At 44.4% G+C, this 72,089-nt stretch overlaps 1 long non-coding RNA gene across 1 annotated transcript; it reads left to right on the forward strand.

Annotated features, from left to right (window-relative positions):
* Window positions 1-7,733: 7,733 nt before the first annotated feature.
* Window positions 7,734-57,872, forward strand: LOC146343895 (uncharacterized). Its single transcript, XR_014792571.1, has 3 exons — window positions 7,734-7,841; window positions 54,146-54,269; window positions 56,988-57,872. It is a non-coding gene; the product is annotated as an uncharacterized LOC146343895 (long non-coding RNA).
* Window positions 57,873-72,089: the final 14,217 nt, after the last annotated feature.

The raw sequence follows: 72,089 nt of genomic DNA on the forward strand, positions 1-72,089 counted from the left end.
TTTGAGTCCGATTCTGTAGCCAACTGTGGCTCCACCAGATCATTGTGTCATCTAGCCCACTTTGAGCTAGTTTGCTCATCAGGAGATCATGGGGCACTTTGTCAAAAGCTTTGCTGAAGTCGAGGTATATGATGTATACAGCATTCCCATGGTCCACAAGGGAGGTTACTTGATCAAAAAATGAGATCAGATTTGTCTGGCAGGACTTGTTTTTGACAAATCCATGTTGGCTTCAAGTAATCACTGCATTGTTTTCAAGGTGCTTCCAGATGGATTGCTTTATCATCTGCTCCAGAATTTTCCCAGGGACTGATGTCAGACTGACTGGTCTGTTGTTCCAAGGTTCCTCCTTTTTACCCTTTTTGAAGATAGGGACAACATTAGCCTTCCTCCAGTCATCTGGCACTTCCCCCGTCCTCCATGATTTCTCAAAGAGAATAGACAGTGGTCCTGAGAGTTCTTCTGCCTGTTCCTTTATTAATCTTGGATGCAGTTCATCTGGCCCTGGAGATTTGAACTCATTCAAAGTAATTAGGTGTTCCTTGACCATATGCCTATCAATCTCAAGCTGCAATCCTGCCCCTTCAGCCTGTACTTGGCCTTTGCTAGGGGGGTCATAGACCCTCTTTTGGGAGAAGACAGAGCCAAAGTAGGAATTCAGCACTTCTGCCTTTTCTTTGTCATCTGTTATCATTTTGCCATCCTTATTTAATAGCTGAACAACCATTTCTTTCCTAGGGTTGGCGGAGAATTTCTCCCCGAAACTTCGGGGGGCCAAGCGCCAATGTGTTTGGCCCCCCCGAACAAGTTTTGGGGAGAAATTATCCGCCCCCCCCTGCCCCCCCCCGGGACGGGACTTACCTTTCCCGAATGTCCCTCCCGGCGGCGGTTCGTCGGGTCTTCATCAGGGGCGGGGGCGGCAGCCGATCTTTCGACCGGCTGCCGCCGCCGCTATTCCAATAAAACTAAAAAAAAACAAACGCCCCCGTGATAGGCTACGTGATGATTAACTATTTGCGTTGCCCTTATTTTCGCCGTAGTCTACGTAAATCTTTACGTAGACTACAGCGACCAAATAAGGAACGCGAATGGCGGCTCCCTATGGGGGCCGCCATTTGCGTACGTGCTTTTTTTTTTTTAAGTCACCCGTGATAGGCTACGTGATGATTAACGTAGCCTATCACGGCTGACTTTGCAGATCTAGCTGTGATAGGCTACGTTAATCGTCACGTAGCCTATCACGGGGGCGTTTTTTTAAAAAAAAACTTCTAATTTTGCGGCCGGGGGAGGCGAGGCGCCTCCCCCCCGGCCTGAATTTTGGCTGGGCGAGGTGGGAAGCCTCACCCTCGGGCCTGAACTTTGGGGGGAGAGCAGCAAAGCGCCTCTCCCCCACTGCGAAAAGCTGCGAAACCAGGTAAGTGACTTTCGTGCACCCCTATTCTTTCCTCTGCCTTTTACTATGCACATAGCTGAAGAAAGCCTTTTTGTTGCTTTTAGCATCCCTCGCTAACCTCAGCTCATTCTCAGCTTTAGTCTTCCTGACTCCATCCCTGCAATTCTGTGCTATCTGCCTGTACTCTTCCTTTGTTACTTGGCCTTCTTTCCACTTCCTAAATGTGTCCGTTTTTATTTTCAGGTCATCCCTAAGCTTTTTGTGAAGCCACATTGGTTTTTTCTGTTGTCTTCCACCTTTTCTTCTCGTTGGAATTATTTGTAATTGTGTGGTGAGAATTTCCTTTTTTAAAAGCTCCCACCCATCTTGGACTCCTTTTCTCCTTAGCATCGCTTGCCATGGGACCTTACTGATCATTGTTCTGAGTTTATTAATATCAGCTTTCCTAAATCCAGGGTACGTGTTTGGCTACACTCGGCTTTTGCTTCCCTTAGAACCAAGAACTAAAATACAACATGGTCGCTTTCCCCCAGAGTTCCTGTAACTGCTACTTTATCCACTAAGTCATCTCTGTTGGTTAGGATCAAATCAAGGATAGCCGATCCTCTAGTTCCTTCCTCTACTTTCTGTAGGAGGAAGTTATCCGCCACACCAGTCAGGAATTTCCTGGAGGGGCCATGTTTTGCAGAATTTGTCTCCCAACAAATATCAGGGAAATTGAAGTCCCCCATTACTACTACATCATGCTTCCTTAAAACATTGGCTATTTGCTTTTCAAAAGCTTCATCCTTGTCTTCTCCTTGATTGGGTGGCCAGTAGTAGACTCTGACCACCAGGTTCCTTTTATTCTTTGCTCCATTTATTTTGATCCAGATGCTCTCGATGGGGCTACCAAGCTCATCCTCCTGTATTTCTGTGCAGAGATGTGTATTTTTCACATACAGTGCAACCTCACCCCCCTTTCTGTTCCTCCTGTTCTTTTTGAACAAGTTATATCCTTCAATTGCTGTATTCCAGTCATGAGAGTCATCCCACCAAGTCTCAGTTATACCTATCAAGTCATAATTTCCCTCCTGTATTAAGAGTTCAAGTTCGTTCTCTTTGTTTCCCATACTCTGGGCATCAGTATATAGACATCGAAGACCATGTGCTTCATAGTCTGGCTTTCTTCCTACATGTGTCTGAAGACTATTATTGGGCACTATCAGAGCTGTTCTCTCCGTTGCAGTGCATGCGCCTATGTCCATTGTTACCCCCAACTTTACATCTCCCTTACCTGTAGGATTCAGTTTAAAGCCCTCCTGATGAAGTTCTTCATGCTGTGGCCAAACACATTCTTCCCATCCTTTGTGAGATGCAACCCGTCCCTTGCCAACAGCCCATCTTCCAGGAAGTATAGGCCGTGGTCCCAGAATCCAAATCTCTCTCGTCGGCACCACCTTCGTAGCCACTCATTCACCTGGAGTATTTTTTGTTCCCTTTCTATCCCTCTTCTAACTACTGGAAGGATGGATGAGAAAACTACCTGGACCCCAAAGTTCTTGAGTTTCCTTTCCAAAGCTTCAAAGTCTGACGTGATCTCTTCGTAGCTCCGCTTGGCGGTATCATTTGTTCCCACATGGATGAGAGAAGAAAGGGATATCTGTTAGTAGGCTGTATGAGTGCAGGCAACCTTTCAGTCACGTCTCTAATCCATCCTCCTGGGAGACAACATACCTGGCGAGTTCACGGGTCTTCGCAACATACTTGGGTCTCAATCCCACTCAGCAAGGAGTCTCCCACTACTACCACTCTTCTCTTCTTCTTGTTGTAGGCCTGGGTTTCATCGCCTCTGTTTGACTGACCTTCAGCCTCTTGCTCACTCTCATGCAGGTTCCCCTGTGATTCTTCCTCTGCAGACTGTCCTCCAGTCTCATCCGCAAGTATCTGGAATCGGTTCCACAGCTCCACTGCTTCCACTGGTGCAGAGTGGCATCTAGTTCTTCTTCTCCTGTCACACTTTTCCAAGGAGTATCCTCTACTCCATTTTTCTTCACCTCAGCATTTCCCACTTCTGCCTCATCTTGCTGTTCCTCTTCAAGCTTCTGGTCTTTCCTTTGCTGCTGTAGTCCCCCCATTCTGTCCAAGAACGCTTCATGTTCTCTTATTCCCCGGAGGGTTGATAGTCGCTGCTCCAGTCCACTTACTTTTTCTTCCAGCAGTGTGATCAACTTGCACTTGTTGCAGGTGTAGGCCATGTTGTTCTCAGACAAGAAAACAAACATTGCACACACCTTGCAGGTCACCACCACTGGAGAGTCTTATCCTTCCATTGCCTCTTTTCCCTTTTTGTGTCTAGCTTTGTGATTGTTCTAGACTAGCCTGTGCCTGCTCCTCTACTCAGTAGAGGTTAAAAGCAGAGTCCCACTGGTGTGGAAGTGTGTGTTACAAGACAAATAAATGAAAAAGTTAGTTAAAAAATAAAATAAAATAAAATAAAATAAAAGTGAAAAAAAAATGTTAGGGGCCTCTCCCTTGACCTCCCCTGCCGAACTCCCCTGGCCAATTCTTGTTTGCTCCTCCTGTTCGTTCACTCTGGTCGCTCACTCTCTGGGAGCTTGCTTGCTTCTGTAGTCCCTGGACCAGCTGGAGCAGCTTGCTCTGCTCTGCTCAGCTGGGAGGCAGGAAACAGACTGAAGCTTCCCGCCCACTCAGCTGCTGAGAGTACTCAGGCCACACACCCCCAATTGAGTTGGAGCTCTCAGAAGCATCTGGTGAGCTCACAGCCACTCAGAAGGATAAAGGGCAGCCCCTGGGCTTCCTGCAGCCCACTTACCTCTTAGCCTCTGTCTCCTTTGTCTCCTTTGTCTCTTCTACCACTGCAACTCCCTTGGCCAACTCCTGTTTGCTCCCCCTGTTCACTCGCTCTGGTCGTTCACTCTCTGGGAGCCTGCTTGCTTCTGTAGTCCCTGTACCAGCTGGAGCAGCTTGCTCTGCTCTGCTCAGCTGGGAGGCAGGAAACAGTCTGAAGCTTCCCACCCGCTCAGCTGCTGGGAGTACTCGGGCCACACCCCCCGAATTGAGTTGGAGTTCTCAGAAGCACCTGGCGAGCTCATAGCCACTCAGAAGGATAAAGGATTTCTTGACACTGAATCTGCAAATTTAATTGTAATTGGGAAGATAGATGATTTACTTGAGTGGCCTGATGCCCACCCAAAAGAGATCAGTGATTTAATCAGCCAACTAAAAAAACAATAAGGCCCCTGGACCTGACAGTATACCTTCAAATGCATTAAAACACAATGCAAGCTGGAGGGATTATTTTTTAGCCCCCCCTTTTTTTACTTTATGCAACAGGACAGGTCATTTCTTGCATAGCTGGTGCAAGGCAATTTTAGTTCCCATATACAAGAAGGGTGAGAGCAGGATCCCAATAATTATCATACCATAAGCCTCCTATCTATAATTGGGAAGATTTACACCAAATTGTTATGTAATCGTTTTCTGAATTGGATAAGAAACTCCAAAGCGATAGGAAACAAACAAATTGGTTTTACTCCTGGTTGCGCAACTCTGGTTGCGCAACTTTGGACCACCATTTTGTTTTGGTCCATCTAGCTGAAAAGTATTCTAAACCAAAAGGGGGCCAATTATTTTCTGCATTCATAGATTTGAAATCTGCTTTCGACTCAGTTTCAAGAAATAAGCTATGATTGATTGACTGATTGGTTACATTTATATCCTGCCTTCTTTCCTCCTTAAGAAACCCAAGGTGGCATACATAATCCTCCTCCTCTCCATTTTATCCTCACAACAACAACCCTGTGAGGTAGGTTGGGCTGAGAGTCTGTGACTGGCCCAAAGTCACCCAGTGAGCTTCCATGGTCTAGTGAGGACTAGAACCCGGATCTCCCCAACTCCCAGTCCAGCAATCTAGCCACTACACCACACTGGCCCCTGTGGGCAAAATGAGAAATGTTGGGTATTGATAAAAGACTTCTATATTTGATCCAAAATGTTTATCATCACACGGAAATTCAAATCAGATATAATCCAAGTGGTAGCCTGTCGGTATCAATAGTATCAACTAGGGGTGTAAGACAAGGCTGTGTTTTAGCTCCATTTTTATTTAATATTTTTCTGAGTGATTTACCTAATGCTTTGAATACTACAGATTCTCATCCTCCAAAACTGGCTGATACAAAGATCCCCATTTTACTCTATGCAGATGATGCTGTTTAATATAACAGACCAGGGTTGGCCTCCTGCGTCTGCCGTCTGCTGGCAGCATTCACTAGCTACTGTAAAATTAATCAGTTGAGAATTAACTATAATAAATCTAAAGTGCTGGTTTTTTCAAGATGTAGGAGGACTTTTGGATGCTCTGTGAATCGTACTGAACAAATTTCAGGCTATAAATATTTGGGTATATGCTTTCATAAAACTCTCAACTGTTCTTTGCAGAGTGATAGGGCTAGAGCAACAGCTAACAATACAGTTGATGCAATAATAAGGTTCTATTATACCAAAGAGGGTCAATTTGTCCCTACTGAACTTCAAGTTTTTAAGGCTAAGTCACTTATGCAAATGACGTGTGGGATTGGCATTGCAATGTGGATCAAAGCTGTTAACTTCAGTAGAATCTGTGCAGGCAGCTTTCATGTGCTCCATCCTTGGTCTTCCAAAATCTGAGGTAACCCCTGCTGGCTTGTTGGAAACTGGCCTCCAGACAATCACTTTGGATTAGCATTACATTTTTGGATCCATTTTTAAGGCCCTGAATCCTTAGGTTATTTATACAAGATATGTAATGACCCTTACATTTCTGAGTGGATGAAATTGCTCTGGAATAAGATCAGTTCTCTGGGCTGAGTCTGTACTAATGATGGAAGCTAAGCTGGCCAGAGCTCTTCTGTCTCAAAGAGTCAGAGATTATGATCTATAAGTTTTAAGTTCTGCAGCAGATAGAACTTGTTCTCCTCTGTTTTGGGGTGCAAATCTGAGTTATGGGCTGGTAGAAACAAAATATCTCTCAATCCTTAACATTCCCAAATATCGGCATGCACTTACTTTGGCAAGATTTAATGTCTTACCTTCTGCTCTGTTACAAGGGAGGTTTCAGAAAACTAGTATTTTAGATCATCTATGCCCATGTGGAAGGAACAAAATTGAATCACTTATTCATGTCTTACTTTGCTGCTCCTTTTATATAGAGATTAGAGAGAAATTACTGTCTGATACTAGATCTGATATAAATGTACTTCTTTACTGTTTTAGGACAGCAGAGGATAAGGATACAATCGAGGCTTTTGCTAAATTATTTTTGAATGCTATGAGTATAAGATCTCTTCAGAACTTATTTTACTGTATATTTCCCAAATGTGTTTGTGGACTCTCTGTATTTTTGTATGTTCAAAGTCTGGTCAGTGACTGTAATAAAGATGATGATGATGATGATGATGATGATGATGATAAAGAGCTTCAAATATATGAGGCGGACTGACATGCCTCATAGGTGGCCCACTTCAGTTGAGGGCACCTTGGTGCTGTTCTGATCTGCTTCGTAGCAAGATGAGGCACCTCTGAATCAGACTGCTTCACCTCATTATCTGGGCTTCAGATGGAAGCAATGTACAGCCCTATTAAGCACCAATAGTCTGGTTCCATTTCAGTTCAAATGGAGTCTGTCTCTTTTGTACAAAGTTAACTTAACTAGGGGTGGACGAAAGTCACTTACCTGTCCTCGAAGCTTGTTCGCGGTGGGGGGGAGGCGCTTCGCTGCTCCCCCCGCGAAGTTCAGGCCGGGGGGGAGGCGCCTCGCCTCGCCCGGCCGCGAACTCAAAAGTTATTTTTTTAAAAAAAAACACCCCCGTGATAGGCTACGTGACGATTAACGTAGCCTATCACGGCTAGATCTGCAAAGTCAGCCGTGATAGGCTACGTTAATCGTCACGTAGCCTATCACGGGTGACTTAAAAAAAAAAAAAGCGCGTACGCAAATGGCGGCCCCCATAGGGAGCCGCCATTCCCGTTCCTTATTTGGTCGCTGTAGTCTACGTAAAGATTTACGTAGACTACGGCGAAAATAAGGGCAACGCAAATAGCATTGCCCTTATTTTCGCCGTAGTCTACGTAAATCTTTACGTAGACTACAGCGACCAAATAAGGAACGGGAATGGCGGCTCCCTATGGGGGCCGCCATTAGCCGTACGCGCTTTTTTTTTTAAAGTCACCCGTGATAGGCTACGTGACGATTTACGTAGCCTATCACGGCTGACTTTGCAAATCTAGCCGTGATAGGCTACGTTAATCGTCACGTAGCCTATCACGGGGGCGTTTTTGTTTTCTTTTCTTTTATTGGAATGGCGGCAGCAGCAGCTGGTCGAAAGACCGGCTCCTGCTCCCGCCCCGGACGAACACCCGCTGAACCGCCGGCTGGACCCGCCTCCGGGAGGGACATTCGCCAAAGGTAAGTCCCGTCCCGGGGGGGGTGCGGGGTGCGGGGGGGTGCGGAGAATTTCTCCCCGAAACTTGTTCGGAGGGCCGAACACGTTGGCGATCGGCCCCCTGAAGTTTTGGGGAGAAATTCTCTGCCAACCCTAAACTTAACTCCAAATGTTTCCAAGGGCCTAAGATATTTAAACCTTTCCTCCCAAGACCACCAACTTATCCAAATATTGAGATTACCCCTGCCCCTCTCCCAGTTCCATTACAGGGAGCATGGGGGGGGGTACCTTTGAGGCCTTTGACTTTAACATCCTACCAAACAATAAAATATTTCTACTAGGACCTCATAACTATATTTACAAATGTCAATGTGATATTTACCATGACCACTAGCTCCTCTTCTGTATTAACTAAAAGATTATCTATATGATACAGCAACCTTTCTGTCCTTCAGTTAACATGGCTGTTGGAAGCATATCTCTCTATATTTCCATGTATCAGATTTCCCACTTCTAGGATCTCGGTCGTAGATAATTAGTGGAAGAGGATATCAGTTACTTCTACTCCCTTCAAAGGGATCATTTGCTTCTTCCTCATATGCTCTTCACAGTGCAGTGACTGAAAGGTTGTTCAGAGCTTTGAAAACTAGTGATGGGTGGATAACTCTTAGCTTGCCTCCACTTACACCACTTATTGCAATCTTTTCTTGTGAGTACTAAAAAACAAACAAAACCTTCAACTCTTGTCTAGTGTCCACAAGGGATAGCAACAACAACAACAACAACAAGCAGATTCCAGGTCCTAGGAGTCATAGAAAACATAATTGTCCAGGGCTTCTTGTGCCTGTGATGCTACTATTGGAGGATTCTAGGTTCCGGAAGGAGAGAGAGAAGTCCTATTCAGATGTTCTGATGAATGCATGAGAGTTTAAAGAGGGTAGAGAGTCATGACCATGCGTGGTAGCCCTGTCCCTAATGTCTCCAGGTGCTCCAGCCCCACCCACCTCAGACCTTGCAATGTTGAATCAGCAAGGTCTGAAAGGGGGCTCTACTCATGGTCACTTGAATGACAGTTGAACTTTCTATGTGATCAGGAATCCTGATAAGGCAGGAATCTTGATCACAGAGAGAGTTCTACTCATGTTTAAACAAATGTGAGTATAGCTCCCTTTCAGACCTTCATGATTCAACATAGCAAGGTCTGAACTGATGGGTGGGGCTAAGACACCCAGAGACATGGGGTGGAGGACCAGCATGCACAGCCCAAACTCTCTACCCCCTTTATGTCCTCATGTGTTCGCCTGAAGCCTGAACAGGGCTTGTGTGTGAGGGAGAAGGCAGAGGCCTCCAGAAAGAGGAAGAAGAGATCTTATTGCTGCTACCAGTGCCACTGACCCACCACTACCCCCACGAAGTGATGGGAAGGGGCAGATGGCTGGTTGGCTGGCAGTAGTGCTGATAATGAGTAAACCTCATATGAGTCATGTATAGGCCCAGGCCCAAATTTAGAAGGGCTTGGTTTTGCTTTGTATTGAGGATGGGGCATTTTGAACAGCGAGAGGTTATACTGTGAACTGTCCCAATTTGAACTGTTGAAAATGACTGCACGGTGCTTCCTTAAGGAACAAACACAGATAGCTAACTGAGGGAGAAACTACACTTGATGTTTAATATGTAGCTTGCAGATATATCTCCAGTTTTTAAACTAATTAGACGTCTGCAGGGTTGGGGAATGGGGGAAAAAGAGGGCATTTCTTATCAAGATCACAGTGCAGGGGGAGGGGAGCTTTATCTCTTTCCTTCCCAGCCATGACCCTCTCTAAACTTTGGTATCAATGGGATTTTTTCCCTAATATTCCTAGTCATGTGGCAAAGGGAATTTCAGCAGTTACATGGGAGGGGGGGAAACCTCTCCTCACCATACACTGTAATTTTGATCAGAATGAGGGGTGGGGCATGCCATCAACTAGCGAGCAGACTGCAGGCTACATATTTAACATCACGTTTAGTTTGTCCCTGATACACGTCTGCTGTAAAATCAGTAACAGATTACTGTGGAAGAAAATACTTATAAACAAGGCAAAAGCAATCAAACCTATATTTTGGGTTGTTCAAGTTGTCTTATATATTTTCCTGTATCAAATCCAAACCTCATCCCCTGCAAACTCCAACACCTAATGGAATAATAATATCTGTTGTCCTCTCTGAAAGAGTTAAGCATGTTGATCTTACCCAGGGCTACAATATGACATGTTTACAAAATCCTACTGTAGTCTGAAAAAACAGTGCTGCAAAAATTACCTTTATTCAATGCTTCTGCTTTTAAAAGAGATAATGATTTCATCTGGTTAGAACTGTCTGTGCCTACTTAGTTTATTGCAGGAAAGAAATTGCCTGCTCGCTCATGATAAGATAATTTGTCGCCTTGGAAATTAAATTACCCATCCTAGTTTACCTTGAGGAAGAACACTGTGTAATACCTATTTGTTCCATTATACCCTTTAAATAATAATAATAAAAAAACCTCTGTTCTACAAATATAGACTAAGCAATCTGAGGCATTAAAGCAACTTTAAAAGGTCATGACCACTATATCATGAGACACCAGGATCCAAAGATGTCAGTTGCATTAGAGGTGAGTTCAGTGGAGTCAAAGAGATATCCAAATAAATTATCTCTCTCTCTCTCCCTCCCTCCCTCCCTCCCTCCTCAATATTTCAAACATGTATTCCTAAATTGAGGAACACTGACAGAATTTAAGACGGCAGCAGGGATCCTTCTCCAGTTTTCTACTCCTCTAGCACAGGGGTAGGAAACCTTTTTGTGCCTACATACACACGTAGCAATTTGAGAAACTATTGTGGATACCACCACAAAATGGCTGCTATGGACCGTGTGGCTAATCACAAAGAACAAGTAACCTACCCAAAGACGGAGTACAAGTCGAGGTGGGTTCTGAACTCTAACACACTAGACAACTCCTTTGAACCCACAGTTTTCAGTGAAAACAGAAGGCAAACTCTTTTTCTTTCCCTCCATCTGCCAGCCAACTCATTCCCCACATCTATTTTTCTCTCTCTCATTCTGGATCACCATCCGTAGAGTGCCCTCCCAACCTCTCTCTCTCTCTTTCTCTCTCTCTCTCTCTCTCTCACACACACACACACACACACAAGTACTCCCATTCGTCAATTCACACCAACCCATGTATCCATGATGTATGCATGCATACATACGTCCCTCCTTTTTCCTTGCTGCAACCACACGGAAACCCACACTCTCTCAGAATCCCTCCAAAACACCCCCTAAACCCTTCCATTCTCCCTCTCTCTTTCTCATGAACATGCAGCCCCCATCCATTCAGACATACAAGAACACAACCCCCCCGCCCAACTCTCCAGGTTGCTACCAGCTGCCCCCTAGCCCCCACTGGTTCCTTTCTGCTCTTTCTTCCCACATTGTGCTGGCTTCTCTGACCCTCTCCAGCTGGCTCTTCCTAGCCCTGCTGCTCTTCCTTGCCCCCTGCTGCTTTCTTTAGACCCCCCCCCCTTACCAAACAGAAGTGACAGGAGTCTCTTTTTCTTTCTTCCCTTCTATTTCTCAGTGGCTGGGTGTGCTGCAGAGGAACATATTGGCTTGCAGAAATCTTCATTTCCTAAGAATGTTGCTGAGCCCCATGTGTGGCCCAGAGGGATTCATGGAAAATGACAATAGCAGTGGCTGCAGGCCCCACCTTCTTTGAAGTTATCCCAGCTGCTAGTAAGAAAATGTGTTAATTAAAATAAAAAGGGGTAGGGGGTAGGGCATCCTAGTGGATACCAAGACAGGTGTGCAGGGTGGCTCTCTAAGGGACTGGGCAGCTGCCAGACCTGCTCACTGGGTGTGGGGCTGCTTGGCGAGTGGGTCCAGGTGAGCGTGGAATCTTGGCAAACAGATCCAGGGGGTGTAGAGAGTCCAACAGACTTCACCTCCTTCCTGGACTCTCTCAACATCCCTAGAAAAGATATGGGGAAAGAAGGGAAGCAGCCAAGGGGAGGGAGGTTTTGAGTGGACAAGGTTAATAGGAAAAGAAAGAAACATGTCCACCCATGTGTTCTCAAGATTCTAGCCTGCTGTATGTTTCTGTGGGAGAGTGAACCTAGCGGGAATGAATGATATAAGATAACCATGTATACGGGATACTGTCCAAGTTAAGCAAACTGAAAGGCCAGGAGGATCCATAGTTACCATGGGTAAAAAGGCTCACATGTACCTGTTGCAACATTTCCGCACTATGCCTTTGTATAGCAGAGTTCTATGTCATTATTACACTAATTATGATTGTCCCCTTCAATGTGGTATGGGTTAAGGCAGGGAGGCACAACTTTTTGACCCTGAGGGCCATAGCTGGGATCTTTGCAGTTGCTGGGAGAAAATGAGGTAGCCTTATCCATCCCCCTCCAAGCAGCTCCAATTAGCACAGCTACCATTAGTGGTAGCTACCATTAGTGGCGTGGAAGCAGCAATGCTGGCTGCTTCAGGATTGCTGGGAGTGGGGTGGGGTAGGCTTTAGATTCCTCCAACTCTCCATTACCTAGACAAGCATGGGGGCTGAACAACAGCCTGTGGATTGTGCACCCCCAGGTTAATGGAACTCATTCTTAAAAAAGAGAAAAAAAGGCTATCCTGATGAACGAAAACACTTTAGTACACAGTTTAACACTTTTATAGGTGAGCTTGCAGAAGAGGGATGTGTTTTGTAGGGATGTCAGAGAATTCCATCACAGATCTCGGTGAGGCCGAATGCCAGTGCATTCAAACCCCGAAATCCGTGGCGGAACGAAGCCCCCGCCCCCCAAACTCATGAAAGGCACGTGAAACAGAGCACTTACCTGTTGCTGTCCACGCTGACTTGTGAATGGCGGCTGCTCTGCAGCCACCATTCGCTTCTTCATAAGAAGAAAATCACTTACCTTTTGGGGACTATGCTGATGGTGCGGGGGGAGGCGTTCCATCCCTCCCCCCAGAATCCTCGTGGGGGGGAGGTGCTCCGTTCCTCCCCCCCCCGGAATCCTGGCCGGCTGGCTGTGCTTCGCAGCGATTCTGCGGAGCCGCCGGCCGGCTCCGCCAGCGGCCGGACATCCGGCCGCTGGCTAGCAGGGACGCAAATGGCGGCGGCCGTAGCCACCGCCGTTAGCGTCCCTGCAGTCAGCCGTGATAGGCTACGTAAATGTTTACGTAGCCTATCATGGCTGACTAAAAAACAACAACAAAAAAAGTGCGTACACAAATGGCGGCGCCCATGGGCGCCGCCATTTGCATTCCTTATTTTGGCTAGGGATGTCAGAGAATTTCTCCATGAATCTCGGGGAGGCCGAATGCCAGCGCATTCGGCCCCCCGAAATTGGTGGAGAAACGGTCTGCCGCCCCTGCCCCCCCGGGACAGGACTTACCTTGCTCAAATGTCCCTGGCTCCGGCAGCTCCGGCGGTGGTTCGGCGGCGGCGGCCAGTCTTCCGACCAGCTGCCGCCGCCATTTCCAAGTAAAACAAACAAACAAATGTGATAGGCTACGTAAAGATTTACGTAGCCTATCATGGCTAGATTTTAAAAAAACACCGTGATAGGCTACGTAAATCTTTACGTAGCCTATCATGGCTGACTTAAAAAAAAAAAGCGCGTACACAAATGGCGGCGCCCATGGGCGCCGCCATTTGCGTTCCTTATTTTGGCACGTGTAGTCTACGTAAACATTTACGTAGACTATGGCGATAATAAGGGCAACGCTATTTGCATTGCCCTTATTTTCGCCGTAGTCTATGTAAATGTAGTCTACGTAGTCTACGTAGTCTACGTAAAGCCCATGGGCGCCGCCATTTGCATACGCGCGTGTTTGTTTGTTTTTTTAATCAGCTGTGATAGGCTACGTAAACATTTATGTAGCCTATCACGGTGTTTTTTTAAAAATTTAGCCGTGATAGGCTACATAAACATTTACGTAGCCTATCACAGTGTTTTTTTAAAACCTAGCCATGATAGGCTACGTAAATCTTTATGTACCCTATCACATTTTTTGTTTGTTTGTTTTTTTAAACCTGGAAATGGTGGCGGCGGCAGCAGGTCAGAAGATCGGCCGCCACAGCCGCCACTGCCGCAGCGCCGCCAGAGCTGCTCCTGGAGCCGCCGCCACCACCACCAGGAGGGTCCGCCCCAGGTAAGTCCTGTCCCGGGGGGTTGACGGGGGGTGTTCCGGGCCGTTCCGCCACCGATTTTGGGGGGCTGAATGTGCTGGCATTTGGCTTCCCCGAGATCCATGGCGGAACTTTCGTACATCCTTACTTCTTCATCATAGCCGTGATAGGCTACGTAAATGCTTACGTAGCCTGTCACGGCTAATGCAGGGATGCCTTTTGCATCCCTGCGGTGGCCGTGATAGGCTACGTAAGTATTTATGTAGCCTATCACGGCAAGCCAAAAAAACCCACAAAACAGCGTATGCAAATGGTGGCGGCTACGGTGGCTGCCATATGCGTTCCCTATTTTTAGCCGTTTTAGCCTACGTAAATATTTACGTAGGCTATTACGGCGAAAAAAAGGGGAATGCAAATAGCGTAGTGGGCAGTTTGCGTTCCCCTTTTTTTTGCCGTAATAACCTACGTAAATATTTACGTAGGCTAAAACGGCTAAATATAGGGAATGCAAATGGTGGCCGCCGTAGCCGCTGCCATTTGCATATGCTGTTTTTTTTTTTTTTTTTGGCTTGCCGTGATAGGCTACATAAATACTTACATAGCCTATCACGGCAGCTTCGCAGGACGCAAATGGCGACCGTTACGGTGGCCGCCATTTGCGTCCACAGCAGGCCGTCCATGGCCGGAACTCCGGCTGTGGATGGCCCTGGCCAGGGAGGTTTCCGGGGGGAGGGATGGAGCGCCTCCCCCCACTGCGAATCCAAGCTGTGAAAAGGTAAGTGACTTTTTTTGTACATCCCTAGTGTTTTGTTGAAAAGTTCTAACTAGCTTGCAAAGGAGCTGTGTTGATAGGACTGGGCAGATTTGTCTTTGACCTTACTTTTCTGTTCTGCAGGTTTGAGCAGGAATTCTGGCAGAGTTTGGTTTAATGAGGTTGAACAAATTGTTCTGGAATTTAAGATTTTACAGCAGGGGTGGGCAGCTAAAATTCGGTGGGGGGCTGGACTCCCCCCCCCAGCCCTCCATGCTCTGAATGATGTGAAAATGGTGGGGCTACACCTGATGTCATGCCGTTCCTGGCTTTGCTCAATGCAGGGCTTCTCTCATTAGAGAAGGCCCATTTAAAGCTTAACTGCTTCATCTGCCCCATGCCTTCACCAGTTGGAGAGAGGATGCAGGGGAGGTGAAGCTGCTCAGCCTGGCTTGGTTGTGTTTCACCTTCCCCATGAGGGGAAGGGAAAGGGCGAGTGAAGCCCACTTCTCTGGCACAGGGAGAAGCTCCTGCAAGCAATGGATGAGTGCACAGTCACTGGTTCCCCAGGAGGTTTCCCTTGTTATCTCCCATCTGTGATCAGAGGTAAAAATTGGGATTTCCCTGTGTACCTGTCATCCTTCATTTTGAGAGGGAGCTGTGCACAGGTCAATCCTCTTGGCTTTGATCATGGATCAGAGATAGTGACCTGGTTCCCATGTCATGTTAATCCATGGTGAGTTGTCACCACGGGTGATTGCAGGGTAAGGCTTAGCTTGATTTCTGAACCACTTTTCTGTCATGAGTTGGTTTTCACAAGCAAGCCATTGAAAACCCATGACTTGTAGTACGGCAGTTTAGGATGCCTTATTAGGGATGTTAGCATTGTTTTTAATCTGGCCTGCGTGAGGTCCGCAGTTTGGGTTGAGATTTCTGGTCTGCTGTCTACAAACTTGCAGACTCAGATTCCCCCCCCCCCATTCAGAAAAATACGAAAATAAATTTTCAGTGACTTTTTTTGTACATTTTGTTGTGTGTGCGTGTGCATGTTTCTCACAGATAGGGCTCACTATTGGCAGGGGTTGTTTTTAGTTTTTTAAAGCAATTTCTTTTCTATCAAATTGAATGTGAATAGTTAAAAAAATGTGGAAGAAATGGAAATATGGAAGAAATTTTCAGCATATCACTTATTGTAATGGTATGTCGGTAAGCAAAATACTGCCCCCCCAACTACTAAATTTTGGAAATAGAAAATTGGGGGGAAAGCTGCATGTCTCTAGAATCTGCCTGACCCGCAGATGCTGATCCAGCACAGAATCCACAGACCGGATTGCAAGAAATCTGGACTTATTTGAGTCCATTATGGATTTCTCTGGCATCCCTACTTGTCATGATGTCCAAACCCAGCAGAGTTGCTTCACTGTGGGTTATTTAAAATGGCGAGAGGGCCACCTGGCAAGAATGGTGAAAAACCCTTCTGGCCGCTTCTCATAATCTCGCTAGTGCTGCTGCCATCCCCACTCCTCCTCGGCTGTTAGAGGGCCTGCTCCTTCACTGATACTGCATTGACACTTGGCAATGTCCCTATCACATTGGCAGCCCTTTTAAAAATTATTTTTTCAGTCCTTAAGAATTGCGCAAATTGGTTCGTGTGTGTTTTTAAATTTATTTTTTCTTCAGTCCTGCACAAGGGTGCACCTGTACCTCAGCAAGGCATATTTTCCTATTTTCATGTCCTTCGTTGATTGTTAAATTGGTGAAGCAGACATAAGCTCCACATATTCCCGCAGTAATTACACTCATAATAAATGCTACCATCTCATTCAGCAGTCCCTTTCAGAGTTCGCTGTCAAGGGAAGTGCCAAAGTGCCAAGGGAGGAGGAATTTGACATCTGGCATTTCAGCATGATATGAGAGTGAGAATTTGACAACTGGCATTTCAGCATGATATGAGAGTGAGAATTTGACAACTGGCATTTTTAGATGTGCAGAGAGCATATTGATGTCCTTGGGTACTGTACGAGCTGATGTCATACTGATACAATTTAAGAATATAAACTGCAGTCCTGTGAACATGCACACAAGCATAGGACCAAAGGGGGAAAAGTATTTAAAAAAAATAATGATCCCATTTGGACAAATTTGAAGGAACCCCCAAAAACATGCTGATCCCATTCATACAAATTTGAAGGACCGGGAAAAAAGGAGGTTGCTAACGGTAAAACTGCCTGGTAATTCATAAGGATGAGGAAAATTTCAGGAGCATTCCTATGTTTTCTAAATGTATTTACTTTCACCTAGCAAATAGCACCTTGCTTTCAACACCAATACCATTATTTAGAAAAACTTCAGAAAGATCAACTTTCAAATTGGTTGTCTCATAGGCTTGAGCCAGTTTATGAATAAAAAGTCAAGACTTCAAGCTCCTTGAAATGGGATAAAGAAAAAAAAAATGACTGTAATGTAAACACACGATAGAACATGAGCAATGTGAAAAGTGGATGCCTATTCTTTGGACTTAAGAAAATCTCTAGCACAAATACTAGAGTCTTATGTTTGCATTATTTCATGAGGCAATGCAATTAAGGTGAAGTGTGCTTAGTAGAAAGATTACTCATATGCAGGTTTATGTGTGCCTGAAACCTTGAAAAGGGACTGTAATAAGAAGGCTTAGGGAGGTAGACACTGTTAGCACACATTTGTCTGTACAGCAATAATAATTGGCTTAAGCAGCAGACAATGTTAGCACGCATCTGTGCTCTTAGGAAAATCCCTTCTCTCCTGTTTGCCTCTCACTTCATGTTGTAGGTATTACACTCAATATTATTTGACGATCAAAAGCAGATTATCATAATTAGATTATATCCGACTACACAAAACACTCATATTTGGGAACGGGTGGGGGAAAGCTGAAGTTTCCACAGCCGTTTTCTTTTTTTCTTTTTTTGTGACGTCATCCCAAGCAGGTAGTGACATTTTGAATGCTTGATGACATTTCCCTTTGTAAATAGACAAAGGAGTCAGATGGCATTGCACTGTTTTACCATTCGCAAAATGTCACTGCACTGAGGGAAATGAAAAGGCCTGGGGTTCAACATTATTTTTTATTATTATTGTGGGAGGGGGGTGCGCAAGGTGACACAGGGCCCAATGGCTTTTAGCAACACACATTTCCTTTTGCTATTTGCTTCCATTGTCCTTAAAATTAATGTGGATTTTTCTAACAATCCTTAATTTAAATATGTGCTTATTACATGGCCTAGTGCATGTGTACATAGCACATAGAAAATGCTTCACAAAACCATCTTAGTATCTGTTTTTCTTGTCCTTCCTTGAAAAACACACAGCTTGATTTTTTTTTTCTCCCATTCACTTCTATTTCCTCTTAGAGTCAATTGTCATAAAGTTATATATGTGGAATTTGTTTAGGGAAGAGCCCCAACATGAGCTCCAGTACTTTCTAATTATTTCTCCTAGTCTCATATCCATTCTTTAAAAAAAAAAAGATCTGCATTTTTAAAAAAGAAATAAAAAATGGGACAATTTGCATAACCACATGGAATAAACATAGGAAACACTGTGTGTGTTTGTGTGTGTGTGTTGTATGCTACCTTGAGAGGCTTTCACTCTGAAAGACAGCCTAGAAACAAGTTTAGGTAGATTTTCGATAGATAGGAAGCTACCTTCTGCCTGATCAACCTCTTTGTCTATCCAGTATAATGACTGTATACTCTGACTGTCAGCAACTCTTCAGCATTTCAGCCAGGATCTTTCTGATCCTTTTTTCTTTTCTGTTTTTAATGGAGATGTCAACATTGAATCTGGTACCACTGGCATGCAATGTATGTGTTCTTTATGGCCTGTCCCCCAAAAGATTCCTTCTCTTCTCATTTCTCAAGGAGCTCTGGAAACATCTTAATAACTTGTGACATGTGGTGTTATTTGAGAAAAAGATAGCAGCTTTGCACATGAGCAAAAATGCTTTGGAGTGGGTTAGCAGTGCTTTGAAAATGGGCAGCTATGCTACCTTGAGCTAGGTCAGCCTCCTCCAACTTGGTGTCCTCACTATGTTTTGAACTACAAATCCCAGAATTCCTGACCATTAGCCATGCTGGCTGGGGCTGATGGAAGATGTAGTTCAAAACATCTGGAGGGCATCAGGTTGGGGAAAGCTGAGCTACATGTGAATCTCCCATTGGTCCCAAAACTACATCTATGGCGATCACAATAAGGTTACTGCAAAAATTCAGCATTCGGTGGGAGAAACTATGAAGGTACTTTGAGTAATGGAGCAGGAATAGAGAATCGTAGAATGCAAGGATGTCATATCACTCCAAGGGGAAAGGAGGAGGACATGTCGGGACGTTGCCTTTGGGTTTGGTGGCAGATCAGTGATGGATGTGATGTGTAGGTCCAGCTCAAGATAAAAGGACCTAAAATGGAGTAGGAGATAATTCTTTGGAGACAGTTCCATTGGGCTGAATAGAAAGAAAGAGGGTCCTCTCCATACATATTCAGCAGGATTTCTTTTGGATGCCAAGTGGAAACTATTTGATTTACTAAAGGTTGTGGCTAGTTTTAACTATGGATAGATATTGGCTGTTTTGTAAATATTATATCTCTGTTGCTTTTTACCTTGGTTTTGTAATGGTTTCCAGTTTTTGAATGCAACCTTGAACATCAATTTGATGGAAAGGAAGGGTACAAAACAGTCTTATAATTAAATAAATAAAAGAAATGGTCCTCCTTAGTCATAGGAGAGTGGGAAGAGACCACACACGCAAGAATACAGGCATATAAAGGGCTGTTCTGTCATTCTGTGTAGATGGTATTGGTCGCCAGTTGGGTATTTGTAATGTGGAATTGTAGTTTAGTTGTGTAGACTCCATGTGTCTATTCCAGTGAATGGACAAATCTGGGACTTAGGTCATGCAGCTCCAAGGTAGCATTTATACACCTGTATTCCTGCGTTTATGGGCTGTTCATGGCCCCCTTTTGCACACAACTAGATCTGCACATATTTTGCGAGCACCCATTTTTCATAAAATGGAGCTCGCGGCACTCCTATGGCTCCCGGGTGAATAAGAGTGGCTCGGTGAGTGCGGGGGGGGGGGGAAGCATGGGCAGGGGCTTGGCAAGCATGGCTCACCAGTGTGGGCAGCGAGGAGTTTGTCAGACTCCTGGACCCAACCAGGCAGAGTTTGTCTTCCTTAATTTTGGAAAAAAAAAACTTTTTCTTTTTGCCTTTTTAACATTTATCCACATCACAGTGAAAGTGAATTTGCTAACAACACTTAAAATTATGAATTATGTTTTTGTTTTTTGTTGTTTTAGGGAAAATTGGTTCTTTAGTAAACTGTGCACCCACATAGACTGAGTAGGCTGGAAAATATATTTCCCACTCTCTTTCTCTCCCCCCATATAGCATCAAATATTGAATAGCTCTGTGAGGAGGTAAACTCAAGAAAAGATTTCTAAACCAGGTAGATTAATCTCTGGGAAGCTTTCTGCTCAAGCCTTCTTACATTAAGTGGCATTTCCCATGATCCAAATAATTTATTCATGAAAGTTAGGGAGGTTAATCAAAAGTTCATATAATTGTAATAAACAGAATACATAATGGACTAATCATGCAATTCAAAGCATTTTGTAATTTATTTGAAATATCAGATAAAAATAGCTAAGAGGTGTGCCAGGAAGGAAGCAAATAATTTGGAAACTGATGAGCATGGCCTACCTGCTGAACTATGAATAGATAAGGTAATGCCGAAAAGGATATAAACAAATAAGTGAAAGTAGCAAGTGCTTTCTGTGCAAGAACAATTCTAAATCATTTTAAATTGGCTTTTGCCTGTAAAAATCCCATTTATCTGCAGAGTTGGCTTTGGGAAATGCTACTTGTGTCCTTCATCCATTCCACAATTATTTTTAGAACAAATAAGTCCATTAGAAACTACATCAAATTTTTAAAAGGCCTTTCAGTTTAACATGTTGTGTTAAGGGTAGGGATGTCAGAGAATTTCGCCATGAATCTCGGGGAGGCCAAATGCCAGCGTATTCGGCCCCCCAAAATCGGTGGCAAAACGGTCTGCCCCCCCGGGGCGCTAAGCTATTTGTGTTCCCCTTATTTTCGCTGTAGTCTACTAAATGTTTACGTAGACTAGACGTGCCAAAATAAGGAACGCAAATGGCGGCACCCATGGGCACCGCCATTTGCGTACGCACGTTTTTTTTGTTTTTTTTTACTCAGCCGCAATAGGCTACGTAGGCTATGTAAAACATTTACGTAGCCTATCATGGCTGACTGCAGGGATGCAAACGGCGGTGGCTATGGCCGCCGCCATTTGCAGACCCGGCTGGCCAGGATTCGGGGGGGGAGGGACGGAGCGCCTCCCCCCCGGCCAGAATTTCAGGGGGAGGGACGGAGCGCCTCCCCCCCACCTCGAATCACATTTCGTCAAAAGGTGAGTGACTTTCGTACATCCCTAGAAGGGCTTTCCATGTTCACTCAAGCTCCAAAATGCTTGGAAATCACAGCTATTAAGGGCCACATCTTTAACAGTTATGTTATTTAGGCAATATTCATATGGTATGGTATCCTAAGCTGTGGTTAGTTCCAACTTCACCAAGTGGGGTCTCTCTCTCTCTCTCTCTCTTTCCTTCAGCATTCTTCCAAAACAAATCTGGACCCTTCAAACCCCCAAACCGTGTACAATGAACATGCAGGTCCTGTCCCCATTTATATGCATTTAATTGAAGGCCACAACAGGGTCTACACATGTACAACTTGGCAAATTCAGTGGCAAAACACTATGGAGGCTTAGAATAGACAAACAACTTAAATTTGTCCATTCTGAATCTTCATAGAAGCTACATAGCTTGTTTCAGGGGCAAAATGCAACTTTAAAAAACTCTTGTCCCCTCTTTTTTCAGTGGCATGGTGGTGGGGGTAGCGTGGCTCATGGTGAGTCCAGGGGGGAATTGGCTCCAAGACTGCCCAAAGTTGCCCACTCCTGTTCTAGAAGCTAGAGCATACAGCATGGGTGGGCAAGTTCTTGCCCTCCATATTTTTTGGCCTACAGCTCCCATGATCCCTCACCATTGGCTATGCTGAATAGGACTGATGGGAGTTGTAGCCCTTTAGATGTTTTGGCCTTCAAATTGCCCACCCCTGGCCTGCAGTTATAAATGTGTAGTCTCTGTTCTGGCTTTCAATTCAAGAAGATTGGGAACCTTAAGAAAGCAGATATCCTGATTGAATGGACTTGTACACATATTTGTTTATTGACTTACTTACATTCATATACCACGTTATTTGCTTAAAAGCCATCAAAACAGCATTCAGCAATTTAAAACAATAAAACTTCAGCACCATTTAAAAACCTATTAATAACATTAAAACAGCTACATCATTTAAAAGGCTAAATGAACATCCCCACACCCATTCTAAAAGACAGGAGAGTGGAAGCCAATTATAGTTCATGAGGAGGCACATTCCACAGTATGGGAACAACATTCTATCACAACCTTTAAATTAGCTTCCGTTGGGCAGGAGCAGAGATAGAGTGCATGTTCCTGTTACCTTTCACATATTCTCAACTAAAAGGAAATTCTTTCCTACAAAATCCAGTGAACTAAAGGATAACACTGAACTTATTATTCCATCCCATTAGCCAAGAGAGGCTTTTTTTTTTTTTTAATCATTATTACTATAGCAGCCTAGGTTCATCTTCCATATGACCTGGTTCCCTTCACTCTGGTAATAGATGGAAACAGGAACCATGTGGGATAGACATGCTAGTACCAGCCACCCTTGGGGCTAACTAGACAACATGTAGTATAGGAAATAGTTATAGTGGTGCTCACATGGTTCCCGTTTTCTTACATTACCAGACATAGTATGGAATCAAAGTATGTATAAGAAGCAAAACATAACCACCAGCATTGTTTACTTGGCTACATCATGCTGGTAGAAAGAACCATTGTAGACATCTGTCCAAGTCTTGAAATTTCTCCCAGGCAACTTTTGTAGATCAGGAACATTTTTTTTCTTGTAGGCAGTTAAATGATCTTCAGTTTGTAGTAAACATGTATCCCCCCAGCCCCCCTCCCCTGGATCATGGTTTCTTTTTTTCCCAAGAGGTTGGTACAAAAACAAGAGAACAGGTTTTTCTGACCATCAAACTCTATATTTAATGAGCACTGTCTCTGTGATAGAGTTCTTAACTCAAAAAGTAATCTGAAACCATGTAGGTGGAAATAAATTCCAAGCAAGTATTAGTGACTGATTTAGCATTTTACCTACTTGCATGAGTGAATTGCAATTCCTGATTTTTTTTTGGGGGGTGCACTGCTTAAAAACATAAGAAGAGCCATGTTGGATCAGACTAAAGGCCTATCTTCTCCAGCATTCTGCTTACACAATTGCCAGTTAGAGGCCTATGCGAAGCCCAGAGGCAGGACATGAGCGCAACAGCATCCTTCCACTCATGTTGCCAAGCAAATGGCGTACAGTGGCATACTGTGTGTGATACTGGAGGTAATATACAGCCATCATAACAAATAGGCATTGAGGACCTTCCCCCCCATGAGCCATTGATAGCATCAAGTAATTGTACAGGAATTCACAAATATCAAATTTCTCAAGCAGTCTTAATCTTGTGGCACTAGTCCTTAAAGGCAAGGGACAATGCTTTTGCATAGCCTTTACAATCTTCATTGATCTCATTTATATATAAAAAGCCATGTTGTTGTTGTTGTTGTTGTTGTTTTGCTGTACTCTAGGTCATCTTCACTGGAAGTTAAATTCAAGGGCACCGCTAATCTGTCTTTAATATCTTCTTGAAAGATGCAGTGTCTAATTCTAGGACATGGATAGGTGCCAGTTAGTGTCTCGTCTCAGTTTTAACTTTCATGCCAAAAGAACAATATTAATTTACATTTTAAGCATTTAGATTCTTAAGTGACATCTCAGTGTGCCTGCATAGACTTGAATGAAACTATGTTCTGATTCAGTGCACAACACCTGTGTGAGGGGTTCCTGTGAAATAAGCAGCAGGGGCAGTAGCTGTGACTATGAAAGTAAATATGAAAAATTGAATTCTCAGTGCTTGTGCATATAGACCCAATTTATCCAAATTATGGTCAGATTCATGGGGAAACGCTATGGGACCATTAATGGCATCTCTAAGCTGCATCCTCTGACTGCCCCCAATTTTAGCCAAATTATGGCCCCATAGTCTTCTGTAAAAAGTAGCTACAGAGGCCATCACAGTAGGTTAAGGGGGCAGGTTTACAATTGGAGCACTGGCATTGCATTCTGAATGTTTGGTGAGACATGTGACTCATCTCTGGCTTTTCAACATCTTCTGGAGATTGTGCAGCCTTAGATGATCATATAGAAACAATATATATATATATATATATATATATATATATATATATATATATGGAACTGGAAACCATTGAGCCAAAGTACTTTAATGTACCTAAATCTCTTGCAGCAAAGCACATCCTAGCAGGATTATATGCTAAGGTGGCATTTGCTGCTGTTTTATTAATATTGTTCTTCTTATATACACAGTGAAACAATTTTCTGAACTACCTTTCCTTCTACCCTGCACCCCCCATTTGTCAAAATATATTTCAGTAGGAAGCTCAAGGTGAGTCATTATATTAAAAAAGCAGTTTGGGGCACTGCTGGGGTTAAGCCTAAATCATTATAGCTGTTTCTACTGTTACAAATTTCCAAAATGTCCCTCCCGGCTGTGCAAAGAGCCTGACAGCTATGGGCTTAGGTCATACCACTTAAAATCAAGGACTTGTCAAGCCTTGTTTTCTTTCTGCTGTTCTGCTCATTAGCCATACTAGAGCTTTTGTGGCAATGGGTCTGCATACTGTATCCTCATGTAGCATGTGACCCCATAAGAATCTACCATGCAGGAGGAAAACAACACCGCACCCTAATTCTTTTGTCACACACCAATCCAGCTATGGAATCTTCCTAGATTTGCTTCACAAACTCTGAAAGTTCAGCATGTGACAAGTGAAAGAAGGCTTCAGTTTTTATCTTATGTTTTTTGTATGATGTACCTTCCGGAATTGAGGACCTTCACCAACCCAAATATGCATACAGAAAAAATGCTTTTACCAGATGGCCAGCATTTGACAGTCTAGTGGCTGCATGACAGCATTTGTTGATTACCTAAAGGAACTGAACCATCATGTATAATTAAAAATACAGAAAATGTTCAGAGAAAGAAAAGGAACATATCTGTTCTCTAAATTCTATGTTAATTGAGGCTTTGAAATAAACCAAGGCAGTCATAGATGTATGTAGCAGGAATAAAGTGTATGTAGCAGGAATAAAGCAATGACTACAAAGGACAAACTTCGCTTTGATGGATAATTTTGTCCAGTGTTAAACCAGGACACAGAGCAGATGTAGAAGCAACAATACTAAGCCTTTACATTGACAATGGTATTGCAGAATTCTGCATCATACACACAACTGGAAACATGTGATTTTGTGTCTTTGGCTAGGGGTGCTGAGGGGAAAACCAAGAAGCGTTCTCCATAGTAACTGTATTAATCTGATGGGTATTTTTCCCTAGACCTTCCTTTTTTCATCAGTAATACTATCAGTATCATACTGATGTGGAGAAAGTAGATAGGGAGACATTTTTCTCCCTCTCTCATAATACTAGAACCTGGGGTCATCCCATGAAGTTGATTGGTGGGAGACTCAGGATAGATAAAAGGAAGGACTTCTTCACATAGCACATCGTTAAATTAGAATTTGCTGTGATGGTGGCCACCAATATAGATGGTTTTAAAAGGGAATTTGACAAATTCATGGAAGATAACACTATCAATGGCTGCTGGTCATGATGGCTATATATTATCCCCAGTATCAGAGGCAGTATGCCTATGTAGACCAGTTGCTGGAAACATAAGTGGGATGGTGCCATTGCACTCAGGTCCTACTTCTGGGTTTCACACAGACAGCTGGTTGGCCACTGTGTGAACAGAGTGCTGGACTAGATAGATCCTTGGTCTGATCCAGCATGGCTCTCAGGAAGTTCTTATCCATGGTGGCTGAAATTATGTTAGGAGATGCCTATGGTTGTGGTCTCAAGCAAGCCTAGAGATAATTCAGTAGCATGAGCCATGGTAAGGGAGGTGCAGAGGAGACAGTGGATGAATAGGCTGGGTGCTGCAAATCCAGATTGTCCTAGCCTTCTGGGGATGAAGAAGAGCTGGCCTCTGCAAGGAATTGCCAAGGATATAACATGGCTATGGTGGGCCAGGGGAAAAGAAAAACCCTTTAGTGAAAAGGCAACCAGAAGCCCTTTGAAGTCCCCTTCATGGATCACTGCCTTGTTGTGGTGAAGGGGCTTGCATAACTCGGTGAAGCCATAAGCTATGCCATGCAGGCCCACCCAAGACAGACAGGTCATGGCGGAGAGTTCTGACAAAATGTGGTCCACTGAAGAAGGAAATGGCAACCCACTCCAGTATTCTTGCCAAGAAAACCCCATGGAACGTATCACAAGGCTAAAAGAGCTGACGCCGGAAGATGAGCCCCTTAGGTCGGAAGGTGTCCAATATACTTCTGGGGAAGAGCAGAGAGTATTTCCAAGGAGCGCCAGAAAGAGTGAAGTGCCTGGGCCAAAGCCAAAAGGACACTCAGCTGTGGATGTGTCTGGTGGTGAAAAGAAAATCCGATGCTGTAAAGAACAATATTGTTTAGGAACCTGGAATGTAAGATCAATGAATCTGGAGGTAAGCTGGAGGTGGTCAAACATGAGATGGCAAGACTGAACATCGACATCTTGGGAATCAGTGAACTAAAATGGACAGGCATGGGCGAATTTAATTCAGGTGACCATCATATCTACTACTGTGGGCAAGAATCCCTTAGAAGAAATGGAGTAGCACTCATAGTCAACAAAGGGTGGGAAAAGCAGTACTGGGGTACAATCTCAAAAACGATAGAATGACCTCAGTACGAATCCAAGGCAAACCATTCAACATCACAGTAATTCAAGTCTATGCCCCAACCAACCACTGATGCCGAAGAAGCTGAGGTTGATCGGTTCTATGAAGACCTACAACACCTTCTAGAACTAACACCAACAACAGGTGTCCTCTTCATCATAGGGGATTGGAATGCTAAAGTCGGAAGTCAAGAAATTACTGGGATAACAGGCAAGCATGGCCTTGGTGTACAAAATGAAGCAGGAAAAAGGCTAATAGAGTTTTGCCAAGAGAATATGCTGATCATAGCAAACACTCTTTTCCAACAGCACAAGAGGCGACTCTACACATGGACATCACCGGATGGTCAATATCGAAATCAGATTGATTATGTCCTTTGCAGCCAAAGATGGAGAAGCTCTATACAGTCAGTAAAAAACAAGACCTGGAGCTGACTGTGGCTCAGATCACGAGCTTCTTCTTGCAAAATTTCGGCTTAAATTGAAGAACGTAGGGAAAACCACTAAACCATTCAGGTATGACCTAAATCATATCCCTTATGAATATACAGTGGAGGTGAGGAATAGATTTCAGGGATTAGAGCTGATAGACAGAGTGCCTGAGGAACTATGGACTGAGGTCCGTAACATTGTTCAGGAGGCAGCAACGAAATCCATCCCAAAGAAAAAGAAATGCAAGAAAGCCAAGTGGCTGTCTGAGGAGGCTTTACAAGTAGCTGAGGAAAGAAGGGAAGCGAAAAGCAAGGGAGAAAGGGGAAGATACAGCCAACTGAATGCAGAGTTCCAGAGAATAGCAAGGAGAGACAAGAAGGCCTTCTTAAATGAACAATGCAAAGAAATCGAGGAAAACAACAGAATGGGAAAGACTAGAGATCTCTTCAAGAAAATCAGAGATCTCAAGGGAACGTTTTGTGCAAAGACGGGCATGATAAAGGACAAAGAAGGCAGGGACCTAACAGAAGCAGATGAGATTAAGAAGAGGTGGAAAGAATACACAGAAGAACTATACAGGAAAGATCGTAATGTCCCTGATAGCCATGATAGTGCGGTCACTGAACTTGAGCCGGACATCCTCGAGAGTGAAGTCAAGTGGGCCTTAGGAAGCATTACTAACAACAAAGCTAGCGGAGATGACAGTATTTCAGCTGAGCTATTTAAAATCCTAAAAGATGATGCTGTTAAAGTGCTGCACTCAATATGCCAACAAATTTGGAACACTCAACAGTGGCCGCAAGACTGGAAAAGGTCAGTTTACATTCCAATTCCAAGGAAGGGCAATGCCAAAGAATGTTCAAACTACTGTACAATTGCGCTCATTTCACATGCCAGCAAGGTGATGCTCAAAATCCTACAAGCTAGGCTTCAGCAGTATGTGAACTGAGAACTACCGGAAGTACAAGCTGCGTTTCAAAGAGGCAGAGGAACTAGAGATCAAATCGCCAATGTTCACTGGATCATGGAGAAAGCAAGATAATTCCAGAAAAACGTCTATTTCGGCTTCATTGACTATGCTAAAGCCTTTGATTGTGTGGATCACAACAAACTGTGGCAAATTCTTAAAGTGATGGGAATACCAGACCACCTTACCTGTCTCCTGAGAAACCTGTACAAGGGTCAAGAAGCAACAGTAAGAACCAGACATGGAACAACCGATTGGTTCAAAATTGGGAAAGGAGTACGACAAGGCTGCATCTTGTCACCCTGCTTATTTAACTTATATGCAGAGTACATCATGAGAAACGCCGGGTTGGATGAATCACAGGTCGGAATTAAGATTGCTGGGAGAATTATCAACAACCTCCAATATGCAGATGATACCACCCTAATGGCAGAAAGCGAAGAGGATCTCAAGAGCCTCTTGTTGAGGGTGAAAGAGGAGAGTGCAAAAGCTGGTTTGAAACTCAACATTAAAAAAACGAAGATCATGGCATCTGGCCCCATCACTTCCTGGCATATAGAAGGGGAAGAAATGTAAGCTGTGACAGATTTTATTTTCTTGGGCTCCAAGATCACCGCAGACGGTGACTGTAGCCATGAAATTAAAAGACTCTTGCTCCTTGGGAGGAAAGCTATGGCAAACCTAGACAGCATAGTCAGAAGCAAAGACACCACCTTGCCGACAAAGGTCCGTCTAATCAAAGCTATGGTTTTCCCAGTAGTAATGTATGGCTGTGAGAGCTGGACTATAAGGAAGGCTGAGCGCCGAAGAATCGATGCTTTCGAACTGTGGTGCTGGAGAAGACTCTTACGAGTCCCCTGGACTGCAAGGAGGTCAAATCAGTCAATCCTAAAGGAAATCAACCCTGAGTGCTCATTGGAAGGACAGATACTGAAGCTGAAGCTCAAATATTTTGGCCACCTAATGCGAAGAGAAAACTCTCTGGAAAAGACCCTGATGCTGGGAAAGACTGAAGGCAAAAGGAGAAGGGAGACGGCAGAGGATGAGATGGCTAGATAGCATCACGGATGCAATGAATATGAACTTGAGCACGCTCCAGGAGGGAGCGCAGGACAGGAATGCCTGGCGTGCTATGGTCCATGGGGTCACGAAGAGTCGGACACGACTGAACAACTGAACAACAACAACAAGCCCTTTGAAGTGCCACCACAAGAAACATGGGAAGGGGGTCAGGATGAAACTAACCAGAGAGCCCTCTTCAGAAACTCTTGAATAAAAAGAAACCTATTTACCTGCTTGTCTAGTCTGTTTCCTGCAAGGCTTCCATTGACTCATTTGATAATAACTGTGTCCATATTGAGGGACATAGTAGTCATAAAGGATAAAGAATGGCTTCTGAAGAAGAAGGAGAAGAGTTCATGAGTATAAAAGGACAGATTGTCATAACCCCCAACCCTGGCATGTCACAGGACCTAGAGAAAGACTCAGCCAAGAAGGAAATTTGGGGTGTTCTCCCTGAAGGTGACCTTTTGGTACCCTTTTTTGTGCCCTCCTTTCCAAAAGACATCATTTTACAATTAGCCTCTAACTTGGAGGGTGAGTCTCCAGAAGAGTCGGACACGACTGAACGACTGAACAACAACAACAACAAAATAATGCGAAATGAAGTAAGTGACCTTTAAGATATATAGCCAGCCCTTTCCAGTGGGTGGGGCCTACAGCAGACCATGACTTGTCTGCCTTCATAAAGCCTCAGAGATGGCTCCAACTCCTTGCTGTGGCAGCATCTCCTCTGGTGAAGGAAGACATCCCAGGCAGGCTAGACCACTGGGAGTTCTCAAGCGTTGATCTGGTTTGGGTGTGTGAGAAATCCACTCCATCAAGGTGTGTGTTTTTAAACAGAATTACTTACTTTGCACCTTCCAGACCTGAATTCAAACACCAGCACCCCCCCTCACTCCATACCACTGCCTCTAGCCCCTTAGGATGCTTCCTACTCCCAGCTTACATTTCATTTTCTGGGTGGTTGAGCATGCTTCAAAACAAAGCACTGGGCTGCAGCAACCCAACATTTTTATTTTCTAAATAAAAATTTAGGCCCTGTGGGGCCTAAATGGGGCAGTCTTAGAAATACAGATGGTGTTGGAGGCTGCTGTTACACTTTGGAGAATGTCAGCTGCCTTTTTTGAAGTTGTTTAATTTTAAAACAAATATATATTTTAAAAGATCAGGAAGGGCAGGGAGACTGGCTGGCACTGAAGGAGGTCTCCATGGTCACATTGGTACCCATGTTTGCTATGTTGGTAACCCCAGCTGTATAGGATGTGGTAAGTATCTACTGTGACTATATCTGATGTGACTGTACCTGCTGTGGCACTAGCTGATGAGCTTCCCCTAGAATAAGTCCCAGATGCTTGCAAGACAGGATACACAGGGTTTTTGGTTTTTTTACTCATAGCCTTAGGATATAACTATTAGGGGTGAGTCAAGTCCTTCCTAATTCATTACATTAGACCTTCTAGGAAAATTCTGGGTAATATAATGGGTGTTCAAATTTGCAGTTGACTGGTGCACACTGACCACTTTATTTATTTAAAGAGAAATTCTAAAATAGATCTATGCATTGCACAATATATCTTAAAAGATAACAATATAATAAAACACAATGCAATCACAATAAGAAATGAACGTTGCATAAAACCAATAGACATATCCAATGGCTTGTATCCAATGTTAGTCTAACTTAAATCCCATTCATTTTATGAGTCTACTCTAAATATGAATAATATTGGATACAACTCATAGTAGGGAATAAAACAGTAGTTCTTCAATACTTAAATATGCTAAAAACAGTTTCAGGCTTGCATAAATGCAATTTCTGCCCTGCACAGAAAACCAAATAAATGTATTTAGACTTCCTCTGAAGAGAAGCAGGTCTTTTCTGATGCAGCCTTAGGTGCGTTGAAGCTTCATGTCCACTCTGGAGCGCTGTAGGGAATTGCAGCAGTTCTGTCTCCACTGATGTGTACAGGGAGATAGTTGCTCTACCCCACAAATAGCTTGAGGGGAGGAAGCTCACCGCTCACCAAGGACCCTGCTGCCCCAAGGGCCCTTGCTGACTGGCGGAATTCCCCCCACCCCCCAGCTATTTCTGAGTCTTTCTTTTCCTCCTTTACAAGTTAATGGAGACACACTGTAAATAAGTAGTGAGTGTTGTTTGTCTGGGCCTAAAAACTATTAACAAGGCACAAAATTGCTCCAATGATTTTTACTACCAGGGTGCCATTCAGAAACCCATGCCTGAAGGCTATTCTTACCTGGTCTAATTTAACAGAAATTGTTCATTGCCCTTAGAGTTCAATATCTAAGGTCCCTAGGCACTATTAGCACTTATCATAGCCTGCCCATCTCCTCTGCCATAACTGATTATTTAAACTAGACACAGCCAAAGGAGTCTTAACCCCTTGGCATGCCCAGTTCTGTGGCTTCAGAGAACACTCACTCACTCTCTTCTGGATGACACCTATAACCTGTAAGTCACAGCTATGGTAATCATTGCTATAGGAAGCAAAATTAAAGCCGTGACTTAAAGGGAGAATTTTTAACTAGGCTAAGTTTTCCCCCACTGATTGTATGGACTTAAGATTGCATCCTTAACTTTGTACTGAGAAAAGAAGTTTCCTGACCTTCAGAGCAAAAATTGCAAATGCAACTTTCATTATAAATGAGCCTCATAAAAGCAATAAAAACAATCTCATGTAACTTTAAAATTGGGATAATGCAGTGAGATATATACGTGTGTGTGTGTGTTCTGTAACTCTTGTGCATAGTGGGAAACAGTTAAAGCAATGAATTTGCGCTCTAGTGGTTAAAGCTTGTAATAATAAAAAAAGCTAACTTCCCCAACTACTCTACTCTGTTTCCCACATGTACATATTAGAGTTCATTAACATGAAAAATAAATAATATTTTACATCAGTTTCATAACAATTAGTCTGTTCTTACTATTAATTATGTATAATACTGAAGTGACTGGAAAAATGAAGTCAAGATAACAATAAATGTCATTTTGCTTGATTCAATCTCAAAGTGTTTTAGGGTGCAATCCTATGCATGTTTCGACAGAAAAAAGTCCTACAACTCCCAGCATTGCTCAGCCAGCATTTGCAATTTTTGCCCTGAAGGACAGGAAAATGTCTGGCGGGGAAATGCTGGGAGTTGTGCCCTTAAATATAGTAGGTTGGATTGAATGTCATGTGAGCAGAAGGATGGACCATAGCTCAGTGTGACAGAGCACATGCTTTGTATGCAGAAGGTACCAGGTTCAATCCCTGGCATCTCCAGGTAGGGCTGTAAAAATTCTGGAGAGCTGCTGCCAGTCAATGTCAACAATACTGGGCTAGATGGACCAAGGGTCTGCCTCAGTATAAGGCAGCTTTCTGTGTTCCTGTGTTCACAATGGATTGTTTCTGTGTCCCCCCCCCCTCCTGCCCTGATCCCTGAGCCTCCCAAAAAGCCTATCTGGAAAGTTAGGGGACCTTCCTGGATGTTGTGAACTAAGATGCAGGGCTGTGATGCAGTTGAAGAGAACTGCACAAAACCAGGAGGCTGAGGCTCTACTCATGAAAGCTGCTTTCTTCTGATTTGAGGAGATGCCTGAATTTGTAGGAAGGAATAGAATACGGGTTGAGAACTTCAGGCTCAGAGGCAAAATTCAACAGAACTTGGGTCCCAATCTGGCTCTCTGGGGTTTCCCAGCAGGCACGCTCCTTTCTCCTGGGCCCACAGCTTTTCCTCTGGCCACTGATTATTTGGTGGTTTCCCAGCTTTTGTGCCGTTTCCCCCCATTCTGAAATGCTTCTCCTAAGGCTAAGTTATTGCAGCAAGAATATTAAACTAAAATATGCTGGTGTGTTTGGTCCCTCCCAATAATGGAATCCCCCCCCCCCCCGAGCTTCTCTGAAGTGGAATGCAGCCCTTGGGTTGAAAGAGGTTTAACACCCTTGAAGCAGAGAGTAGGGATGAGTAAGAAATTCATTGGCTTCACACTTTGATGCGAAACTACCTAATGTGCACCTCCAGGACCTAAATAATGATCCCAAAACAATTTGTGATTGAAAATCTGTACATTTCTGAGAACAGGATAAATTTTGGTAAAAGAAAAGAAAAAAGTGTCCAACAAGATGCACTCATTTGAAAAAATGTGCAAGTAAAAATGTGCAAGTAAAAATGTGCAAGTAAAAATGTGCAAGTAATGTATGTACATTTGAAAAATGTCCACAAACATGTTTTAGTCCGACTTGGTTTGTGCTTGATTTATTACTTATGTAATCTATCCTTACATTGCTTCCTCAGTGGTCTCCCATCCAGGTTTATACCTCATCCATACTTAAATAAAGCAATCCTGCATCATCAGGTGCTTCCAAACTCTTCATCTGGGTTCCCCATTTGCGTATCTTTTAAGCTGCAATAAATTGAACGTTTATACTTTCATAGGTGCTAATTAAGATGCTTAAAAAGCAAGCCAATGAGTTAAGGATCTGACCTCAGGAATTAATATAAAGTCAACCAAGTATAGTAGATAAAACAGTTGTGAAGACATGAAATTATCTTTGAACAAAGAAGCAATATGACCTTAAACATTAAATTCTTATCTGTAAAGATTAGAGCTCTTTACAGTTAAATATCCCTAGACTGTTTAGGATTAAAAAGATTGTTTTAATCTGAAATGAATGTAAACACAAACCAAATGGATTTCTCCCTAGAGATAAACCATGATTATAGCCAATAAATCTGCAAATGACAACAGACCAAAGATGCTGGAGGCAATAAATAAATAAATATATTTCAAGACAAATAGTGTCACTTCCAAATAGAAATAAAATAGATTGGAGCAAAAGAATGTAGATGAATATGCAATATATAAGGATTTTAGAATATCATATATACCGGGTCACATAAGTGACTTTGAAATTGAAAAACAAATGTAAAGCATTCCCCCTATTTTTATTTAAAAGGACACTTACAAATGTGACCAAATGCACACAGAAGCTCCCCTAATCAAGCCTGATGTCTATGTTCACTTGCTGAGGGGAAATTACTTGGATCCCTTTCCTACAGTAATTCTCTCTACTAGCTGTACTCTGAGCTCACATACACATGAAATTTATCCCTTGTTTCCCAAAACAGCTCTGTTTACCTCTAGGCAGCTGTAAGCCCAGAACCATTGACACTAAATACACTTTAAGGATCAGTAAGCTTTCCTTTAAGCAGTAGCTAGAGGTAATTCACTCTGAGTAAGCAGTAATCTCCCATGTAGTGAAGTGGGGCCTACATATTATGTAATGTGGTAATGACGAGTTGCCGTGCAATATGAGGACAGGGTTGGTCTTCGGGAGGATGCAGAAGATGCACCAGTGCAAGTCCCCATCCATCAAGGAAGTGAAATGTTTGGTGTGCGTTGTGGTAAAGCAGCCAGTTGTCATGTTGAAACAGTGTATTTGGGACTTACTTTCCATTTCACACAGGCATACGTGGCCACTAGATTTGAACCTTGATCTATACAGGCAGCTTTTCTGCAAATGAGACCACTGGGTAGCCTCTTTGACCAGTACCACAGATTGCTAGAGTATTGGTTATATGGCCTCTATGATTTTTTCGCATAAAAATTTAGGCCAAACAGGGCCAGCTCTTCTGAGGACCGGAGCCTTATCACACCAGAAGTTTGATCTGGATTCTCCTCTCCTTGACTCTTCAGCCTGTCTTCACCAAACACATATGCCCTCACCCCGGCGCCAGCTTGTTTGGCTGAAAGGGGGGGGCATTGCGGGCGGGTGGGGTGACAAGACGTAGGGGTCTCTGATTGGTGCACCCCAGTGGCACCACCATGCAGGGAGGGGCAGGCTGAGCTGCCTTAAACTCAGCTCCCCCTCCCAATCTCAGCTCTCTGGCTCGACGCAGCTAGAGAGAACTACAGCTCCGCCGAGAAACAATGAAGGACACCTGCCTGCTGGAGACCGGCTTCAACGTCGTTCCAGCCACTTGAACTCCATGTGCTATCAGCGCGCCCAAAAGCCTCACTACCACGGCTCGGCTCACCTTCTGCGGCTCCGGGTTTGCTTGTGTTCGCGGAAGGGGTGCACGTTGGTTTGTTCCCATGCGAGGACCCCAGCGGTTGCGGTGTCAGCGCACCCGCCCCCTCCTTCTCCTCGCTCCTGAGGGCTCGGCGTGCCTGCTGCGGCTCCAGCTTTACAGGCAGCCGTGGCCGAGGCGCTTGGGTTCGGACGCCGCCCCCACTACGGCCGGCACTTGTCACATTGGCAGGGGTTGTTGGCCGCTGCGCCAGCAGCGCACTCCCAAGGGCGGCGCCTGTTGCCCCTGCTCCTCGAGCGCAGCCACTCTGGACGAGGCTTGCCCTCGCTCCCCCCTTTCTTGCCTCCTCGGGCGGTTGTGTGCAGGTGCCACCCCCTCAGCCACAGCGCTCCCCTGTTGGGGTGCCCGCGCTCCCGGCAGCCGAGCGCCCGCTCCATCTCGGCCCCGGGGTTGCCGGTCTTCGCTGTGGGGGCACGTGTGCCTTAGCTGCCGTGGCCCCGGGGTCGCGGGTGCTCGTGGTTGGAGCACGTGTGGGCGTGCGCTGCCCCTCGGCCGGCACTTGCCGCCCTGGCGACAGTGATGGCGGCTGTGCCTGCGCACGCCCGGGTGCGGTGGAGGTCGGTCTGCCCCCTGCCGGGACGGCGGCTGAGTGCCCGCCCACCCCTCTGGCGGTCGCACGAGCCCGGGCGCCAAGGAAATCGGCACCGGCTCTTGCTGCCTCCGGGCGCTCGCGGCGGCAGCATGTGCATCCCCCCCCCAAAGGGGGAAAAGAAAAGGAAAAACAAACAAACAAACAAAACACACACACACAAATAAATAAAACAAAACAAAAATAACCACCTGGGGGCGCTGCGCTCAGGAGCGGCTCCCGTGGCCGCGGGCCCTTGCTGCGCCTCTTGGCACCGGGCTTGCAGCAGCTGGCAATTGTGCCCTCTTCAAACCTACTGCGTGGTAGTAGCTAGAGCATCGGACTGGGACTTGAGACACCCAGGTTCTAGTCTCCTTTCCAGTGACATTGTTAGGGCTGGAGCCCCTGCTGGGCATGCAGAAGGTCCCATGTCCAGTCCCTGGCATTTCCTGGTAGGGTTAGAAAACCCCTATCTGAACCCCTGCAGAGCCAGAAAAAGGATCCATGTTTTGCGCTTACCTCTCTAGCCGCTACCAGACGCGGAGGGTGTCCCTCCAGTCTAGCGGTAGCGGCGGCACTGCTGCCTGTTCTCCGGCCCGGGGTGCCCAGTGAGTAGCTCACTGGAACCTCCTGCTATGTGCTCTGACCCCTCCTGCATTTACTTCTAGGAGTGGCGGCGGGTGTGTTGGACTGGGTCCTGGGACCCGAGCCCCTGCTTCTTCTTGCCAATGTCGTGCCAAGATCACCACACTTTCTACATCATGCCCCCCCCCCCCAGAAAGGCCAAGGTTGAAAGAACGGGACAGGTAGGGCCCCGTCTCCCCTTCCCAACAGTTCACTGCCAAGGCCCGATTCTGAGTCTGAGGATGAAACAGACCCGGTTCGGGTGTCAATTCTTGCTCATCTGGAAGCTGCTGAGCATTCTTCGGGGATCTCCTCCCCCATCCCCGGCCAGGCCTAAGAAACCCCCCAGTGGTCCAGCCTAAGCGAACACGACAGCAGAACCAACGCTCGCTACTTCTTTCTATTTCAGCTTCAGCAGTAATCCAAGCAACATCCTCCTCCTTGGAGTTTCGCCTAGGTGACACACCACAGCTGGAGGCGGTCCGCCCTCATGGGGCATCTCCGTCAGGAGTACTGCAAGTGGCATCGCCTCCCTTGCTCCCGGGGACCAGGACATGGCTGCCCTGGATATGGGTGAGATGACTGCACCTCGCCCCAGTTGTCCAGAAGGGTGACCTTCAGAGCCGTGGGTTGCCGCCTTAGCTTACCTTAGCTTAGCTTAAGCTTATCTATACGATGCCCGGGCCACCTGCAGCTCCGTCAATCACACCCCAGTAACCCCAGCCGCCTAACGCAGCATCTTATAGGGTTTTGCTGGATTAATTTAGGATCCCTCGCCAGCCCTCGCCCGCTCGGGCATCCAAGTAAGAGACATAACAGATCCCTACGCTAATTTGGCGAGTTGTACTGTCACCAGGGCTACCCCTTCTCGTAATGACGTTCACCTGAGGAGGTGCGTGACTGGCTCATGTGAGGCCTTTTCGCAGAAGAGTCGCCATTGCCCTTCTCTGCGCAAGGACCTGTTGGACCAGCACCTTTCGCTCCAATTTTGACTCCTTCCCAGCCGGGTTCAGCGATGGATCTGGCAGTGGCCACATTCACCAGGCTGTCTCCCGCACTGGCCCTCGGCCGATGGCGGGTCCGCTGCTTCAGCACTGCTATCTGTGCCGGGAGTAAAGTCCCAAGGGCACATATGCCCGGGACACGTGCAGTGTCCGTCGTGAGTAGGGATGTACGAAAGTCACTTACCTGGTCTCGCAGCTTTTTTCACGGTGGGGGGGAGGCGCTTCGCTTCTCCCCCTGAAGTTCAGGCCGGGGGGAGAGGCTTCCCGCCTCTCCCGGCCGAAATTCAGGCCAGGGAGAAGAGCCCGCGAACTTCAAAAGAAAAGTAAAAAAAAAAAAAAAGCCCTGTGATAGGCTACATGACGATTTACGTAGCCTATCACGGCTAGATCTGCAAAGTCAGCTGGGATAGGCTACGTTAATCGTCACGTAGCCTATCACGGGTGACTTTGGGAAAAAAAAAAAAGCGTGTACGCAAATGGCGGCCCCCATAAAAGAAAGACCGGCTGCCGCCCCCGCCCCTGACGAAGACCTGCCAAACCGCCACCGGGACCCGCCGCCGGGAGGGACATTCGTGAAAGGTAAGTCCCATCCCGGTGGGGGGCGGGGGGCGGGGGGCCGGAGAATTTCTCCCCGAACAACCTTCGGAGGACCGAATGCGTTGGCGCTCGGCCCCGTGAAGTTTCGGGGAGAAATTCTCCCCCATCCCTAGTCGTGAGTGCTCCCTTGTAGCAGTTAGCACTCATGCACCTCTTGCCCAATGCCTGGGGATGGTAGTGTCCCCTTGGAAAAGCTGAGGCAATAGGAAGCTCTGGATGGCCCATGCCTAGTTAGAACGCGTCTTGACTTAGAACACGGTTTTATGCTCGGTTCTAGGGACCCCCCCCCTTTTTCTCTAGCCGTCAGCATAGGCCATCCTTACCTTGTAAGCGACATTTCTCCTCGCCAGGCATTGACAGGTTCAGGAGAGGTTAACAAGGCAGTACTGGTGGAAGGGTTTTAGCCCCCCCCCCTTTCCAAACCCCGTTATCTACTCTAAGGATATCCCTTTTTCAAAATGGTGCCCAGGAAATCCTCTAGGGAGTTTATCCTGATTCGTAACCTCTTCCTGGAGGGCCAGTCAGTTAATCATGAGATCCCTGATCATCTCTGCTCAGTGTGACACTCCTCTTCGATGTGGCAGCTGTCTTGGTCTGGGATCCCATCCACAGGTCCCTGAGGGGCATGTGATACATGGAGTCCAAAGACGGTGGTCAAAGTTCTGACCTAACGCAAGTATTGCTCCCCCTTTCCTGTTACCTCTGTGTTTCTTAGCTCACAAAAGGCTGAGGGCCAGTCTCCCACATCAACATTCGGTGAAGCCAATCCAATACCCTTAGGGTTATTCTCGCCTCCCTCTGGACAACTTTCAGGTCCTTTAGGCATAGTGCCAAGCAGTTATACATCAGGCAAGGCTTCAACTTAGTAGTGCTTTAATGGCACCTCCTTCCGGAAGCGTGAGCCTCTCCTCAAAGCCGGACTGCGGATTCACATGGTTCTGCCGCTATCTCCAAGGGGTTTCAGATTCTTAGGGTAGGTCCGATCGTGCTGTGGGTAGTGGCCTGTAGAGTGGAGGCTGCTGCCGCCGCCAAGCACATTTTGAGATAATCTTATAGCCAAGTCAGTAACCCCCCCCCCCTCCAGTATGACAACATGACCACGTTATTCATTCTCCATCCTCCTGAAATTGGAGGGTCATGTCATGTGTCAGTGTGTTCATACTCCAGAGTCGGTGTTACAGCATCAGGTTCTGGGTCCACTATGTGCTGGGTTACGCAAACCCAATTGTCGATGCCTTGTCATGAAATTAGTTCAACGTCTTCCGGGCCTTAGCCCCATGGGTGCTCCATTCCCAGATCCCATCATTGCAGGACTACAGCGGACCGGGATACTGAAGCCAGGCATGCCAGTCTGCACTCCATGGCTCTCCGTACAGGAGCCGCCTGCGACAGAGCAGGTAGGGTGTGCTGCACATTAGGCAAAGCTTCAGCATTAGGATTCATGACCCATATCTATAGATCAGTGGCCACATTTCACGCCTCCTTAAGGAACAACAGACTATTTGGGACCATAAGTCGCAAGCTGGCCATCTAGCCTTCCGGCCCACAACGGTGGGATTCACTGACTCCATGTCAGATTTTAGGGTTCGGCATGTAATATAGTGTTGGGCACAGATGTTGCCTGCTTTAGTAAATTAGCCACCCTCTCTCTCCAGATACCCCTTTCGGGCTCTGGGTGTAATGGCCCTCCATTTCAGCTTTCCAGCAAGACGTTTCCCTGTCCCACCTAGCAGCCTTAATGGCCTTCTTCAACTCCCCCTCCTTAGGAATTCAGGGTTGCTCTGGGCTCCCAAGGCCGACTAGTCCCAGAGGGCCTTGATATGCTTCAAGGTACAGGTCTGGCCCAATGTAACCCATTTACGTATTTGGTGATCTAACTGATCAGTATGGCAAGGGCACGGCAGTGACCCACGACCAAACGCAAGTCAATGGGTTAGGCCCCGTCGGCACCTTATGGGTTTTATGGAATGCCACGGGTCTGAGGAGGGGCCTCCGTTTTATCACTTCAACAGCTTACTGTTGACTTAAGGGCAATTTGGGCAGTTTCTACATTAGCTTTACCCCGCTAGGCCTAGGTAATTTGCAGTTCAGAGCCCACTGTTGTTTCATTGAAGCAGTCTCCATGGTAGCCGCTGGAGGTTTCTCTCTCAGGCACGTTAGGACATTCGAAAATGGGGCTTCACAGCATTTCGGCCTGCGTTCACAAGTTGTCTGCTTCTTCCTGACACAATTTTTACTTTGCTTGCCTAATGTGCTTTTCCTTAGACCAGCAGACTCGTCGTACGCCGGTACGGGTGCTCTTACATGGGCATGTTATGATGTCTGGAGCTGCACGAAGGGCTTGTATGTCGTCTTCAGACATCAGCTTCTGTCACCCCATCACATTAGGATCCAGTGGCTTCACAGATGTGGCAGGCGGTGGGAGTCCCCTCCTCACTCTGTTCCACCAAAGTTTGTCAGTCTTCCTCCGCAGGTCCAGGTGCTGCACATTGAGAGGAATGATGTCGGCTGTAAGCCAGGCAAGGACCTAATCGTACAGGCCTTGGTTGAGATGCAGGTGGTCCGGCATACCTGGTCGGAAGTAGCCTATTGCAGCCCTCACTGCTCCCATGGATCAATGGGAAGGACTGGAATGACGTTGCCAGCGGCAGGGCACGTCCAAAAGTGCACAGAGAAATGGCTTATGGCCAAGTGAATGAGGTGTTGGATTCATCACCCACCAAGGAATTCTGTGGACATGGAGGGAGCGTTACAGGTGGGACGGTGTCCACCTGTCTCATTTAGTGAATAACATATGTCTGTCTGATCTGCAAAGGGGCCTGCGGGAAGTTCTTCTGTGCAGGTGGGGGGAGTTTCACAAGCTCTAGGCTTGTGACTCCTGTGGCGGCTAGGACGGGCAAAAACAGGAAAGTAGGGATGGTGTGCATGCAGAGGCACCTTATGGTGACAGGTGATGCCTGAGGCCCCCCGAACGGGTTGTGCGGCTCGGCGGGGGGATAAGGGTTGCCTGGGAGAACAACCCTACTCACTCACCCAGGTGTTTCGCAGCACCGGGTTGGGGGTGACACCGGAAGGTCTACCTCCCCCAGAAGGGGCAGTCCGGAGGGATGGCGAGATCACCGCCACCCCTCAGGCTGGGTGTGTTTTCGCCCAAGAAGTGCCAGCTAGCCGCTGACACAGTTAGATGCCCGTCCTAGTTACCCCTTTGCAGCTATTTCAATAAATGTGGCCCAATTTTCAACCCAAGCTTGTTGTCTGCGTCTTCTTTAACCCATCTCCGCTCGCAATGTTGTGAGCTTGCTGTCTGATCACTGTGAATGCGTCTGAGATTTTGGACAAAAGAGAGTTAGTGGACAGAATGACCGGTTAAAGTCCATTAATGCTCAGTGAATGGGAGTGACAGAGCAAAGAGGCAGGAAGTTGTGGGGAAGCAGGAGAATAACTGAAGGAACAAGTTCTGGGTTGGCTGGTGCAAATGTGCACAACTTGTTGTGCCCCCCCACACACACACATATTACATACATGAAGGGTGCGATCAAGGGGCAGTGTGCTGTGCTGCTGGGCCCATTTTGAAGATTGCACAGGTTCCCCAGCCCAGCTCCCAATATCTCTGTGTTAGGCATGAGTGTCTGCAGGCGGAAATTTATTTTATTTACTACATTCCTATAGCATTCAATAGCCAAAGTTCTCTGGGCAATTCACAAAAGTTAAACTTCCAAATACTACATAATACAATATCAATCAAACCTTAAATGTTCAAGACAAAATAGAACCAAAGTTCTACCTAAAAATAGAGTGACACTTTTAAAAACAAATTTGAAGGACTAAAAAACCTGGAAAACAACAAGACCACAATGCCAGCCAGTGGTCAGTGTGGTGTAGTGGCAAGAGTGTTGGACTGGGAGCTGGGAGATCCGGGTTCTAGTCTCTATTCAGCCATGGAAGGTCACTGGATGACTTTAAGCCAGTCACAGACTCTCAGCCCAAACTACCTCGCAGGGTTGTTGTTATGAGGATAAAATGGAGAGGAGGAGGAGTATTATGTAAGCTGCCCTGAGTTCCTTGGAGAAAAAAAATGTCAGGATATAAATGCCTTAAAAAAAAAAAAGCCAGGCAGCACGTTCTGGGGAGAGAATTACACAACTGGGGTGCTACCAATGAAAAAGCCCTCTCCTTAGTAGCTACCCACCTCATCTCATTTGGTGGGGACACCCAGAGGAGGACATCTGAAGATGATCTTAAGATGATGAAATCCTATGTGTATAAATATATTTGCTAGAACCCTGTTACTGCACGTAGGCTTTCCCCATGCAAAAATCCATGCCTGATGTGTGGACATCAGAGGTGAGGTGTGGAAAGCCATACAACCTCAGGAGCATGACCAGCTGCATGTCAGCCTCCCTGACCCTTGATCATGTGGAGCTCCCTGCACATGTATAATGCATGAAGGGGTTATTGACTTCCATGACTGTAGAGCAGACTTCTCCAGCCTAGTACCTTCCAGATGTCTTCGACAACAACTCCCATTTTCCAAGACCATTGGTCATGCTAGCTCAGGCTGATGGGAGTCATAGTCCAAAACATATGGAGGGTGTCAGATTGGGAAAGGCTGCTGTACACCATTATGTTGTAGGTGTAAAGCGAATGTTGACAACATAATGTCTACTTTGCAAAAGAAATTGTAGGCACAGAGGGGGCAATCTGGATTGGGCCAATAGCAAGGGGAGGTTTAAATACCCCCTCTCTGAATTGGGGGCCCTGCACTTACTGCAGAGTTGAAAAAACAAACATATACAGCTGCATTCAAAATTATTCAACCCGCATCGCAAATCGTAAATTGTCAAAATTTACAGACTTTCAGCTGTTTGCAATGAACCAATCAAGCAAAAGCAATTGAAATAGCTCAACATAACGAATGCTTCAAGTGTTTTCCCCAAATTCAACTGAAAATGCAACTTATAATGACTTCTCCAGTCTCAAAATTATTCAACCCCTTCATGGCAAGCATCTTTAGTACTTAGTAGAGCACCCTTTTGCTGTTATGACCTGCTGCAAACGAGATGCATAGCCAGACACCAGCTTCTGGCAGCATTCCTGAGGAATCTTAGCCCATTCCTCATGAGCAATGGCCTCCAGTTCAGTAATTCTTGGGTTTGTGTGCTGCAATCACCTTCTTCAAATCCCACCAGAGATTTTCTATGGGGTTCAAGTCAGGTGACTGTGATGGCCACTGTAGAATCTTCCAGGACTTCTTCTGCAACCAAGCCTTGGTGGAATGTGAGGTATGCTTGGGATCATTGCCCTGTTGGAAGGTCAATGAACAGAATCCCAAAACTTCTGTGGCTTATGTACAGTCAGGGCCAGAAATATTGGAACAAGGATAACTGTTTTGGCAGTTGGCCTCTCTGTACACCACCACATTGAAGTTGGAAGGAAACACACCCAGATGGGAGCAAAGTCAGGACTTTCAGCTGTAATTCAAGGTGTTTGCCAAAAGTGGGGCACTAACCATTCAGGAAGGACAGCCAGTGTATACCCCCCTCCATTGTTGGTGGCTCATAAGTAATGGAACAAACCAACATCATGTCAAACTTAAGGATCGCCTTTAATACCTGGATGAAAATCCTTTGCAGTCAATGACTGCCTGATGTCTGGAACCCATGGACATGACCAAATTCTGAGTTTCCTCCCTCAAGATGCTTTGCCAGGCCTTCACTGCAGCTGCCTTCAGCTGCTGCTTGTTTGTGGGTCTTTCTGCCTTCAGTCTTGTCTTCAGTAAGTGAAAAGCATGCTCTGTTGGGTTGAGATCAGGTGACTGACTTGGCCATTGAAGAACATCCCGCTTCTTTGCCTTGAGAAACTCTGGGGTAGCTTTTGCTGTATGTTTTGGGTCATTATCCATTTGCAAGATGAAGCGGTGTCCTATCAGTTTGGCAGCATTTGGCTGAATCTGAGCAGAAAGTATAGCCCTATACACTTCAGAATTCATCCTGCTGCTTTTATCAGCAGTCAGATCATCAATAAACACCAGTGACCCAGTTCCATTGGCAGCCATACAAGCCCATGCCATAACACTGCCTCTACCATTTTTGACAGATGATGTGGTATGCTTTGGATCATGAGCTGTTCCTTTCCTTCTCCATACTTTTCTCTTCCCATCATTCTGGTACAAGTTAATCTTGGTCTCATCTGTCCAAAGAATCTTATTCCAGAACTGGGCAGGCTTTTTTAGGTGTTTGCTGGCAGAAGCTAATCTGGCCTGTCTGTTCTTGAGCGTTACCAGTGGTTTGCACCTTGTTGTGAAGCTTCTGTATTTATTTTACATTCATAAAGCCATCTCCTGACTGTAGATGTTGACAATGACATGCCAACCTCTGCAAGAGCGTTCTTGACCTAGCTAGATGTTGTGAAAGAGTTTCTCTTCACCATGAGCAGAATTCTGCTGTCATCCACTTTAGTTGTCTTTCATGGTCTTCCAGGCCTTTTGCTGTTGCTGAGCTTGCCAGTTAATTCCTTCTTTTTCAGGATGTTCCAAACTGTTGAATTGGCCACTCCCACTGTTTTTGCTATCTCTCTGATGGGTTCATTTTGTTTCCTCAGCCTAATGATGGCCTTCTTCACTCGCATGGACTCCTCTTTGGACCTCACGTTGGGAGTTCCAGTGAACAGCTACCAAATGCAAATGTAACACTCAGAACCACCTCCAGGCTTTTTATCTGCTTGATTGGTCATAGGGTACCCAGGAAACTGGCCATGCAGCTGCTTGTCAGCCATTCGTTCCATTACTTATGAGCCACCAATGATGGGGCCATGTGTATGCCACTGGCTGTCCTTCCTGAATGGTTAGTGCCCCACTTTTGTCAACCCCCTTGAATTACAGCTGAAAGTCCTGACTTCACTCCCATCTGGGTGTGTTTCCTTTCAACTTCAATGTGGTGGTGTACAGAGGCCAACTGCCAAAATAGTTATCCTTGTTCCAATATTTCTGGCCCTGACTGTATATGATTTTGAACATATTGGAGCTGACATTTCTTGTGCTTTTGGGTCAGTAGTAGTGGTGTACGTCTTGGAGTTCTGGCATGGAAACCTTCTGCGTTTAGTACGTGCTATACTGTGCTCACTGAAACCTCAGTGCCTGTTGCCACCAAGTCTTGCTGCAGGTCTTTTGCAGTCACTTGAGGGTTTTTCTCAGCCTTCCTTCTCAGAAATCTGGTTGCAGCCGTTGATAGCTTCCTTTTTCTGACCCATCCAGGTAGTGTAACCACTGTTCCTTTAACTTTGAACTTGTGAACTATGCTTCCAACGGTGTCTCTAGGATCATTCAGTGCCTTCGCTATCTTTTTGTATCCTGTTCCTTGTTTGTGAAGGGCGATGCTCTCTTCTCTTAACTTTTTGGACCATTCTTTTGACATAGCCATATTTCTCACATGCAGTCAACCGTGACACTCAACAAACCCCTAGCCAGTTCAGGTATGTCATGTGTTCCAGCTCAAGCACACCTGGTTCAACTAATGAAGCCCTTGATTAGTTGTATCAGTTGTGCTTGAGATAATACCTGTTTTGCATATTTGTGCTGTTGTGAGGGATTCTATTCAGGAGGTTTAATAATTTTGAGACTGGAGAAATCATTATAAGTTGCATTTTCAGTTGAATTTGGGGAAACCACTTGAAGCATTTGTTGTGTTGAGCTATTTCAATTGCTTTTGTTTGATTTGTTCATTGCAAACAGCTGAAAGTCTGTAAATTTTGACAATAGACCTGATTTGCAATTCGGGTTGAATAATTTTGATTGCAACTGTAGCTGCTAGCTTTGTCTTTAAACTAAAGTAATGTCTGTTTTGGCTCTCTCTTTCTCTGTGTAATTGATTGCACTTTGCTCCTTTGACATAAGGAGGAAGAGGAAGGGTATGTAAGTGGAAGTCACCTGAATGAGGCCACCATTGCATTCAGTATGAGCAATCTACAGCTATATCTAAAGTCCAGCTTGAAAAATCAATGTCCTCAACAAGATTCCCAATTTAAGTTGATTGTGCAACAATTCGGCACATTATCAGAATGTCACAACATTCAGAAATAGGTCATCAAGCAAAAAGAGAAGCTAGCATTTAAAAAGTCAGCTTTTTACCTGCACTAATTCCAAATCAAATAAAAGGGAGCTTGCTCATCACTCGATGAAGTAAGACAAAGATTCATAGGTCTAGCTATCCTGGCAAAAATCCATGGATGGATTTTGAATGTTCTGGTCAAAGTCCAGCAAGGAACTTTAAGTACTCCTAAAGCATTTTACTTGGGAGTATCTGTTGTTAGGTGATGACAAATGACTTGAAAAGCAACTTGTCATGTCATGTTACAAATTGGTTTTGGAAAACTATCCATTGCATTGTGGAACATAATGAATAGAATCGGCTCTTGCATGTAAGTGTAGTGAACATGTAATGTCAGTGCACAGGAAGTTGAAAGTATCTGTAGAAAGAGACAGATTTCATGCATTCCCAATTGGCATTACTCTGTTGCTCAAATGCTTGTGAATAGAAAAAAGCCACCTGACTTTTCATTAAAGCACTGTCAGTTCTTTTGTACTGGTGGAAAACATATCTACTTCTCTAATCCACAGTAGGAGGAAAGTCACTGTGAATTGAAAAGGAGATCTGGGATTTCATTGAAGAGATCGTGAGAGAAAGATCCTGCTGCTCCGAAAGACTTACATCTGAGTCCTTATTTGGGATGCCATTTAAAATACTGGAGGATGATCTATTAAGAAGACCTCCTGCTTTTTAATCTGATAAGAAAGTAAAGGCTGAAGTAATCTATGACATTTAGTGCCCATTTTTATGAAAGTTTTTAATTAGATTCTTGGCATGTTAATTTGATCACTTTACAGATTACGATATAGATTACACTCCTACCATGTGTACTGTATATGTACCTGAAACTCTCGATAATTCTCTATGCATTTGATGTAGTGCTTATGCCAAAATAGGGATGCATGGCTGGCTGGGGCATGCTGGGAGTTATAGGACTTTTTTCTGTCTAAACATGCATAGGATTTCACCCCACGTATGTTAGTCTTTAAAGTGCCACAAGACCCTTGTTTTTATAGATTAGTGCTCCCCATAATTACTTGAGCCTGCTTTTATTTTTAAACGGGGTTTTCCAAAGCTTGTTCTGAAGAAAATGGTACAATCCCATGCCATGTTTTCAACAGGTTGTCTTGAAAACAGTCACATCCTTATCTGGGCATACAGAAGAGGGTATGACCTGACTGTCATGTATACGTCGAAATTGTCTGTCTTTCACTTTCTGTGTCAAGAGAGTTTTGGCAGGAACATAATATTCTCTTCAAAATCAGTTTGTTCCATAGAATCCCCCTCCAACACACACACACACACACACACACACACACACACTACTCCATTTTTCTGATTCACTCCTTTCCAAAGAGTTTCAGCCCTCTGGATTGATTAGATCCTAATTCTTTTGGTGCACTGTCAGCTTATCCCCATCAGAGTAACTATTAGGCTTTTGATTTTGTTCCTCTCCTGAAATGTTGTTTCCCTTTCTGTGTTTCATGTTTACTCTTTGTGATTTCCACCTATTTTGCCTGAAGCTGTCTTCTGACAATACGTTGCCACTTGCCACCAATCTCTGTGGATTTGTTCTTTGCCTGCCCAAGTAATTTATTTATTCATTCACTTCCTGCTTCCTGTTATCACAACTGTGTGACTTGGTGCATACGATTTTTCATTTGGCTTTAAATCTTTAATATATTATTAACAGTTTGAAATTGTGTAGCAGTGTGTGTGTTTTCTTGGTATCTCTTCTTTCAACAATATTTTCACTACTGCTATGTGTTTTAAAGCACTCCACACACTCTGTGTGCGTGCAGACGCACATATAGCGTGAGTTAGTTAGTGCCATGTATGCATATAATGGCTGCAGCTATGAATAAGAAGAGAGGAGAAAGAAAGGTTGTTTGTGTTCCTTTCTTGGCAGCTAAATGGCATATTTAAAGTAGGTGCCAGAATAAATAAAAATCACTCATTGAATTCCTATCCTATTCTTGTATTTTCATTATAAGAAAAAATAAATAGCCTTCCAGTCTGCAGAAGACTTCAAAATTAGGTCTTTGCATGTGACAGAAATGCTATGCCATGATGTATCCCTAAACTCCAAAAATAAACTGAGAATCATATTTAACCAAAGATGGGTTTTCTGTTGTTTTTCATTAGTTTTCCCATGTGAGAATAGCAAAATAAAAGGAGACATAAGAAACTAAGCAGCAGAGGTATCACATCAGTCCTATATTTGGGGCGGGGGTGTTGCTCCATGCCAAAATTGTAATATGTTGAAAGTACTTGATCTGACATGGGCAAAATGTTGAAGACATGCTATTTAATTAGATTTCCCTTGGAAACATGCAGAGATTGAATTGCTTTGACTTCTTGCTATGGCAGACACAAGCTGCTTTATCTACCCTATCACTTTTCCTAACACATTCAGATTTTACACATTGTATGCCTTCCTGTTAGAAAGCTTTGAGTGGCCAGTCATGTGAGCCTCTATTAGGACTGGGGTAGGACGTAGGACAATCTTGAAGAGAACAGACACTGTGTAGATGGGTGAATCCTGGAATTCTGGAGAAATAGAAGCCTTTTGGCCTTAAGAGAAAGAGGCCATCTGAGACCACTTCAGTTCACAGAGGTTCACTCACAAAACCAAACAACTATACTTAAGAAACCTACTATTCATAGTAAAATAAAATAAAATAAACTTATGTTATTTTTTATAGCATGAAAGAGAATATTTACATAGTCCTTTTCTGCTGGCTGTATAGCTTACAATGGCAGAAAGCAAGCATGCAACGAAGCAAAGCAAACCATAAAAAACCCTGATGTTCAACCCAATTAGACAAGGCATTAAATGTATCTTTGCATTTAACATGTACCTTCTTTTTAAAATGCAAATGGAATTAGCTGGGGGACTGATAGTTATTGGGACTGTAGCACGTATAGAGGGAGAAATTAACCTGTTACAGGGTCTGGACTACCATTGGAAAGTCTTATCCACAAAGAGAACAGATGACCACTAAATGTGTTGCCTCTTTGTTTTGTGTAGCTTGCTAAGGACCCATGGACCCATCTGGATTCCTTTCAGATTACTTAAAGCAAATAGAGCTTTTGTGCAAGGCACTGTGCCAAGTAACAACCAAAGAGTTAACTAAAAGGATAGAGGCAGTGTTTAATGGCATGTGCCTCAGAAACACTTAGGCCTCTATCATTGCGGAAATGGCCCTGTACAGCTGCCATTTTGTGCAACATTAAATATATGGAAATTATGGAGCCCCCATCTTGTGTATAAAAGGCTGGTCGCAGTGAGGAGTGGGTGGCTGTGGGACACTCCCGGACTGCTCGCCAAGCCCCCCAGTCCTCTTCTATGAATCCTTTTAGTCCAGTGCTCTGGATTTCTCTCACCAGTCAGTGACAGCCTCAGGTGCTGGGAGGGAACAGCCAAGTTTCCACCATGCTGGAAGTTTCAGAACTGCAGCCACCAGTTGGCCTGGCCTGGCCTGGCCTGGCCTGGCCTGGCCTCCAAATGTCCTAGTTCAGTTTCATCCCCTCTTGCTGCCACCATCCTGTGTGGCTGAGATAAGCCCTTTTAATCATCCTTGGCTGTAGGCTCCCTCCCTTCTGGTCTTTGCTGGCAGCTGTGCCTATTTATTAGCGGGCTCAGCTGCATGACAGCTGCCCCATTCATACAGTTGTGGTATCTACATGCATATCACAACTACATAGGAAAACACAAAGGAAGTGGATCCCACACAGGTCAGTATATATATGTATGTGAATGGGACCCTTAATGACACATGGCATACAAGGACAATCTGGCTTCACTTATTTTCCATAGGATGACACACTGGTGCATGACTCCATAATATTCTGACTTTCTTTGTGCTGAATTTTGTATTGAATTAAAGATAGGAGCCACTCATGGCCACGATAGTGTCCCTGGACATTCTTCTTCTTCTTTTTTAAAGTATAGGTGCAAACAAAGTTGCTGAAATAGAATCCAGAAATTATCGAGAATTAGCAATGCATGCTCAGAAATCTTCACTGCAGAATGAGAAACAGTTTAGACACAACCCTCAACTTCAATCTAGTAACTGATTTTTTTCCCCATGTCTCCCAGTCATTGAGTCAGGAGGAATAAAAAACTGCATGTACCCAAGTTCCTGTCAGCAATGCAGAAACAGTTTAGAAGCATCCCTCAGCTTTAGCCTTCACACTACTTATCCATCTCCCCTCCCCTTTGCTACCTAGTAGGTTTGGAAAACTATGGTGAAGGAGAGGAAGAGGGAAATAGGCAGGTGAGAGGACTGAGCCTGCCCCACCTGCACCTCCTTATTAATTTTATCATGAACCACTTGCTCCAAGCCACAGACTGAATGCTGGTCCCAAGAAATATAGGGCAGCTGAGGTCCTTCAAAATGATGCAGAAACTCAAACTGAAACCTTTTAACAAAATGTGGCAGCTGCCCTGTTTGGGTACTGCCTCAAAAACTGGGCCTAAACCTCTAACCTAATTGTGCTGTGGCCCTTTGGGAGCTGGCCCCTGTGGGAGAAGTTTCCTGCCTGCTTGGTTGTCTCTGTTCCCCTTAAAAACCCTCCCTCTAGGGCCCCCAGAAAATGGCTGGGGGCCTCCACAAATTGAGCACTATTGCCTGAACTGACACAGACTCCTGGCATATTGTCCTGGGGGCTGACTCCCAACAGAGGAAACAGTGTTGAACCACCTGCCCCATGGACCCACGGGAAGCCACAGAAGGGGCGGTCGAAATAAGATATGCCTACTACAAGCCCTGTCCCCTGTAACTGGCTGGAGTCATGAACTGAAGTCACAACTCAGACTCCTTCACTTCAAATCACTGTTCAATGCAGCTTTTACCCTGAAGTATTCATCACAACCCAGCCATGCCAGTCCGAGATATTCTGTACAGCATTTATAGATGATATCCAGATAATATCCCAAAGGGGTAGACATGGCTCCATACAGAACCATGGCATCCTTTGCAGAAGCATAAGGATCTGGGACTGTCACCTGAGCTTCAGGAACTGAAGTGGCAGTAGCAACCTGCATCACTGAAGGAGAAGCAGAAGTTCCTGTGGGTAACCCAGCCATGGAATCAGATTCTGCTACTGGGGAAACCGGACCTCTGACCCCAGGGGTGCTAATTGGTGACTGCAACACTGGGTGATAGGCAGACAAAAGAGAACTATGCTGTGAACTCTCTGCTCCAACCAGCTCTTCTGAGCCAAATGGCCTGGAGAACAGCCAAGCATGACCTGACCCCATGGAGGAGATCCCCAAGGCCCAAATAACAGCCAGCTTAGCCAATCCCATGGTTGCATTTATTGATATTCACTTGGCACTTGCTGAGATGTGGGTTGGGAGTACACCTGTTCTGGGGCCTGCAGCATGGTCACCAACCCAGTTGTGGGAGCTGCACCTGTCCTGACATTGTCTGCTTCCAAAGATGCCTGGACTGGACTCTGACCCTCCTCCTGCCTGCCCCTTGTCTGCTGTGTTGCCTTGGAACATTGTTGCTGTGACTTGGACTGTTGAGACCTTGCCTTTTGACTGATACCTGTTTGTGCTGACCACCTCAGAACTCTTGGACCCTTGAACCTGCAACTGCTAGACTCAAACTCTGGAAACACGACAACCAGATTAAAGTTAAAGCTGAAAATAAGGGAGCGGTACACATTATGATTGCTGTAGGAATCACTGGGTTACACCTAGGTTTTGTTTATTTGTTTCCAGCAAATACTTAACATTTGCATACACCCATCCAAGCATCTGAGGACCTTGGCCTAATCAGATTTCCCAGATGCAAGTTTTAAATGCTGATTGTGCAGGATTTCAGATGACATGGAAGCCTTTGAATGTACTTGCAAAGCCTTTCTCTGTGGAGAGATTTATGCTGTATGTGTGGATGTCACAGGGTGGGGCTAGTTGGCATGAGTAATGTTGGGGTGTGCTAGTGTAATGGCCCCAGGCCTGTAACCAAGTCACCTATAGTTTTAGGGGGGCCTAGAGATCCATAATGCTTTGGTTTGGTTCATTATTAAGTGCAATTTCCTTGCTAGTGGGCCTCTGAGCTTGTGAGATAAGTCAAAGGTCGATATCGCCACCTCAGCACATTCAATGCTAACGAGCTACTGTTTATCTTATCAGGGCCTAGGATGTGCCGGAAAAGTGAGACTCTGTTTATGCTAAGCTACAGGTGTCTGTGCTAGGGATGGCGGAGAATTTCTCCCCGAAACTTCGGGGGGCCGAGCGCCAACGTGTTCGGCCCCCCGAACAAGTTTCGGGGAGAAATTCTCCGCACCCCCCCGCCCCCCGCACCCCCCCCCCTGGGACGGGACCTACATTTGGCGAATGTCCCTCTTGGCGGCGGGTCCGGCCGGCGGTTCGTCGGGTCTTCGTCCGGGGCGGGAGCGGCAGCCGGTCTTTCGACTGGCTGCCGCCGCCGCCATTCCAATAAAAGAAAAAAAAACGCCCCCGTGATAGGCTACGTGACGATTAATGTAGCCTATCACGGCTAGATTTGCAAAGTCAGCCATGATAGGCTACGTAAATCGTCACATAGCCTATCACGGGTGACTTAAAAAAAAAAAGCGCGTACGGATAATGGGGGCCCCCATAGGGAGCCGCCATTCCCGTTCCTTATTTGGTCGCTTTAGTCTACGTAAAGATTTCATAGACTACAGCGAAAATAAGGGCAACGCTATTTGCGTTGCCCTTATTTTCACTGTAGTCTACGTAAAGATTTACGTAGACTACAGCGACCAAATAAGGAACGGGAATGGCGGCTCCCTATGGGGGCCGCCATTTGCGTACGCGCTTTTTTTTTTTTTTTTAAGTCACCGGTGATAGGCTACGTGACGATTTACGTAGCCTATCATGGCTGACTTTGCAAATCTAGCCGTGATAGGCTACGTTAATCGTCACATAGCCTATCACGGGGGCGTTTTTTTTTTTTAACTTTTAATTTCGCGGCCGGGCGAGGCGAGGCGCCTCATCCCCGGCCTGAATTTCAGCCGGGCGAGGCGGGAAGCCTCCCCCCCAGCCTGAATTTCGGCTGGGCGAGGCGGGAAGCCTCCACCCCCGGGCTGAACTTTGCGGGGGGAGCAGCGAAGCGCCTCCCCCCCACCGCGAAAAGCTGCAAGACCAGGTAAGTGACTTTCGTGCACCCCTAGTCTGTGCTGGGAAAGTTTTGATTGTTTTCCTTCTGAACAAGTACTGATAGTCTGTGCTGGGAAAGTTGCAGATAAATGCTAATTAACGTTTACTGCTGTTATGCTGCCTCATTCTAACATGCATGGTACAAAACCCATTGTACCCCTTGGCTCTGTGTTCAGAGAAGCTGTCTGATCCAACCATTGGGTACGCTGGTGTGCTGTAAGTACTCAATGAAGTCTCCTTGTAAGTAGGGATGTCAGAGAATTCCACCACAGATCTTGGTGAGGCCGAATGCCAGTGCATGCAGCCCACCGAAATCTGTGGCGGAACGAAGCCCCCACCCCCCCCAACCCATGAAAGGCGCGCGAAATGGAGCACTTACCTGCTGCCGTCTGCACTGACTTGCAAATGGCGGCTGCCCTGTGGCCGCCATTCGCTTCTTCATCACAGCTAACACAGGGACGCCTTTTGCATCCCTGCGGAGGCTGTGATAAGCTACGTAAGTATTTACGTAGCCTAACATGGCAAGCAAAAAAAAATACAAGCCGCTTACGCAAATGGTGGCGGCTACGGCGGCCGCCATGTGCGTTCCCTTTTTTTCACTGTTTTAACCTATCTAAATATTTACGTAAGTTATTATGGTGAAAAAAAGGAACGCAAATAGTGCCCACTACACTATTTGCGTTCCTCTTTTTTTCGCCGTAATAACTTATGTAAATATTTACGTAAGTTAAAACAGCAAAAAAAAGGGAACGCAAATGGCGGCCGCCATAACTGCTGCCATTTGTGTATGCGGTGTTTTTTTGTTTTCTGTTTACCTGCAGGCTGCCCAGTGGCCGGATGTCCGAGGATGTCCGTGAATCTCCGCGGAGCGGAGCTGGCCGGATTGGGATTTCGTGGGGAGGTGCAGAGTGCCTTCCCCCCACCACGAATCACCCCATCAAAAAGGTAAGTGACTTTCGTACATCCCTACTTGTAAGCAAACCTGGATCTGGCTTATCAGTATCTCGGCACCTCCAAACCTTGGCCGGGGCATACAGCTAGTCAGCATGACCCCACTTTCCCTTCACACATTCACTAACACATGAGGGATACTTCTGAAGAGGGCTATGGTTGTGCTTAGGGATGTTGGAGAAATCCGTAACAGATTCAGATGAACAGATTTCTGTGAACCTGACCTGTGGATTCCACAGCAGGGTGGCTTTTTCTGAATCACATGGATTCTGCGTTTTTCACTTTTGTGGGAGATTTGTGCTAATTTGCATTAGCACTGCTGAAAGTTAATGCTAATGGGAATTAGAGCAAGATGAATGAAATTCGTGTGTGTGTGTGTATGTGTGTGTATATGTGTGTGTGTGTGTGTGTGTGTGTATATATATATATATATATATATATATATATATATATATATATTTCAATGAGTGGATGACGGAATGAAAAAGGACTAACAATCCATGACACACAGAATGGGTTTAACAAAATCCATACATCCCTAGTTGTGCTTGATTCACTTTTACACAGACATACTTTGTTTTCATTACTCTGACAATGTAAAATGGAAACCCCAAACAAAACAGGAAAACAGGGGACAGCAGTTACTCATGTCTCTCTTATCTTTTTGGTCAGCTATCCTAGTGCTAGCAGCCCTGTCATATGCTTATTCCAATTGCCTCATTAACCAAAGCTGCCTTGGCAATATGTTCACTGTGCTCACCCTTTCCCATGATGTCCAGCCAAAATGAGCAGGGGCTAAGATGCAAAGGAGAAAACTGCAAGAAGGGCAACCAGGGGTTAACACTGAAGGGCTACTTGGAGAATGATGTGGGAGCAAAGCCCAGTTAATCAGGCCCAATATTTTCATTGAGCCCAACACTTTTAATCAAGTAATTGGGTCAATAAATCGCTGTGACATGGCAGTCTTACAAAAAAGTAATGGCAAAGAGAAGGGTGGGTGCAACAGTTTAACTCCCATTGATTAAGAGTCAGTGGCATAATTAAGCATATTCTTTAGAATCTTTCCGATGCAAAATTTGACAAGTTTTGAGTATAATTCTGCAAAAATTATGCACTTTTTAACTCCACTAATTTCAGTAGAAGAGAGTTAAGCATTAAGCTCAGCAACTTTGATTGGACTATGTCCCAAACATGTACATTGACAGAAGTATTCAGACAATGTAGTAAACTTATACTGAAGAAGTCCTGACACTGCTCATTAGTGAACTGACATAGTATAGATCACACTATACTAACCTCGTACAGAAATTTGAGTGAGCCGATAGCACACTGAAAGAATCAGAAGTATTTAAGTTTGAATTTGCCTTTGACATCATATTTAACACTGTTCCATTGCAAAAAGACTAATGATTTAGATACTTCTGAAAATAATTTTAAAGATTTCATTTGGGAAATAATTTCATTTGGGAAACAGAGATTCACACTATTTTTAGGTTGTTGTTGTTGTTTAAGAACCCCCTATTATTCTATTAAAGATGGGCGAGAATTTCATTTAACTTTTGATAAGAACTTACCCAAATTTACAAAGTTCTCCCCATTCTGGACAAAAAGAATTTGAGATTAAAAAAAAGAAGAAGAATGTGAGAGAAACCAAAACTGACAGATGCCTCCATCCAGGCCCAGGGCTTTGAGTGCTCTGCTTTTAGAAGTCTGGGTTTGAATTTCTGTGCATTTAACTATGTTAGTACATAATTGGGGTTGCCACCTCTATTTTTCTGAGAGGCTCCCCATCTTTAACAGCTATATGGCAGGCACATCATGGTCCTCTACATGTAATATTATCTATACCTGATGCTGTATCTGGGAGATGCAGATGGGCAGGAATGTCATTTAAGTTTATTTTTTTATAAGAATTAAAATTGGCAAAAGGCATATTTGGGAGAGAAAGAACTTGGTAAAAAAAAATCAAATGTGAAAGAAAGAGAAACTGACAGATCCACCCACCCCTATATTCTATTGTAGTAACCTATCTTTCCTTCTGTATGCTTACAAAAACCACAATACACGGTACCATGGAGCTAAATAAATCAATTATCACACATTTTTATAATTATTATTAATAACTTCCATTCTCAGAAAATGTGTATTTATTATTTTATTTAAAACTAACAATGATAAAAACATGAACACAATAACATAGCAATAAAAACAAAAATAAAAGCCAACAGTAAAACTAGCCGCAACAGCAACAACAGCAATAACAGCAGTCATATAAGAGAAGGCCACGGTAAAGTAATATATTTTCAAGGCATTCTTCAAAGCCTGCAATGATGGAGCATGGCAGACCTCCGATGGCAACTTGTTCCAAACTGCAGTGGTCCTATAGGGCGATGATCATGAAATATATAACTGCAGCTCCATTTCTGTGGTTTTATATTTTGATGGTGAAATACAAAAGTAAATTGCCCAGTGGTAACAAAGCATGCTTTGGGGCATTAGGCTTCTTGCGCCAGTGCAATAGGATTTCAGTTTACTTGGGTCAAGCAGTGAGATGCAGCCCTCTTCAAAGGCCATAGAAATTGAAGCCCATGCTGCACCATTGCTACCGAAATGGTACTATATACATAGGACTGTTGACGAGTGGTTGTGATTTGCCCTTGGTAATAGAACTATCGAATCCTTTCAATGTGCTTATCTTTGACCCCTATGCAGATCCAAGCAAAGCATCACATGGGTATCAAGAGTCAACTGATTCAACTATCACTTTGACAATTCTGTTATTCATCAACAAGAAAAGAAAAGCCTCCATCAGGAAAAGCACTTGCCAAAAAAATTGCTAAAGCAGAAAGATGCAGAACATTATAATCCTAATTGTTAGCTGCTTGAGGAAATCCTGAACAAGAGACAGCTGTGCACAATAATTTCATTTGATTGGCTGATTTATCCTGCTGTGCTTCCAAAGTATAGTTGATGTTGGAGGATGATTCACAAGCCAGGTGGAGTTCATTATGAAAAATATGAACAACCCAGCCTTTGGTGACATAGACTAGGTCTTAGGCTGATATAAAACTTCACTGTTCAGTCTTATAGTTGGACCTTATAAAATATTTTGGGAATTTGGGCTTTTTCTCTCAGAGTTGTAAAATCTCTAGCAAGTGTAAAAAGGCCTGGGAAAATGTGTTTTTAATGGAACTGTTGGGAAAGGATGAAATACTGGTAGTGTCTACATGAATATAAAGCTTGGTTATATCATTTGGGTTTTGTGCTCAGTAGTAATAAGTAGACTTTCCCTAACATTACAATGCAGTGTTAGAGTCTACATGCATGCACCATGAATTCTAGAGCAATCTGAAGATATCTCCAGGCTGTTCTAAGCCCTGTCCTGCACATGTCTGTTTGGAAGCCACTGGCATGGTGTTCAGTCAGTTATGTCACGAACCATATACAACACTTGAGTTACACAAATAACTCTGTTTCTGGTCTGTGTCACTTTTACATGTGTTCGCCCATAAGCCTGTTCCATTCTGTTTCTTCATTAATACATTATTATTATTATTATTAATTTAAAATTAACATCTATTAAAAATCACCATGTTCAAAATTTGTATTTTAAAATTATTTGCTCTCAAAATATGCATTCCTAACCACCACCACCCAAAACATACGTTTTCAAATGTCTTTTGATGTGGTTTTTGAACCAACAACTGTATTAGAATCATCAGGGAAGTATGAAAGCCAGTTGATAACTAACTAGTCTGGGAAGTGCAGATCTGAATTTTGGTATAATAATAACAACAACAACAACATTTTTGAAGTTTTTAAAATAGGGATGGTGCTGAACTGAAGCAATTATTGGCCAGATGCTGTTGTCTAAATGTAATAAACAGTTGGACTATGGCCAGCAGGGGAAGAATTAATATCATAGGCATAGATTATGTTGCAAAATGTTAAAATGTGATTTTTCACAGGCAAGCATAAAAGAGATTGCTTGTAAATGTGGGCTGTGGTTCAATTGCAAGCAAATAAATTTAGCTTTACATCAAATGACTCAAGAGGAGAGATTTTAGCTAAGAATAAATAGGTGGAGTATAACTTTAACAACAAAACACGTTAAGAAATAATTTAAGTATCGGCTGTTCTGTTCTTTGGGAAAAAAAAGACTATTATGGCATGGGGCACAATGATTTTTGATGAATGAGTTGAGAATCCCACTGGAGCAAAATCAATCTCAGCTAGGGGCCTTGTGCTATTGATCTACCTAAAGTATTATATTACTAATTTGAAAGGCTTAGGATCCAGGGAGGGGGAAACCACCTCCATATTCTTCAGCAAGATGATTTTGTTGCAAATTAAAAAATAGGCAATTCTACATTTTTGGATGAGTTTCTAACACTATAATTGAAAGTTTATTTCAAGAACCAAATCTAGTTTTTTTCCCCCCCAACTCATTTAACAATAATCTTTGCTGCTAGAATTTTATGAATGCAAGAGAGGGCTTGTATACAGTTGTAGCTCAGAGGCTGGGTCATAGACGAGAAAGCCTCCTGATTGAACACTGACTCTGCCACGATCTTTCCAACCATGGTCCTATAAACATAAGAACATAAGAAGAGCCCTGCTGCATCAGACCAAGGGTCCATCTAGTCCAACATTCTGTTGACACAGTGGCCAACCAGCTGTCGACCAGGAACCCAGTCCACCTTAGGAAACACAAAAGCCCAGTTTGCATACCACAACAACAATCCAGGCTTTTGTTTTGTGTTTTAAGCTGCATTGTTGTGAATGAAGCAGGAGTGAGCTTGCTGGTTCCTGCCACGTGCCACCTGATTTCTCCCAGTGGGGCTAAACAATCAGGACTCAGTCTGTTCCTCTTCAACAGCCTTCCCCAACCTGGGCCTCTCCAGATGTTTTGGCCTACAACTCTCATCAATCCTGACCACTGGAAGTGCTGGCTGGAGCTGATGGGAGTTGTAGATTGGAACCTCTGGACAGACCCAGGTTGGGTAATGCTGCTCTACACTGTAGCCTACCAGACATATTCTGGTAGGCTACATATATGGCATCACTGCAGTCAATGTTCCCTGAGTTTGTACCCTGTTTTATTGTTTTAGATTTTTAATTGGTATTAGCTAGCTTAATGATTTAATACATTGTTAGATATTTAAATTATTTATTGTTTTACACTGTTTACATTGAATTTGTCTGTATGCCCCCCTGAGATCCTAATGATATAGGGTGGTATACAAATGTTGTAAATAAAATACAATACATACATACATACATACATACATTTGTTGTTTATTCAGTCAGTTGCTTCCGACTCTTGGTAACTTCATGGACCAGCCCACTACAGAGCTTCCTGTCGGCCGTCGCCACCCCCAGCTCCCCCAAGGTCGAGCCCATCAGCTCCAGAATATCATCCATCCATCTTGCCCTTGGTCGGCCCCTCTTCCTTTTGCCTTCCACTTTCCCTAGCATCACCATCTTCTCCAGGGTATCCTGTCTTCTCATGATGTGGCCAAAGTACTTCAGTTTTGCCTTTAATATCATTCCCTCAAGTGAGCAGTCTGGCTTTATTTCCTGGAGTATGGACTTGTTTGATCTTCTTGCAGTCCAAGGCACTCTCAGAATTTTCCTCCAGCACCACAGTTCAAAAGCATCTATCTTCCTTCGCTCAGCATTCCTTATGGTCTAGCTCTCGCAGCCATAGGTTACTACGGGGAATACCATTGCTTTAACTATGCGGACCTTTGTTGTCAGTGTGAGCAGTGTCACTGCTCTTCACTATTTTATCAAGATTTGTCATTGCTGTCCTCCCAAGAAGTAAACATCTTCTGATTTTCTGGCTGCAGTCAGCATCTGCAGTAATCTTTGCGCCTAGAAAGATAAAGTCTGTCACTGCCTCCACGTTTTCTCCCTCTATTTGCCAGTTATCAATCAAGCTGGTTGCCATAATCTTGGGGTTTTTTTTGAGGTTGAACTGCAACCTAGCTTTTGCACTTTCTTCTTTCACCTTCGTCATGAGGTTCCTCAGCGCCTCCTCGCTTTCAGCCATCAAAGTGGTATCATCTGCATATCGGAGATTGTTAATGTTTCTTCCAGTGATTTTAACTCCAGCCTTGGCTTCATCAAGCCCAGCACATCGCCTGATGTGTTCTGCGTACAGGTTGAATAGGTAGGGTGAGAGTATACAACCCTGCCGTACTCCTTTCCCAATCTTAAACCAGTTCGTTGATCCGTGGTCTGTTCTTAGTGTTGCTACTTGGTCGTTATACAGATCAGGAGGCAGACAAGATGACTTGGTATCCCCATCCCACCAAGAACTTGCCACCATTTGTTATGATCCACACAGTCAAAGGCTTTAGAATAGTCAATAAAACAGATATAGATGTTTTTCTGAAACTCCCTGGCTTTCTCCATTATCCAGCGGATATTGGCAATTTGGTCTCTAGTTCCTCTGCCTTTTCTTAACCCAGCTTGTACATCTGGCAATTCTCATTCCATGAATTGCTGGAGTCTACCTTGCAAGATCTTGAGCATGACCTTACTGGCATGTGAAATAAGTGCCCCTGTTCGATAGTTTGAACATTCTTTGGTGCTTCCCTTTTTTGGTATGGGGATATAAGTTGATTGTTTCCAATCTGTTGGCCATTCTTGTGTTTTCCAAATTTGCTGGCATATGGCATGCATCACCTTGACAGCATCATCTTGCAAGATTTTAAACAGTTCCGCTGGGATACCGTCATCTCCTGCTGCCTTGTTATTAGCAATGCTTCTTAAGGCCCATTCAACCTCACTTTTCAGGATGTCTGGCTCTAGCTCACTGACCACACCGTCAAATCTATCCCCAATATTATTATCCTTCCTATACAGATCTTCCGTATATTCTCGCCACCTTTTCTTGATCTCGTTTGCTTCTGTTAGGTCCTTGCCATCTTTGTTTTTGATCATACCCATTTTTGCCTGGACTTTACCTCCGATGTTTCTAATTTTCTGGAAGAAGTCTCTTGTCCTTCCTATTCTATTATCTTCTTCCGCTTCTGCGCATTGCTTGTTTAAAAATAATTCCTTGTCTCTTCTGGCTAACCTCTGGAATTGTGCATGTAATTGGGCATATCTCCCCCTATCACTGTTGCCTTTTGCTTTCCTTCTTTCTTGGGCTGCTTCCAGTATGGCAGACAGCCATCTTGCCTTCTTGTTTTTCTTTTTCTTTGGGACGTTTTTTGTTGCCTCCTCCTGAACAATGTCGCAAACTTCTGTCCATAGTTCTTCCGGGATCATATCTACTAAATCTAGTCCCTTACATCTATTCTTCACCTCCACTGCATATTCATGAGGAATATTAGTGAGCTCATATCTAACTGATCTGTGGGTGTTCCCTATTCTCTTTAGTCTGATTCTAAATTGTACATACATACATACATACATGCTGAAATATTCCCACCACCTCTCACCAGTAAATAACGTTAATGTGGCTCTGTAACACTTGAGATGCTTGAGAGGTTCGGTGATCGCTTGTGGGTTTTCATCTGTCAAGTGTAACATCATGGTTAGAGGTCATGAACAACACTGGTAGTTCCCTGACCAGGCTCTCAAGCGTAAACTGAAATGACTTGGCACAGACTCACATCCTTTGGGATCATCCTATAAAAGTCTGTCTAGGCATCCACAATGCTAGGTTGCAGCATGGCGTACTTGACCAAGGCTGTTACAGCTTCTTGAAGATATATGAAAATTTCCATGGTAGTATTAAGTAACCTTGGGAGTAGATTTCATCAAACCTACTATGTTAAAGTAGGTTTCTTCAAACCTACTTATTAGTTATTAATATGAATGAATGGGAAGAGCTAATATTATTCCTTGCTCAAATGTCTTATGAGATTGTTGTTTTCCTTCTTCCATGACATTTCCGTTCAATATCAGTACTGCATTCAGGCTGCAATTTCAGTGGACATCCATTAGAAATTTTGCTCCGTTCAGTGCATCTCTATAATAGCAAAAGTTCTTTCTCCCTAGAGGGAACACTATAATACATTTTTGTGTTATACTCTCCACAGCCTGGAAAGCACCTGTTAGTAAAACCCAGTTTAGAAGATTACTGCAGCAACAACAACTAGAATACAAAAGTGTATTATAAAACAGTTAGAAAACAAGAGGCACAGTTCTCTGGTGTGTCTTGTGTACAAGCTTATTCAAATGAATAGAAGTTGCACAAGAGTGCAAATATGCTCTGGTGCAAATCCCATTTCTATGAATGAGGCTTGCACAGGAGATGTTTGGAGTGCAAGTTTGCACAACTTGTGGGCTACCACAAATCTAAGCCACCTCCCAGCTATTGTGGCCCACCAGGCCTCCTGGTTTTGCTGCCTGCCTGGGACTGTAGAATGGGAATTTTATGGCTGGTGGACTACTTTGGCTTGGATTTTGCCCAAGACTTTTGATTTCATAAATCCTTCTGCTATAACCTAGTTTAGTTTCCTGTTATTTCATGAAATCATAAACATCTCATATATATGTGTGAAAGTACTTTTTTACAGGCATAAATGCACCTATACATTGGAGTTCTGCAATATGTATTAGCACAGTCCTTTTGCAATATATTACTACTTTCCAGGAAAGACTGACTTTGAAGACTTCTTGTCATCAGAAAAACTTATAGGCTGGAAATTAGTCTAATTGAATTGAACTGGGCTTATAGCCAAATAAATGTGCATAGGATTGCAGAGTATTTCCTTGTTGCTAAACATATTTTCTTGAAAGTAAATACCACTAATTTCAATGGGATATAATTCTGAGTAACTATGTTTCGGAGAAGTGCAGCCATATATTACATATCAGTCTTGCAAACAAAGTCTGTAATTTAACATCTCGTAATAATATTTGGGAACTTGATTAGGGGCAAATGTGTGCTATCTATGATAAGAAAAAAAACTAAGTTTTTTCATTTGAAAACTTCATGTTGTTTCCCTGAACTGTTGATCTTTGTTACCTTATTAGTGCTAAAAATAGAAGACTCTCTGCGTGAAAAGACACCATTTTTATGCTCCGCAGGCTGAAATCAATGGTGAATAGCTTCAAAATTAATTTAATTGCCAAAGTGAAAAAGAAACACATCAAAGAACAGTTTAATACCACATCTATTTAAAGCTATTGATACCACATCTATTTAAAGCTTTTAAACTTTCTCCTTCCTGTGACATCTCCTGAATAGTCTTCCAACATTTTCTGAAGTCCTCAAGACAGCACAGGAGAATAAAGTTCAAATATATGATCTTTCAATCATTCCCTTGTCTCTTCAGATTTGTATCCAGTGCATATTAGTTCAGCTAATTTATTTTAACCGAGTAGTCATAGTAGCTCACCAGATTTCAAAGAGTTTAGGTATAATTTCTTTCCCTAGAAAATCCCAGGATTAACAATAATCATGGGTAAATATAGTATTGTGCCCAGAGCATAGGGTCAATAGGTGATAGGGTCAGTGACTACATATACACAGGATTTGGGGGTGAAATTGGCTGCAGCCTTTATTGGTTGCAGATTACAGCAGCTTTTAGCATGACATGGGGCTTGGATTCATTCACTGGGCAGCCGGACTGCCGACCAGTTCTCTGCCCCCAGTTGAAGGGAACACATTGAGAGTGACAAGAGTATCAGGCCCACATGTCATGCACCAATCTTATAGGTCCCTCTTGTAAGGGTTTTCTTGGACCTTGCAAATTACATTTGGGTATAATATGGTGTATGGGGAGTTTAGAGTTGAAGGGATAAGAGATGGTGCTTATGGGGGGTGGGGGTAATGCTAATGGATAACGGTGAAAGTAGGGGAGCAAGATCCATGGTATGAGAAGCTTGCAGGATGGCATATATATGAACTGATAAGAGATGTCTTGATAACCTTCCAACTGTCTCTTCTTTATAAGGAAACTTGGAAAAAGGTAAAGGGTCACAGAAAAGAACACGTTGTGGTTTGGAATTGCCCTGTCTGGAAATAAAGTGGGGGGGAGGAGCTGTTGACCATATGAAAGCCTAACTAAGTAATGAACAACATGAGACAGAAATAGGGGAGAGAACTTTGGGAAAAGGTTGGACTTTCTGGGAATAGGATGACATATAATATAACATGGATCAATAGATGTAAAGATTTTAGAAGATGTAATAAGGAGGAGGTCACCAAATTTGGAAGAGCATTTAAGTCTATGCATAATGGGACAGGGGTGACTTTCTCCTGGTTACAGGGCCTCCATGGGAGGTCCTGTATTGTAATGAAAGTTCCAGATCTTTGCCAGGAGAAGGAAAGAGTCCCTTTACCCTTGCTGGTAAAGTACCCTTGCTGGTAAAGTGCTTGGCTGAAGGTTTGTGTGTCTGTTAAACTTCCTTTATCTTTCTTTAATAAATGCATTTAGTTTATGTCTTTGTTTTAGTCCTTATTTTTAGAATTTAAGTAAATCTGAATTAATGTGAACGCTCTATCTCAGTCCCCAAAGGAACCTCACCTACAACATCAGGACCAAGCGGACACTGTTTAAAGTAAGTGTGCCTAGGTATCCAATGCCAGGGACCCTGAAATTTTAGCCCCCAGTTTTTCCCTTACATTCTCACTCCCTCGGTGTGCAGTGGTCAGACCAGCCCCTAAGCAAGGATGGACCCTTGTAGCCACACCCCATCTTTTGGGGGCAGGATTTCACAACCCCTGCTCCTTCCAAACTGGATCAGGCCCAATGCCTCCAGTGTCATAAAAGGCTTGCTGTCAAAGTTAATGCAGCTGCAGCCAGTTGGTGAGTACAAGACCCCATTCCTTGAGGGCAGGAAGGTATTGGAGGACTATTTCCTCAGATGTGGGCAAGGTGGGGTTGCTCTAACCAGGTATCAGTCTACCGAGGGTGTTATCTCAGCTGTGGGTCTCCCCACAAGTGAATTTGGGGCCCATTTGTTTAATATAAGGGTGGCCACCTCTGCAGCAGAAATCACATTCTTCTTGGTTTTATTCAGTGGCTTCTCTAGTTGGAGTATTGCCTGAGCTATCAAGTCCTTGTCCGTTTTGAAAAACTGCAGAATGCCCTTTAGCTTCATTTAGCTCCTTTTGCTTAACCTCCTTCCTGGCTAACTGATATACTACACTGCTGTGTCTGTACATCCTACCAGCAGCACCATCTCCCACTGTCCTTGGGATCAGTTATGGTTCTTTGTCCCTCCAATGATCTATTCCTCCCACTGCCCAGCCAAAGGGGTTCTGCGACTGGTAGTGCTTGAGAAATCAGATCACACAGAGAAACACAAAGCTCTATGTCTCCTATCCTACAGATTCAGCCTTAAGTGCACAAACGCACTGCTAGTCAAACATTTTCCCCAGTCATGCATAGTTTAGCTATGCATGATAGTAGGAAAACTCAATTATTCTTTGAAATTTCCACTTGTAGCGGCCACCATTTGCGTGCCTACATTAGGCCGTGATAGGCTACGTAAATACTTACATAGACTATCACGGCAAAGAGCAGGGGTGCAAATGGCGGCCGCTGTGCCATTTACGCCCCTGCTCTTTGTCGTAATACATAAATACTTACGTAGCCTATCACAGCAAAAGGCAGGCAGGCACGCAAATGGTGTAGCGGCCACCATTTGCGTCCCCGCTTTAGCCATGATAGGCTACATATATATTTACATAGCCTATCATGGCTAAAGCAGGGGACACCATTTGCGTCCCCTGCTTTAGCTGTGATAGGCTACGTAAATATATACTTAGCCTATCACGGCCTAGCGTAGGGACGCAAATGGCGTTCCCTTCACAGGATGCCATTTGCATATGCAGCAGCCCGGCAGCGGATGCAGGCCCTGCTGAGGATCGGATCAGCCCAGCTGGTGGCTCCGCGGACTGGCTGTGGAGCAGAGCCGGCCAGGCAGGATTCTGGGGAGGAGGACTGGATCGCCTCCCCCCATCAAGGATTCTGGGGGGAAGACCAGATCTCTCTCCCCCCACCGCAGAACCCAGAGGAGTCAGGTAAGTGGGATTTCGTACACTCCTAGTTTTGGAATGACCAGCAAGTAGGGATGTATTGATTGTGTAAAATCCATTCCATCTCTGTTTTGCTGATTGCCTTTCATTCCATCATCCACCCATCAAAGGAATCAGACATTTTTGCTCCTGAATTTGGACAAATGCACAATTGCACACATTTCCAGTACAAAAATGTACAAATTCCCCCTCAAATGCGCAATTTCATGCTTTAGCCTATGGGGGAAATGTACATTTTGGGCTGGGTTTTTTTTAATTTTGTGTATTTTTCTACAATGAAAAATTTGGGAAAGTCAGAAAACTTCTGCAAGTCTGCAGAATCTGCCCAACAGGGGAAAAACTGGTCTGCTGCAGAATCCACAGGTTGGATTCATGAAAATCGAAAGTCATTTGGCTCCATTGCATATTTCTCCGGCATCTCTATCAGCAAGGCCTCCTCTGCTGATCTTAGAGGTCACCTGCTGGGTATCTATTTCAAGGCCTCCCACTGGCTGCAAATGATATGTGGAGTATAATTTTCTGCCAGGGCTCTCAGGAATATGAGTCAATATCCAGGATCTCCCATAGGGAAAAGATGTGCCATATGCTATTTGCCACTGGGTAGAGTCCCCGTGGAAACTTGTATGTATTGATGGAAGATCCTTCTGTCACTTGCTAGCCCCTCCCCCAAGGTAAGAATTATTTGGCTTGGGGAAGGGAGAGGGGATAGGAGGGAAGGAGAGGTGAAGATAAATTGGGATGTTTAATTGTTTGTGTTGAGCAGCTCAAAGAACTTGAAAACTACAGTACCAAGAAAGGTAGGTGAGACATATTCCTAGTAATGAGACATGGATGGAGACAGTTGAGTGCTCTGTGCTCGTCTGGACTCCTGTCCATCTCAGATGTTGGGTCTACATCCTCTAATTCAGACTTCCCTGACTTGGTGCCCTCCAGATGTTTTGGACTTCAACTCCCATCAGCCACAGCCAACATGGTCAATGGTCAGGAATGCTATGAGTTCTGGTCCAAAAAATCTGGAGGCCACCAGGGTGGAGAAAGCTGCTCTAATTCCTCCAACTTGATTTTAGTGTATATTAATATCGGGTTAGTCAGCATGCCTGACTGGGGAATGCTGAGAGTTGTGGGCCTTTTCTTTGTCTAAACATGCATAGGATTGTTTCCCCAGTGTGCATTACCAAAATCTGGTTGGATGGTGCAGGTGGATGAGTTTTTCCTTTACTTGTTCTGGCTAGATCTGCAGCAGATCTATCAACAGATTGGATTTGGTTCAATGTGGTGATTTTTCTTGCACAATTTTTCATCCAGACAGTGTCTGGCCTCCATTATGTGTACTTTGACTTAGGATTCACATACAATCTGAGAATTTGCTGGTGTACCAAACACTAACTACCCAGCAGATTTCCTAGCTGTTTTGACAGCTCAAAAAGGAGCCTAGATGGAAGAGGAGAGACAACTGTTTGCTCCATCCAAGAAGCGAAAGGAGCCTAGATTGAAGAGAAGGGACAACTAGATGGAAGTGGAGGGACAACTCAAAAAGGAGCCTAGATGGAAGAGGAAGGACAACTAGATGGAAGTGGAGGGACAACTCAAAAAGGAGCCTAGATGGAAGGGGAGGGACAACTCAAAAAGGAGCCTAGATGGAAGAGGAGGGGCAACTAGATGGAAGAGGAGGGACAACTAGATGGAAGTGGAGGGACAACTCAAAAGGGAGCCTAGATGGAAGAGGAGAACAACTAGATGGAAGTGAAGGGACAACTCAAAAGGAGCCTAGATGGAAGAGGAGGGACAATTGTTCACTCCATCCAAGAAAGGTGGGAGAAGGGGCAAGGGCTTAAGGTTTGGAAAGGTTTCCTAAGTGCTCGGGCAGTTTGTCATTGTAAGTGGCTACCTAGGCAAGTTGTGTAGGCTCACTAAGATGTTCACTGGTCACCTGTCAGTATTATCTAAGATATAGGGCACCTTGCTTTAATGGATGAGGTTAAACTAGAAGGCTCACTGAGTTCATTCTAACTCTAGATGTGTGCATGTGCAAGGGGCCAAACTACAAGTCATGCTAATCAGATGGCATATAGCCAAGCCGAATAGTTTTATTTACTCTCATGTAAGCACAAATGACTCTGATGCAGATTGAGACCACTGTGCTCTGGGATGGAAGGGTTAAACCTTTTTCCCCACCCATATTTCCTGAACTCCACCCCCCATAGGGGAGCTAAATAAAATATCAATTGGAATCAATGGAGGCTTTTCTCACTAAAATTCCCCTCACCCCCAGGGGGGGATTTCAGGGTGAAAATGGGAGGAATGTTTATCTTCCCTCCTGGAGCACAGTGGTTCCAGTCTGAATTGGGCCCATGCATGCTTACACGAGAGTAAAAAGAGAGAGAGAAGCCTCAGCTACATGCTATGAAATTAGCATAATGTGTAGTTTGGCTCACAGTGTATGGTGATAGTGTTAATGATAATTAGTGAGATGTCTGGGATAATCTAATGGGGATAGCGAAAGGGTAAACTGGAATTACAAGAGGAGTTCATTTAAGAGGTGGAAGGGAGTAAGAAAACATAAAAATAGGACAGTAGGAGATGACTGATGGGGAGGTAAATTACAAAGCATGGGAGTGATGTACGGCAAAGGTAATAGGTGATGGAAAGAGTAAGGATGACAGCAGAGGAACTGTGACAGAGAGGGGTGAGGAGAGGTCAGAGGAAGCAACATCTGGCAGTGCTAGAATAAATGCATTGTAGTTAGGCATTGACGGCATATAATGAAATTGTATTCGCTGTGGAAATCAATCACAAAACCTTTGATATCTGCTTCACCTCTAATAATTACTGCTAGTAATTCAGCCATCATAGGAAATAATATAGAAAAAATGACACCCCTGCTAGGTGCCCTTTTGTAATGAGAAAGATTCAGATCATTAACTCTTACACTGGGTTTTGGTGTCTTGTAGAGTTTTCTGAATGCATTCTGTGAATATTGTTCAGAAACCAGCAGGCTAGAGATTGTTGGAAACCAGAAAACTAGTTTTCCACATCTTTTAGCCAACAAAGACTTTTATAAAACCATTTTCATACTGATATCATTTTTCCATGTTGTACCAGGGTCTCAGCAAGAAATCAGGGTTCATTTGACCTCGTTAAAAAAAAGTTAGATCGTCCTTTCAGTCAGCCTCTCATGAAGACAGCTTGGACAGAAAATCTAGGAAAGAGAGTAAATAAAAGATTCAGGTGATGGGATAGGTAATATAATTATCCTGCATATCATAGGATAGCAATAACACAGAAGAAGCTTATGTTTCGTGTTGAAAGGGTTGGGATGTTCCAGGCTCTCTGTCTGCAAAGTAGGGGACTATACATTATAAACAGCTCTGGTGCAAAATGCAAAGTAGACAGTATTTCTTGGTTTAGGTATATATGATTCAACTTCATGGTTACCTGCCTTGGTTGAGGGATTCGCCTTTGGGTGACTGGAGCTGAGCTGACATTGGGCTACTTTTTTTTATTGGTATTTAAGTGATCCACTTGAGATTCTAGAAGGGGAATTTGCAAAGGACAGAAGAGTAAGCCAATATGTTTGTTCTGTTGTTACTATGTGTTAGATGGAGACTTAGTCTTACTTAGACCTCTTGAAATCAACAGGACTTAAATTAGTCACTTAATGCCTGGCCACCACTCTCTTGATTACCATGTCCAGAAAGGGAAAGTTATCCACTGGCTTACAACCATTAATGTCTTCTGGGTCTAGGCTAGGTTTCTTCCAGAGCAATCAAATTATGTTTTCTTTTAAAGACTCTGGAGCTACTCCCTATTTACAACCTCCTAGACCCAGACAGACATCCCCTCCCTGTTCCTGCTAGGTTTAATAAGCTCCAAAGGACAAGGGTCATACATAAAGCTAGTTGGCTGGACTCCTTGTCCACATCCTTAGGCTCCAGTAACTGAAACTCATCCACTAAAACTGGACTAGATGGTGCTCTAGGCACCTCTACTGACATAGCACTAATACTTAGCATATTATTTACATTCTAATCTTCCAGAAAAGGCAATGGAAGGTGGCAAATTTAAAATTTATCTACCAGGTACTACTAGTAAAAAAACAATAACAATTTTTAATTTTTAATTCTCTCATTTTGCAACTTTTTTCTTCTTCAGAAACATGGAGTTTCTTAGTTGCAATGAATATTTATACTGAACATATTTGAGAAATGAGGTGATGCCCCCTCATATATGCACATGCACATGTTTTAAAATGAATTTTTACCAAAATTCATATGGCAGGGGAGAGACTATCATTGTCACTGAATATAAATCTGCAAGAAGGATTATGATTTGTCCAAAGGCGGTGGATACTTCATCTTCAACAATTTCAAAAATCTGTTTACCCTGTTTTTTAATCTGATGGCATGTAATATGCATGGTGATGGCAGGAATGTGGGAACATCAACAAAATCCAACAGCCACACACTGGATCTCTATGAAAGTAGAGATTAGGCCTTAACCAGATTGGGCCTATTCCAAAATCACTGGGTTGGATCATGAACAGGTTAGTTCAACTTGGGTCCCACTGAAATCATCACTAACTTTGACATTGATTTCAGTGGGACATAGGTATGACTCACTTGCTCTGGATCCAAGATATCAGATATGTATGTACTTAAAATATTTATGGCCCACTTTTCCTCCCAAAAAGCTCAAGGCAGCTAAAAACAAAATTAAAACAGTGGAAAAAATGACATTATTCCCCCCCCCCCAGTTACAAAATCTTTAAGGGCGCAATCCTATGGCCCTGGTCAGTGGCTAGACAGCCATAGGATATGTCGGTTCCCAGGAATCGACCTCCACCCCCTCCTGCGCTGCCTTGTAGGCAGAGTGAATCGGCCCCATGCTCTGTGCTCAGAAGAGGAGCACAGAGCGGTGAAAATGGGGCATTCCTGGGGGTGTGCCAGGGCGGGGAGGGCGGAAGTGCCATTCCGACGCTTCCTATGTGTCATCTGGCTTCCACACACCCTGCTCTGACTTCCCATGACTAGACAGCCGAAATAGGCTGTCTAGCCACGAATGCAGGGCAGCTGAAGCATGGAGGAGAGGATCCCCTCTGCTCTGTTCTTGCCCTGCACTGGACAGGCAGTCACCTCCAAGTTCGGAGGCAGCTGCCTATCCCAATAGGATTGTGCCCTAAGGTACTAAAATATGTGGAGTGAATAAAATAGATTTTTTTTTTTTGCCTCAGATGCACCTAGATGACATAGGATTCCTGAGTTCATGTCACTTTGTTTTTTGGCCTTGATGTCATTATTTTGAGCATTTACTTTTGACATTGGCCATTAAAAACTGTCTAGAGGAATAGTTTTGTTTTTCATTCTTATTAGATCTTTAAGGCTACAATCCCATACACATTTAACTAGGAGGAGTAACTCGCATGTATAGGACTGTATTGTCAGGCTGTACTACTGTCACATAAGCCATATTCAGGCACATCTCACATGCATTCCTGTAACCTATTCAGACATAATGCCTGAACAGAGTACTGGAATATATGTAAGAGGGTGGGGACTGCACCCAGTCCTGTCCCCTGCATTTCTGACCTCCCGATGTTAAACAGAGAGGTCTTCAGGGGGCTTCTACTCTAGTTTCCTTGAACAGTATTAGAACTCTTTGCATGATCAGAGACCCTGATAAAGCAAGGTTCCCAGTCACATGGGGGCTTTTGCTCACATTCAAGTGAACACAAGTACAAGCCCATGCAGACCTCCCCACTCAGTATGGAGAGGTCATGGACGTAGAGGGCAGGGCTGGTACATGTG

Source organism: Heloderma suspectum, chromosome 5 (genome assembly GCF_057233095.1).
Source record: "Heloderma suspectum isolate Gila_16-S chromosome 5, 16-S_ref, whole genome shotgun sequence".
Lineage (NCBI taxonomy): Eukaryota > Metazoa > Chordata > Lepidosauria > Squamata > Helodermatidae > Heloderma > Heloderma suspectum.